This window comes from Pseudoliparis swirei, chromosome 7, assembly GCF_029220125.1.
Source record: "Pseudoliparis swirei isolate HS2019 ecotype Mariana Trench chromosome 7, NWPU_hadal_v1, whole genome shotgun sequence".
In the NCBI taxonomy this organism is placed as follows: domain Eukaryota; kingdom Metazoa; phylum Chordata; class Actinopteri; order Perciformes; family Liparidae; genus Pseudoliparis; species Pseudoliparis swirei.
Genome location: NC_079394.1, coordinates 4958814 through 5019761, shown reverse-complemented (window position 1 = coordinate 5019761; position 60948 = coordinate 4958814). Strand labels below are relative to the sequence as shown.

The 60948-nt window shown below is 43.2% G+C and overlaps 3 protein-coding genes across 7 annotated transcripts in view; 1 reads left to right on the top strand and 2 right to left on the bottom strand.

Annotated features, from left to right (window-relative positions):
* The first annotated feature begins 1045 nt into the window (after nt 1–1045).
* On the top strand, nt 1046–32525 carry bmp1a (bone morphogenetic protein 1a). Its single transcript, XM_056418564.1, is given in 21 exon segments — nt 1046–1068; nt 1070–1161; nt 8374–8481; nt 12004–12120; nt 12672–12789; nt 14796–14974; nt 15444–15549; nt 22391–22515; nt 24072–24187; nt 24308–24410; nt 24865–24981; nt 25385–25530; nt 25992–26187; nt 26431–26556; nt 27271–27431; nt 27587–27767; nt 27875–28000; nt 28161–28288; nt 28819–29032; nt 29419–29669; nt 31076–32525. Coding segments are annotated over 21 exon segments (2868 nt in total). The 3' UTR covers nt 31211–32525.
* Nucleotides 32526–35185: 2660 nt separating this feature from the next.
* disp3 (dispatched RND transporter family member 3) lies at nt 35186–47315 on the bottom strand. The gene is made up of 20 exons (XM_056418456.1): nt 45819–47315; nt 45091–45310; nt 44843–44979; nt 44590–44724; nt 43716–43876; nt 43401–43540; nt 43189–43280; nt 42917–43081; nt 42113–42274; nt 41884–42030; nt 41656–41792; nt 41372–41541; nt 41140–41270; nt 40502–40686; nt 40268–40394; nt 39015–39160; nt 38774–38933; nt 38542–38655; nt 38238–38410; nt 35186–37601 (listed from the first exon to the last, which is right to left on the bottom strand). Exons 1-20 carry the CDS (start codon nt 46819–46821, stop codon nt 37245–37247), a joined length of 4062 nt encoding a protein of 1353 aa, XP_056274431.1. The 5' UTR covers nt 46822–47315; the 3' UTR covers nt 35186–37244.
* A 5849-nt stretch (nt 47316–53164) lies between these two features.
* The window catches only part of si:dkey-32e23.4 (dynamin-1-like protein), an 8097-nt gene continuing 313 nt past the window's right edge, over nt 53165–60948 (bottom strand). The window contains exons 2-18 of one of the 5 annotated variants that reach the window (XM_056418450.1): nt 60805–60878; nt 60389–60512; nt 60060–60201; nt 59149–59195; nt 58984–59055; nt 58800–58886; nt 58171–58333; nt 57574–57694; nt 57088–57426; nt 56556–56676; nt 56293–56448; nt 56096–56185; nt 55897–55995; nt 55588–55704; nt 55133–55242; nt 54896–55055; nt 53165–54765 (exon numbers count right to left, since the gene is read on the bottom strand). In XM_056418450.1, the coding sequence (XP_056274425.1) occupies nt 54709–54765; nt 54896–55055; nt 55133–55242; nt 55588–55704; nt 55897–55995; nt 56096–56185; nt 56293–56448; nt 56556–56676; nt 57088–57426; nt 57574–57694; nt 58171–58333; nt 58800–58886; nt 58984–59055; nt 59149–59195; nt 60060–60201; nt 60389–60490 (1983 nt within the window). In that variant the 5' untranslated portion in view covers nt 60491–60512; nt 60805–60878 and the 3' untranslated portion in view covers nt 53165–54708. Of the gene's footprint in view, nt 54766–54895; nt 55056–55132; nt 55243–55587; nt 55705–55896; nt 55996–56095; nt 56186–56292; nt 56449–56555; nt 56677–57087; nt 57427–57573; nt 57695–58170; nt 58334–58799; nt 58887–58983; nt 59056–59148; nt 59196–60059; nt 60202–60388; nt 60530–60804; nt 60879–60948 lie in introns of those variants that run through there. The other 4 variants (XM_056418452.1, XM_056418453.1, XM_056418454.1 and 1 more) reach the window with 4 other exon arrangements.

Here is a 60948-nt window from a genome sequence, read left to right as displayed (position 1 = left end):
GGATGTGTTGGTCTGCTGCCTAAACCACAAGTATGAAGTCTGAATGGTCAAAAGAAGTTGTTTTTTTTAGTCAAAGGTGAGAATCCCTGCAGTGTGGCGATGAATTATTCATCAGTTTAAATGCTGTGTATCGTTGACATTAAAAAAAGACCAATGGCTGAGGAGTCATTAGAGGGGGTTCGACTGACAGTGGGGTAGATCAGTAATCGGGGCTGATTGCGCTGGGGGAATCCAATCTGCTAATGGGCTTGATGGAGACTGAAATGTAAAGGGGAGGTAGTATCTCGCTGTGAGCCCTTTGCAGCTGCAGCCGCTCTCATCTTGCCAATGAGATTGCCGCTGCGGTGTGGCGACGTAAACTCGGTCTCGATCTCAGCTGTGACTGATGAAACTTCAGACTTTTAATGGAAAATAATGACTCTCGATCTTCCTCTCACCAAAATGAAACCTGAAAAGTGATACTCACTGTCATCCGATGGGAATCACCTTAATGCAATAAATCATTGCAGCGTTTGTTACCAAGCACAAGCTGTGAAGAGGCGGTGCCAGGGTATTGTGATGCATTCCAGGCTTACATATTGGCCGGGCTTTCTCGTCCCTCATCAGTAGGTCCTATAAGCACAGCAAGGAGTACAACGAGTTGGCCTTCTAAATACAGGCTGGTGTTGGTGTCTGTCGGCTTAGTATCGATGTTTGTGCAGGTTTCAGTGGCAGATGTCGTGGCCTGGAAGGAGATGGGAATAGTCCTGGAGCATTTGACACCGCAGAAATCGAAGCGAGGGCATTACACGAATCAATGGGATTAATTTGATTGAGATCTCATGTATAATCTGACTGGATGTGCTGATTGATCGGGGCGGGGGGAGGGGTGGTGGTGGTGGGGTGGGCAGTATGAGATGAGAAGGATTTTAATGGTTTAGATTAATTAAAAAAAATACAATGAATTTGTCCCATTTCTCTCTCTCTCTCTCTCGCTCCCTCCCTCTGTGCCCCTATCTGCCTTCACCTTTATCCCTCGCCTTCCGCCGTCTCCCCCACCACAATAATGGATCTCGCGGCGAGATGTTTGTGTTCTCTCCTGTCTCGGCGTGGTATTGGCGATCGATGTGGAGTCCGGTGCCACATCAGAGCCGATCGACTATAAGGATCCCTGTAAAGCTGGTGAGATGGTGTTCCCTTTATTTTGTTTTTTTCCCTCCTGTAGAAGCGACGCTGCGCTTCACCTTCTCATGTGGAAGTAGAAACATGCCACGAATCTTTTTTTGGGGTTTTCTTTTTGCGGAGCTTGCAGAGCTCGACTAGAGAAACGCTTTCGGAGAGATGACAGGCAGTATGTCGTTTTAAAAAAGGAGAGAGAGAGAGAGAGGGAACATTGTGTGCATTTGTTGACATAGTTTCTGCAGTTTGAAACATTTGACGCGCACACTACTGAGTCGCTCCGAAAATATAAAATGATGAGTAGAGCTGAATACATTTTCCTCGAGGGTTTGAAAAGTTTTGGGTTTTCCTTGCTGGTTGAAAAGTTTCAGCCTGCTGTTTGCGGCCACTGTTTCCTCTCTGTGATCATGTGGCGGCTGCAGGCGGCGTGCTGGTTTATTGTTGGGAACGCGAAAGGATTTCTCCACTTTGATGTTCAGGCTTCTTCTGGCTTTCTGTGCTGCTCACACGGCCACTAAAGCCAAGTGGAGGAGGGAAGAAAGGAAAGTCCAGTGGAGCTGAGACGTGATGCACACACAGTGATGCTGTCTTAAATATGTCTGCATCTTTTTGTTTTAAAGCATATGCTTTACAATCCTCTTGGAAAAGCACATCTGACTTCCATTTACCAACATATAAAGTCTAGGCTTTATTAACTGTGTGTGTGTATGTGTGTATGTATATGTGTGTGTGAGAGAGAGAGAGAGAGAGAGAACTCACTGTCTTGCCAAATCCCTTTGGGGGACTTTGAACAGATTGTGTTTTCCATCTGGTGAAAGTATTCAGGTTACAAACACAGAGTTGGCTTCACTCAACATGACCTCTAAAGTCCTGGAAGTTTCTGACGTGGCTGTCGATTTGTTAATTCAAACACAGTTCGATCCCCCAACTCTCTGCGACCTATACCTGTCTGCCGTCTTCATCTTCCCCCTGAGGAGGAGGAAGAGGAGGAGGAGGAGGAGAAGAGTAAGTGGCATGGGAGATTGTGCTTCAGGAATTCTGTGGCTTTACATCACGAGGACGGGAAAGGATGCAGATGAACCACGTCCCACGTTTATGTCAGTGGAGATGTTGCTTCCTTTTGTTTAATTTGACTCATTCAAGTGGCCATACCGGATTGTTTTTTCATGGGGATGAAAGGACAGTGACGTGGGGTTCAGATGACTCCTTCAGTCTGAAGGGTAAACTAACCGAGGGTCAATGACGCTGTGTTTGTGATTCAAGGGGTCGCATTACTTTGTGTGTGCCTCATCAGGGACGTCCGTCGCCACTCCTGGATTGATGTTTGTCTTCTTTTTTGGGGATGTTATCACTATTAGTAATCTAGTTTTAAGAGTCATTTGAATAGAGTGCAGTTGTGTTTATGGTTTACCCGGGACACGTCTGCAGACAGGTGGTTTGGAGTACAAACTCCCACTCTTTAAACCCTCCCAGTCTCCAGCTCTTCAAACACCCACTTGCTTTTCTCCTTCCTACCCAGCAGCACAACGTCCAAGATGTCTCGGCTCTCCCTTTTTACGCCTCACTCAGTTGTTACCAGAGACAACATTTTTCACCATACGTCGACTAAATATTAGTAGATCATAATTCTTGGATTATTGATTTACTCTATTTTCTTCCTGTTTTTCAAGCACATCCCTGCACTGAGTCTATTTGATCGCTCTCTGTGGCCTCAGGGTCAGCATTTTTATGTCACGTTGCCGCTTCCGCCCAGGAAAATGCTTACAACGTCTAATGCATCAATGTTCTGGGAGGAGTGCATTTGTTTCTCGTCCTCTGTATGTCTGTCCTTGGTTAACGCTCTTCTATGATATCAGGATTTTTACTAAATTGCTTCCCTGTTATCCTCTTGAAAGTCAGGACATAGAAGATGCCAATTTGTGATGGCTGGTCAGTTGGCTAGTTTACCAAGTGGAGGACATATTCAATTTATTCATCCATATTATATCAAAAGCATCGAGTGCATTCTTAATTTCTTGTCACAACATGCGTTTGCCACTCCTCCTCACCCACGCTAAATACAAAATAATCCCTAAAATAGGTTCCCATGTACAAAGGATTAAATAACTCATCACTATACCAGACTTAATAGAAATGTGCATTGATGGAATGCAATAACACTGAAGTAATGCCATCTATTTAGGAAGTTAACCAGTGGAAAATTCCTTAGTTTGCAGAACTCCAAACTTGGCGGCATCCCAGGAAGTCATTTAAGACTCTTAACAAGCCTCTGAGATTAGACCCACTCGTTCTCAAAATGAAAAATAGATGAGAAGCAGTCACGCTCATTGTCTGCTCCACTGAAATGATAATCATGACTGGTCTGATGTCTGCATATGCATTCAATTCTGAAACGACCATCTTCATCTATGAGACTCCTGTGACCAGCTCAGGTGAGGTGAGGGCGGCCCATTCACGAGCTCGGGGGGGGGGGGGCTTTCCGCCTCTGAATATGTCGTTTCTATCAAGGTGACCCGTGTTTTTCCTCTCGCCACTTGATATGCGATATGGCCATTTAAAATACGTGTTTTTTTTGGTGTGAATTTCCTCCTTTCACAAAATGATGACGTTTGTTTTTATTCATTTATTTGGTTTTGTTCATGGGAGTCTCGGAGAATGGCAGCCGTTCAAAACAAATGACCCTCATTTCACAGCTCCCTCCGTAAGCCTGTTCTCCCAATGCGTTAGTGCTGTCTGTTGAACTTCATGATTGGGCCTTCAAGCAACACTTAAGCAGATGCTTTTCTTTTATCATGGAATGCAGGCTGCATACGAGCTCACACTGGGTGTTTTTTTTACATTACAGGACCCCTGCCACTCTTCTCTCTGCAGGGTGCAGGTGATTAGGGAGCCGATCTATTGGCACGATCTCGGTGCAATACTTGGAACAATATGTTGGTCGTCAGAGCTAGGTAATAACTAATGTTGCATTACATTAATACCAAGTCTGGGTCTGGAGCCTAAGTAACAGGAAATGCTTGGGAGAGCTCATTTAAATGGCTGCAATGATGCCCAATTAGCCTCGTATAGTGAGCAGCTTAACAGTCACTTCATTATTCACAGCTTCTTTTCCCCTTCTAAATAATTCATCAGCGTTGTATATGTTGCTATTCACCTGTGATGAATATAGGAAGTTGAAGACTCTTTCAGATGCTGTTAATCCACAGACCCGTTTAAACTCTGTTCTGAGAAAGCTGCTCTTTCCTCACACCCGACCGCTGGAGGATGTGTTAGTTTGCTGCCTAAACCACAAGTATGAAGTCTGAATGGTCAAAAGAAGTTGTTTTTTTTAGTCAAAGGTGAGAATCCCTGCAGTGTGGCGATGAATTATTCATCAGTTTAAATGCTGTGTATCGTTGACATTAAAAAAAGACCAATGGCTGAGGAGTCATTAGAGGGGGTTCGACTGACAGTGGGGTAGATCAGTAATCGGGGCTGATTGCGCTGGGGGAATCCAATCTGCTAATGGGCTTGATGGAGACTGAAATGTAAAGGGGAGGTAGTATCTCGCCGTGAGCCCTTTGCAGCTGCAGCCGCTCTCATCTTGCCAATGAGATTGCCGCTGCGGTGTGGCGACGTAAACTCGGTCTTGATCTCAGCTGTGACTTTGATGAAACTTCAGACTTTTAATGGAAAATAATGTCTCTCGATCTTCCTCTCACCAAAATGAAACCTGAAAAGTGATACTCACTGTCATCCGATGGGAATCACCTTAATGCAATACATCATTGGCCTCTATTTGAATTCAAATGCAGCGTTTGTTACCAAACACAAGCTGTGAAGAGGTGGTGCCAGGGTATTGTGATGCATTCCAGGCTTACATATTGGCCGGGCTTTCTCGTCCCTCATCAGTAGGTCCTATAAGCACAGCAAGGAGTACAACGAGTTGGCCTTCTAAATACAGGCTGGTGTTGGTGTCTGTCGGTTTAGTATCGATGTTTGTGCAGGTTTCAGTGGCAGATGTCGTGGCCTGGAAGGAGATGGGAATAGTCCTGGAGCATTTGACACCGCAGAAATCGAAGCGAGGGCATTACACGAATCAATGGGATTAATTTGATTGAGATCTCATGTATAATCTGACTGGATGTGCTGATTGATCGGGGCGGGGGGAGGGGTGGTGGTGGTGGTGGGGTGGGCAGTATGAGATGAGAAGGATTTTAATGGTTTAGATTAACTTTAAAAAATACAATGAATTTGGTCTTTATCACCTGCCAAATATGTTCAATTAACATTTCATCAAAGGTCCCCGTCTAACATTTAGTCTCATTAGTTGGAGAAATAAATAAGATATTTGCTTTTAAACTTAAATGCCCACTTTTTAGTTTTCTCTGACTAAAAAAAGGACATCTAATCTAGAACAGCAGCGACAAAAAGAAAAACTACGACTATTATCTAACTATTCTGCACAGATATTCGTATGACAGCTGCAGCTGTTGTGATTTAGGTAATGGATAATGTTTGGAAAGAGATGCAGCATTGTACTCTACAGTGATCCATTGCCATCTGCCACATTCTGTGGGTTTTAATCTACAATACAGCACTCGAGTCTACCTCATACCATGACTACGCTCTGTAGCTAGATGAGTTTATCACCTTTCCCCATAGCCTGTCCTCAATCCCAGCCTAGAGTTGTGTACAAAATATTCCCTCAAACCGTGCCTCTGTGGATCATTAAAGCCAGGAGACAAGGGGATTAATTCACAATCCCTGAGAGTCTTTCCATAAACCTGCAACAGCGTCTCCAGGATGACTGCTGTGCCCGGGGGAAACGTGTCCCAACGCCGCCGGGCCGTGCATTGGCTCACTTCAATCTCCACTGTTGTTTGAGAACAATGACGCTGCGGATTAACCGGCCTGTCTCCGGCACGGAGGTGGATGATTGGGCAGAGAGCGCAGCCCTCTGTGAACCTCGTGGGGGTGGGAGGAAGCCTGCTCCTCGTTATTTGGTCCCAGCCTGCGATAACACTGCTAATACGGTGCCAGTTGACACTGGATGTGAAAAGAAACAACCTCACATTGTTGTTTTGATTGTCCTCGGTCAAACTAGAGTGAATATAATTATGTTGGATAGTTCTTATACAACAGCAACTTCAAATGAAATATTGTCTGTTCTTTTCAGCGCTGAGTCAGTTCTGGGAATCGAATAAAAATGTGAAGATAAAAGAGAACAATGTCTCTCTGAAATCCCCCTATCATACTTATAACGTAGTCTTAACGTGTTCTATTTGTTGGTTAGATTGTATCTTTTTGAAGGATCTCTTTTACTCTTGCATTATGATTATTGTGAAGCAACAATCGTCAAGCCGCGACATGTTGGCAATAAACCATTTCTGATCTGATCCGGTTGCTTCTTCCTATCACTGGTGTTTTTTTGAAAAGGCTGTCAGTATAAGTGCTGCTTGTTATTACATTACATTTACATCACATGTCATTTAGCAGACGCTTTTATCCAAAGCGACTTACAATAAGTGCATTTCAACTTAGAGTACAAAACTAAGAACAACAAGAATACAGGAAGTAACATTTCCTCAACATAGTCGAACTACAAAAGGACCATAATAAGTGCTATTTAAGTGCCACTGAAGTGCAAATCTGTGTTTTAATCCAGATATAGTCTTGTGAGTATTGTGTATGTCTCAGGGATTTGTTGTAGTGACTTTGTCAGCACAAATTAGAGGTTCCCTTTGACCTCTGGAATTTAAACCTGTCCTCTGTGCCTGCCCTGTCTTGCCGGCTGCGATCGGCACCTTTTCTTATTGCTGTCATTAACCTCTAATCCCAAACACGGCAACGATGCTGTGCATCCTCTATACGACAGCCTGCAGGGTGCAAGACTGGCCTGTATCTCCCAAAGCCAGCTCCACATTGATTTAATAATACTCTACTCGTAGATGGGGACGCAAGCCACGTTTTTTTCTTTCTTTTCATCCCTTTATCTTTTGACTCATACCGCTGTCAAGCTTTTGTAGGAGCGCAGGAGGCGCAAGATATTTCCTGTGAATATTTTTGTTGCGTTCTATAAGAAAAAGAAGAAAAACGGCAAGATGCAAAAAAAGTTTATCTCCACGTGTTGAATTTTCTTTCCCGGTGCGCTAAAGCTTTTATCAGGGGGCCACATTGAAGATTCAACCGTCAACTACTGTTAGTCATTCCCTTTAACACAGTGTCCCTCCCAGCTTCTTAGTCCTCTGGGTTGGTCTCCCCTCCACCACACTAACCTTTAAAGACACATGCAGAGGGCTGTCATTTTCTTTCCGCTCCACATCTGCCTATTCAGAGCTGCGGTGTGGGCAGAGAAAGGATATGCCTTCTTCCTCTCTTCCCTTTCTTTCCCCTGTCGTTGTCTTTTCCTGTTCAGATTGGGATTACAGTGACACCCCATTGCCATTCTCTCCCCCCACCCCCGCCCCCCCAAGACCCCTGCATACAAGCCGGGTCATAAATTCGAGAGTGGTGTTAATAGCCTGTAAAAGTGAGCCCCCTGTCCCTGTGGAGAGCGCTCCTATCTTATCCTCCAAAGAAATGGGGCATTTAGTCGGAATCCCAGAAAGCACATTCCTCATAAAGTGGGACTGTTTGCTTTTTTCTCTCTCTCCTTGGCCTCTTTAAAGAGCTATTACTTGTTCAAGGTGCCCCACATCACTCCATTAAGGTGGTGTCGGTGTCTCACCGTACCATATCTGCTAGTTCTCATTAACTATCCGTGGACGCTAAAGCACACACGTGTGCATTGTGTCGTTCGGTGACATCTGGACTTAACTCGGCTCAATTAACGACGTCACTGGTCAGGTTTCTTAGTTCATACTCTCTCTTTATTGCATGAGCCTTCACCAGTCGTCTGCAATATGCTGCTTACATTTCGATCCCATAATTTGGAGTCCAGACAAGGCGGCCTTCCGCCGAGCCAAACAGACACACTGCTGTTTCACAACTCTATTTCTTTTTCACAGCAAGGAAAGGGTAAACAGATTAGGGACACGAAGAAAGGAAACGTGTGTTTATGTGTGTGTTACTCGCTCCAGGCCTTCCACGAGTGCTCTGCCTGGGCCTCCACGCGGCCGACTCTGGCCGAGCAGCAGGAAAAGCTCGAGGCGACTCGGCGGCTCAGACTTATGCTCCATATTGTGCATTTGCCTTCAAGTCGTCTGACATGTACCATCTCTGTCTGTGTTTCAGTGGCCTTCCTGGGAGACATCGCGCTTGACGAGGAGGACATGCAAATGTTTAAAGTGGACAGAATAATCAATTTGGCGCAGAGGACCGTCCAGATTATTAATCATACAGGTAACGATGACCAAAAACACTCTTTCAAAAAATGACATCTTGAGGTGAAAGTCCCTCGTTAAAGTGTTTCAAGTGTTTTGGATTGGCACTCTAACATACCATGCAATTGCAACAAAACACCGGAAATGAACATGATTCACAGCAGCACCTGTCGGAGAGCCGCTTTGCGTTCGTCATGTCTTTAAATGTTCATGCCTGCATTGGTCCTGTCATCACGGCACATTGCTATACTTGTATAACCGTGTTCGGGCGTAATTGAAAGGCTTTGTGAGCTTAAATGTTGCCCTTTAAATAAAAAGCAGTATTTAAGCAATAATCGTGACTCGTGAGTGAGTCAGCAGGGACTAATGAGCTTCCAGATCCGATAAACTACAGGTGAGCGTGAACCAACAGGTATGTGCATGTTGCTGTTTGCGCTTCAGTAGTGATGATTTTCTGTTTTTCACTAGAGTTAGTGAGAGGAAAGGAAGCATCGTGCAGGATTAAAAATACATTTCAACTGCTCTCAAAATATCAAATGGGCAATATTGATTTATGGACTCAGTGGTGACCCCTGAGGCAGAGTTAAGACTCAAGGCTTTGGACTGCAGATGGACCGAGCGTGTCTACACTCATCTCTAAATTTCAATGTGTCCACAGGTTAGTCACTGCACATCTAATAGTTGTGTAATGGAACGGAGGCTCTCATATTAAAAATGAATCGCAGTATCAGTGCAGTTATATAAGACTCTGCTTATCAGCCTCCGGCTGCAAAGACAATGTGTCACTTTAGTATACATACCAGATCACCTTACACAGATGTGTCCTAATTGGTAGTCAAGGCAACCTTTATACGTTGTTGTATCTACCACTGAGGCTGCCACAGACGTCCTCTATCTCCAAGAGTAGAATGTTTCACTTATGTATTGCATCATTAGGAATGAACTACTTCAGTATTTTTTAAGAGTAGTCAACTTTTTTGTTTCAAATAAAATGTTTTTATTTTTTATTAACATTCTACTCTCATTCTTTCAGGATTAATTGTTAGTGTACGCACAACTTTTTATTGTTTATTATTAAATAAAACTCCAGGAAACAAGACAAATCCTTATTTAATTCTGTGTTTTCCTTACAGTGTTGATTAATTAAGTGTTTGGATTTAAAACCTTTTCCAATGTTGTCCCTACACCTTATGAGACAATGAACTTCTGATAAACCTGAAGCCAGCAGCCGCATGCTTAACCTCTTCTTTTCTACAGGTGTCGTTGTTTCTCTTCACAGGATCCCAACTCTAATCCTTATTTTTCAGCCCTTGTTATCTGACCTACATAAGCAAAGAGCATGAATAAATTTATCAGAATAACAACTAATATCACCGTTGACCTAAAGTCCTCCCTGCCTAACTATAAATGATGGCGCTAGATTTAATCATATTATTGCAATTAACACATCTTCCTCAAGTTTTGTCTTCCCAGCACTCTTTCTTATCAGTTAAGCAAACCCATTTGGCTGTTATCAGACTTTTTCTCAACACATGAACAAATGTCCGTGCTAATTGATCTCAGCAGGCTGCTAAGATTCTCTTGCAGACTGAAATTTGACAGAACACATTGTTCTAGCAAAAAGCTGTGAAAACTGTGGCTCACATGTTAATCAAATTTATGAGGGCGCATAGTTGACCGGGGGCTTAAAGTGTTGTTATGGACTAACAATCCATTAGCAGGATGTTCTGGGACCAGATGTACATGTACTTGTCTTTGTTTCTACAGTGATGCTTATTGTATGAAGAACAACTTTATTGTGCGAAGGAATCTTTTGGCCTGTGGCCTTCGTCGGGGTTATCTTGATGTCTCTCAGTAAAGTTGTTCTTTATACTGGTAAGTGTTGTGGAAGTTTTGTCCTCTTCGTCTTATATGGCATTGAAGCATCACATAAATCACATAAAATTACCTCATAGAGGTCAATATCTTATATATTTCATTATTTATTAAGCTCTGGAAATCAGGGGCAGGCATTAATGTAAAATGGGAAGTTTTCATGTGTTCTGAAACTTATCGTGTCTCAACCCTTTTAATCGGAACCTTTTATTGCCAAGTATGTTTTCACACACAAGGAATGTGTCCTAGCCGGTGGTGCAACATTGGACAATAACATAAACAAACTAGAACGGGCACTCGGTAGAGCGCATACCTTCGCATATCACAAGATTGGGCATTGAATTATGAACATTTTGGCATTAGTTGCATGCCAATTGGATAACAATTGACCGTGCTATGGTAAAAAGATGATTTTTACCTTTCCATGACCTTGACCCGATCGATCCCAAAATCTAATGAAATGGTCCCCGGATAATAACCAATCATCCTACCAAATTGCATGTGAATCAAGAAGACTTTGACCTTTTCATGACCTTGACCTTTGACCCGATCGATCCCAAAATCTAATCAAATGGTCCCCGGATAATAACCAATCATCCCACCAAATTTCATGCGATTCGGTCTAATACTTTTTGAGTTCTGCGAGTAACACACATACAAATAAATAAATAAATACACGGCGATCAAAACATAACCTTCCGCATTTTCAATGCGAAGGTAATCAACACAGTGCATGAATTGAAATATATTAAATGTACAGAAGAATATAAAATGTAAACGTTATGTTATCTCTCTATTAACATTTTGGTAAAAAAAATAATAATAACAATATGAAGGTATACGGGCATATTGTCTTTCTTTATGAATGTTAATTTTATAGTTTTAAATCGTGACTTCTTTCCAACACACCCATTACATTCCTGCACTGTGTGCAAACCTCTGAAGTTTTTTCTCCTACACACATTGACTGTCCCTCCTTACAAGGACATGTATATAATGTGTGTTCAATGATGTAATAATGCATAATCAAAAGGTCAAGAATTCTTAAAACAGTAAAGCCTGGCTGTCCCAAGAAAACAACGCTGTCTGTATTTCACCATCTTTCCTTTTAATTTGGATGCACTCTTTCCTTTACTGTTCAACGTTTTCTGTAAAATGGGTTTGTACCAGATGATGGCGGTTACATTTGCTTAATTATATTTGCTTAATTATAAGTGTCTGTTCTGCAGCTTAGGGAAGTACAGATTGTGCTACGTGTGGTTCACATGTGGCTGTTTCTTATTATCACCAGGTTTAGGTGGGAGCTTAGTCGCCATGGTTACTCTGCATTTATGTGCGTTTGAGTGACATTGAAGTGGTGAAATTAATTTGGAAGAAGAAATAATTCATCTTCAAGAAAATCCATTTGTGCAAAATTGGAAGACAATGTTACTTAAACAAACGTCTCTTAAAGGGAGTAAATGTATTTTCAGAAATTATAAATAATAATTCATTTCTGAATGTCATTGAACCTTGAAGCAGTGTAGCCTACTATTGTTGTAAGATAAAGGTCTATTGTCATTTGAGGAAATATTCAAGGGCAAAGTATATTTGCTTTTCATACAAATGTGAAACACATTTTAATAATAACAATAATGTTTTTTATGTCTTTATTTGAAATCTTAAGGATCAACCAACCAGAGAAGGCAAAGTTCACTCCGCAGGAAAAGGGCTGCCACCTCCAGACCTGAACGTGTTTGGCCTGAAGGCGTCATTCCCTATGTCATCAGTGGAAACTTTAGTGGTAAGTAACTGTACATTCACTCATCCCATGTATTCACGTACATTAATTTATTTTTCATTTAATTTTAATTTTATATATACTTTTAAATGTAATATTGGTTTCTTGCTATTCCACTTGTTTTGCTTTGCCTCTCTGTGGAGCACTTTGTAAACATTGTTTTTAAAGGTGCTATATAAATAAAGTTATTATTATTATATAAAAAATATAAAAAAAGTATCAAGACTAATCTTGAACTGAGAGTTGCTCCAAATGAATAAAGAAATAAACCGATGCACTGATGAAATGTGACATCCTGTCGAAAGGCAAAATAAGTAATGCAATGTTTTTGTGATAGACATGCAATTCGGAAACATTCGGAGATATTAGAAAGTGTCACAGCTTTGCATTCTGATTTCACATGACTTCATTTCCAGTCACTCTCTATTCAACTCCACGTCTTGAAGCTGTTTCCAGCTGTTGCCGTTTCTATTCAGCTCCCCGTTTCTATAAAATGTGTGTGCGTGTGTTTCCGTCAGCTCCTCTGATCTCACCCTCTCTGTCGTTCTATTCAGGCAGCCAGCGGGCAATATTCCGCCAAGCCATGCGGCACTGGGAGAAGCACACCTGTGTGACCTTTGTCGAGAGGACGCAGGAAGAAAGCTATATTGTCTTCACCTACCGGCCATGTGGGTGAGTAAGTGTTTTTTTTTAGCTCCCACGTGAAGGAACTGAACAATGGTCGGCCTCTGTTGAGCCTTTGTTATCTGCAGCTAATCATTTAGCCCCTGAGTACCTCTACTTGCTCCCTGCGCAGCAGCCTTTCACCATTGTTCATCCTCGCTGTTCACCGCCTCTGTGTGAGTGGTTGATTCAGCCCCATACCAGCTCTGAGAGAGACAGATGTTTCCTGTGGTTCATCTTCACTCGGCATCAGTCACAGACAGTGTTGCCAGGTCCGCGGTTTTCCCGCGGAATTGGGCTACTTTTGAAGTGTTGCCGCGGGTTGAATTTTTTGTCCGCTGGTTCGGGTAGACCTATTTTGCATGCTAATCACATGAATGTCTTTAAATAAAAATCCATATTTTAAATGAAATAATTTATTTATACCCAAATCCTACCAAACTGACTCCAGATCAGCACGTACACACATGGACATGGACTTTAAAAGCAGTGTATATGGTTTGGCACGGGCATATTTTGAGTTCTGATATTGGGCTGGTTTTTGGGCTGGTTTTATTGGCCATTGGGCTGGTTTTGGGCTGGTTTTGATTGGCCATTGGGCTGGTTTTGGGCTGGTTTTGATTGGCCATTGGGCTGGTTTAGTCACACAGACCTGGCAACCCTGGTCCCAGAGCGCTTGTGTCGAACACGGTGAACAGAGTTGCATCCAAGGGCGAGACTTCCTCAATAACACTTCACTAAAGTTAGGCTCAGTGTCCACTCAGCAACTTTTTCTTAAACACACTCAGGCAAAGTGCTGCTGTAAGTGATTATTAACCTTGTTGGGTGTGCAGGGCTCTTTAACTTAGCCATGAAATATTTCAAAATGTAAGAAATAGCTACTGTTGGGGGGCAAAAAGAAGTTCAACACTTTTAGTTTGAGAAAATGATTGTGAGGAGAAAGACGGCAGGGCTGTTAGGATACGTATTCGAGAGGTTCCCAGGGGCAGCGCCGCCGCTCCCATAATGCGCACTACGCTGTGCGTAGGGCACCAAGTCCTGAGGGGGCATCACAAAATAGGCAACAAAAAAATCCTCATAGTTATAATAACAACAACGCTCGCCGTGGGTCCCTTTCCTATCTCAGGGGGGGGCATCATGAAGAAGTTACGCTTCGGGCACCAACATGGCTCGCGGCAGCACTGCCCAGGGGACACACAAACCTCAAACTCTTCCAGTTCCCATGTTTTAACCTCACACAGATTTAAACCACAAGCTGGAACCATTATGTCATTAAACCCAATGCACCTCTCCCGCTGATATGTATCATTCAACACGAACCGCTTAACAGAAAACGGATGCAGCTTATAAAAGTGAGCTTTTTCCAGCCATTTTTATCTTGGTAACTGGTCTCCGGAGCAACGGGGATGACATTATCCGCGCTGGCGGCGGTGGTTAGCGGTGGTTAGCAGTGGGATCGCAACCGGACTCCATCTGTCCTGTGCAAAGTTCAGGGCGTGTCTCGGGAGAGCCCGGCCCTGGCTCGCAGTAATTAAAGAGCGGCCGTCTGGCCCACAGGGCCGCGATGTGTGCGCCTGTCCTCCCAACTCCCACACTGAACCTTTCATGTCACGCTGAGATGGAGCGCTGCAGCCAGCCAGCTACCACCGTCGCACTCAGCAGTTGCATTGGCAGACGGATGAATGAATGTCACTGCTGTGTGCGCGGATGACGAGTCTCCTCGCGAAGCTCGCCTGTAAAACAGACCAGAGGTTGTTGCGATAATGTTGCTCTCATTTACGAGCTCCATTTTATATGTACAGAGCATGTACAAATATAGGAGCTGGTAAACATTGTAGAGCCAAGGAGACATTCCTTCTTCTCGTCCCCAGGGAAACATAACTTGTTTTTGGGTCTCTCGCTGTGGTTTCCAGATTTTTTTTTTTCATTCACCAAAATATTAAGTCCAAGCTTTTGTATGACACTGTTTGTATGTATGTGTGTGTGTGTGTGTGTGTCTGGTGGCTGATTCTCAGGTGCTGCTCCTATGTGGGTCGTCGTGGAGGGGGCCCCCAGGCCATATCCATTGGGAAGAACTGTGACAAGTTTGGTATTGTGGTGCACGAGTTGGGTCACGTGATTGGATTCTGGCACGAACACACGCGGCCGGATCGAGACGAACACGTCAGCATTATCAGGGACAACATACAACCAGGTAGGAGCCCAGGTCTCATCGATCCCTCAGCAATAATGTTGGATAGATGCAGTAAGAGTCAAAATAATAAAAGTAACACATTTGTACACACAGAAAGTCTGGGCTAGGCTGGTAAAAACAGAAAAAAACACCAGTGGGGCATACGCTCATCGTCGGCCTTCACGTGTTTATAGAACTGGTCGACGGCATATAAACAGCTGATCGTGACAGGCAGTATCCGGGCCAGCCTTTTCAAATTTTTGTCTGTGAAATATAAAATGTAGAATTATTTTGTCATCCTAAAATGCATAACATCGTACTGTGAAACATTAGCTGTGTCTTGTATCTGTAGCCGCATTTTAAGATCCATTTTTTTGGAAAGAGTAAAACTGTATTCACCTTTTGCCAGACATGCATACATAAGGTGGCACAGTAGGACTCTTGCTTCATATTTCAACTGTGCTTTTCCCTTCCCTTTTTCCTTTCACAGGACAAGAGTACAACTTTTTGAAGATGGAGCCGGGGGAGGTGGACTCTTTGGGAGAGGACTATGACTTTGACAGTATCATGCACTATGCCAGGAATACATTCTCCAGGTAGGAGCCAAGTTCCACTCCATACGCCCCAGACATGAAAACTAGTCTTAGACTGAGTCCGGCCAAGCTGTTTCCCACTCTGCTGCAACCTTTTAACCCATTATCTTTATTTTCCATTTCTGCTCTTAGAGTTTTATGAGTATATAGATCTGTAATGCACTAGCTCTGTGTCTACGGGCTGCTGCTGAGTAATGTGGCAGGGTTCCGAAAGAGAAGAATGAAACACTAAATTCTCCCCAATAATAAATCACTAGAAAACTAACATTGAGAATAAGCTCAAGTTTCTCTGAATGTCTATCTTGGTACAGAATTGTTTCCTCATTTTTTTTATTTCAAGCGCAATGTGATGGAAACTGTTTTCTTGGACAAGGTGGGTCCTTAGTTTATATATTTATAAAGTATGTCCTACATAAACGCCCATGTTTTGAACCAAGGACTCTTCCTATTGTCTGTTTCTTTTGGCAGATGTATTTTTCATGAACAATTGATGCTCACATTGCATAGGGCCTTAGGGACGTTGGAGGAGCACTAATGAGATTTATGCAATATTTGGATAAGATGAAGCTGTTTTTTGCTGTAATGTAAACAATACTACACTTGCATGAAGTACATTGTAGCAAGAAATCAGACGTGTCTGGTTCCATTTAGCTTTCTCCCGTTGGGACACAGAGTGGATCCGAGTAGATCTGTCGGTTACACAACCAACCACATTTTTGCCTCATAGGTTTTTTACCAGCTTGTTCATCTTTTCACTCTCAATGTGGCATCAGCACCAGGTCTGAGCTGTGTTTTAAATAGTTAAAATCCAACGCCTCTGAAAAACCTGAAATGATTCAAATTATTATTCAGTTTTCTTTAAAGTAAAAGGCGAGTCTTTGAAGCCTTCCCACGACCTGTTCAAATTAGGACTCCTCTTTGATTCCTGCCCCAGTGAAGCAGCATCAGTCCTGGGGCTGAGCTAGCACAGCAACGGTTGCCCTGCTTCATCATGACAAAAAATGTCATGTGCTACGTTCGAGGCGACGTGAAGCTCCTTGTAAAAGTTGTGCTTTCACGCCATGAAGCAGCTCATTACGCTCCCAAAGGCTCTTTGAAGAGCTGTTAGGTGATTAGTCTGCTGCAAAGCCATCTTAGCAGCTTCATCACACTATGTATATAACTAGAACGGGCACTCGGTAGAGCGCATACCTTCGCATATCACAAGATTGGGCATTGAATTATGAACATTTTGGCATTAGTTGCATGCCAATTGGATACAAATTGACCGTGCTATGGTAAAAAGAAGAGTTTGACCTTTTCTTGACCTTTGACCCGATTGATCCCACAATCTAATCAAATGGTCCCCGGATAATAACCAATCATCCCACCAAATTTCATGCGATTCGGTTTAATACTTTTTGTGTTATGCGAGTAACACACATACAAATAAATAAACGAATAAATAAATAAATACACGGCGATCAAAACATAACCTTCCGCATTTTCAATGCGAAGGTAATAACAAATGCCTTGCTACTAATTGTTGCATTCCAAGCAAAATGTAAGTAAACCACTAATAACTAGAACGGGCACTCGGTAGAGCGCATACCTTCGCATATCACAAGATTGGGCATTGAATTATGAACATTTTGGCATTAGTTGCATGCCAATTGGACAAAAATGTATCATGCTATGGTAAAAAAAAAGATGTTGACCTTTCCATGACCTTGACCTTTGACCCGATTGATCCCAAAATCTAATCAACTGGTCCCCGGATAATAAACAATCATCCCACCAAATTTCATGCGATTCGGTTCAATACTTTGTGAGTTCTGCGAAAGATTTTGACCTGTTCATGACCTTTGACCTTGACCTTTTCTTCAGTCTGGGATAATAAACAATCATCCCAATTTTCCCACATTCATTCGTTCAACTTTTTTGAGTTCTGCGAAAGATTTTGACCTTGACCTTTGACCCGATCGATCCCAAAATCTAATCAACTGGTCCCCGGATAATAAACAATCATCCCACCAAATTGCATGCGATTCGGTTCAATACTTTTTGAGTTTTGCGAATAACACGCATACAAATAAATAAATAAATACACGGCGATCAAAACATTACCTTCCGGCATTTTCAATGCGAAGGTAATGACCTACATCCCACTATAGTGCAAGGAATCTGTTTGTCTGTCGGTGTGTCCTTTGCATATCTCCTGAGCCGCTCATCGGATCTACTTCACACATGGAGGCTGCATTGTTTGTTATCCATTGGAGTGCTTTGTCAAAAATAGTACAATTCTGATATGCGACATGTTCAATATTAATAAACGTTGAGTAAACAAGCACACAGCGCTCTGTGCATCCTCGGGGTGGGGTGCAGGGCTCATTGACTGCAGCTCACCTTCCAACTGAAATCATCCTTACTTTCCTGGAGTGGATAGCCAAGTGAAAGGAGAATTGAACCGGAGTGTACTTAACTAGTCCGTGCTCTACTTTAGAAATGTAATAGTTGTGTCAAAATAAGTGACAATTCCGCCTTTTTTGAAAATGACCGTGGCTACGTTCATTAGGATAAGATAAACCTTTATTCATCCCATGCACAGTGGGGATATTTGCAGGATTACAGCAGCACAGTGGACAGTGCAACAAGAGATATCAGGAGGGAAAAAAACGGTACAAACGGTATTATAAATAAATATGTAAATTGCATTGGTTGTTGGTAGTGCTTGATTTTCTGAAGTAAAACTAGAAACTTGGGGCCTTTTGTGTGAAGTCGTTTGTATGAGCGGCCAAGCATGGGCCCGTTCTCAACAGGGAGGTTATAAATGGGCTCTGCACCAGTGGTAAGGAACGGAGGAGTAGACATCTAATTGTCCCAATTAATGTTTCCCATGTGTTCGTCCTTACAACCCAAAGTCAGTAGCCTGCGGCACATTCTATAGCCTATGTTCCATCACATACCCTCATCTAAATGATTAAATATTTTTAATGAGTTTTACAACTCTATTTATACACTTGTAGTTCATTACTGTAAAGGAGAATTATGCTGCGTTCACACCAAAAGCGTTGCGAATTCTTCGCGCGATTAGGTCCCATGCAAAGTCAATGCACAGACACACACACACACACACATACATTCATAGAAAGCATGTGGGCAAAATCATAGCAAATCACAACTTGTTATTCAATATATACTTTTTATTTATTTGGGTGAAGGGAGGATACTTGATGGGGGGCATAGCTGCCCTGTGTCCATGCATGCTTTGGTATTGCCTCGCTCTCTTTGCTCAGTAAATCAATTCACGTAACTCTAACATGGTGTTTCTTAGACTTTGATTAAACCAAATCTGGTATTGGATTAGTTGAATAGAGAATATCCTTTTTATAAAAGCAGAACTGTGAAAATGTGTCGCCCTTACTCAACACTTAGTTTTGTCTCCAGCTGAACTCATTCCTTTCTCCCTGTCAAACACAACATGAAGTTTTTCCAGATGTTGTGCTGTTGTTCAGCCCACACAGGTGTTTGGGCGTCAGAGGACAGATCTTATTGGAAAAAGCTGCATGACAAACAACTTCTCAGGCTGCCGGTGATTCAAAGTCTTCTCCACCAGCTTGGTGACTGCAAAACCAAAATATTCCTCTTGGGAGAAGTTGACTCAGATTCTGAGTCATCCTTGTAATTACAAAAGCAGAACTATACGCTCCCGGAAAAGAGCTTTTTTGACATCCATGTACATTTAGAATGTTTCGCAAGCATCGGCGACCGAACTTTAGTCGTGTAAATATTATGGTTGCCCCCAGCTGACATGTACAGGATATGACTTTGGTTTTCTGTATGAAAACTGCATTTTGACCCTTGCCTGTCTTGCAGAGATAAACAAAGTGGAAACCTCTTGGACAGCTGCAGGTCACTTCAACTATGCAATGTTCTACCTATAGCAGCCGTAGTTCTGACAGCCTTCAGTGAGCTGGAGTGGTGTAATGTGATCTATGGGCACACAGACGAGGCAACCCAGATCATTACTTTACTCTGATATGAGAACCAGCTGTTGGCTGTCCTGTTTTATTTTTTTATATATATATATTTTAATTTACTCGCCCCTCAATGTCAGCTACAAATATACTTCGTACCATGCCCTGGCTTACTCTCTGTGTATGGGCCTCTTACTAAGTCCAGTGCCTTACTCTTGCGGTAAACGGATTCTGAGAAGCAGAGTCTGTCTGGATGTCGGCTAATGTACAGAAATGCCTGTCATGCCCAGTTCCTTTTTGTTTTTATAGTTTTAACTATGTACTGGCTCTGTGGCACTCTGAGATTCTTGGATGAAGAGTGCCTTCCAAATGGAATCCATTGATATTATTATTTTTATTTATAGTGCGTCCAAGCTGTAGGTCGAGAATGCACTTCACACAGAATGGAGCTGGAATATTGCAGGATTTGAATTAGCTTGGTTTAGTGTAGTATTGAACAACAAAACAATGTATACATCTATATCTTTCATCCCTGTTTTTTATATTTTATATTTTATTTTTTATTCTTGTGTGTTTAGTTTATTGGTGCTGCTACTGTTACGACAAATTTCCCCTTGGGGATTAATAAAGTATATATCTATCCATCTATCTAAAACCGCACATGTTGGAATGGAGTCATAAATTAACACCAAATCCCCAAAATAATCCTTTTTGTTCATACCAGCCACAGCTATTTCTCTCTCTTGGGTTTTCAGGAATACAGGATCATTTTGTGACCTGAAGAAAGTCCACTGGAGCTAATACTTTTTTTCCCCAAAAAAAGAAAGTGTTCATTGAGGACAGTCTGAGCTTATTTTGGATTTCAGTCGACTCAACCCTTAAAAAAAACAAATATTCATGTAGTTGCTGTCATCTTAGTTCAGGATTTGGACTTTACCTATTGATTCTCTAAATTCGTGGTATGCAATGCAGTCTGCCGCACAATGGAGCGGCCCTTTCCGAAAGTATGTTTATTTGGGGTAATCCGTCCTGTTCGCTTTTCACTCCTACTCTGTGGCAATCCTAATTCGTGGAACTGTGTTGATCAAAAAGACGGTTTCGACATTGAGAGAGGAATGGCTGCCGCTGCTGGGGAATGTTTCACAGAGCTGTACGAGCAAACAAGAGGCTCCTGTTAGCTTTTCACAAGTCATTCCGAGTACTTTCTCTTGAGCGCCGATTGGCTGATTTACCTGTGCCAGTGTCTTTCTTTGTCACACCATTATTAGCCGCTGTGTTTGCCCGGTGTTTTACAGTAAATCACTGTGGGAAGCCAGGGCCTTTGCTGCCGCGTGTTGTTCGGAAGATTTCATGGCTGGTCTTGATGTTTTGCTGGGTCTCCGGGGGACAAGCAGGGCTGATCCCCATGCTTTTTGTCTCGGGTATATTACCCGACCCACAACTCTGCCTGCCCCCTCCTTTGCTCCAGAGATATTTTTCAGGACCGGTGCATGGAGCTGTGCCAACTCAAATAGAGATCTGCCAGTGTGCCCTTTGTCTGCTCTGACACCGGCTGCAGTGGCGTTTTTTTACCGGCAGCCAGCATACGGGCTCCTGGAAGCTTACAGGCAGACGGGAAGGAGTCTAAACTGTTCGCTCAGGCTGCTCTGTTTGCACATGCCTGGCGTTGATAGGCATGTCACCATGGGAACGACCAGGGAGCCAGGCCATTTCTCGCCAATACTTTGACAAAAAATAGAGATGATAAACTAGCAAAGTGTCAAGAGAGACAGCAGTGGGAAATGTGTTTTTTTCTGTAGCTACTGTTCTATCATTTTTTTTACTTGGATGCTTCACCTGATCGTTTTTAGTTTGTCCACATCCCTACCTTCATAGCTTATGCAATTTATTGAGCTTGCACAGTTCCTCTGGAGAAGGGCTTAAGCCCTGCGATTGGGCCCATGTGTAGGGCAGACGTGTGTGAAGGATGATGTCAGCCTTAACCTCAAACAGACTGTTTAACCCTGACTTCAAAGGAAGGAACACTGGCTAAAATACAACAGATGGACCGTTTCAGTCATTTCTGAAAGAGACGAGGAGATCTGAAAGAATCATAAAGTAAACATCAGTGTTTTGAAATCATAATAAAAAAGAAACTTTACCTACATATACAGTACATTGATGGGAGATGGAGGGACATGTGGCAATTGAGATTAAAAAAAGAAATTATAGATGTGCAGTTTGTATTTTAAAATAATATTATAATCTACCTCGTTAGAAAATGATGGGACAGTGGAAAAGCGACCACTGATCGTTTCCTTCTGATGTGTATCTATCTATAAGATGTTTTGTTTATGGTCCTATGATGTTACGTTTATAAAAGCACAAGCGGGTGTGTCAGGATCATGATAACTCTTGTGTCCACACAGACGTGGGTGTGCATGAAGGCCTCATGCTTTCTAATTGAACTGGTGCCAAATCTCATGACAAGCATTAGCATTGTGTTTTACATGGACTAAATATTGACATATTCCTTTACATTTTACATCACATTTTTTTAATGTATTGAGACGTTTTAATGTTTGAAAATGTAAATTAGTATTTTAGATGTCTGCTTTAAAGTGAATATGAAAATGAGCTATCCATGCCCCTGTAGTCTGTCCTGTGTGATTTTATGTATTTGTCTATAAAACAGGCACATAATGTTTGGGTTAGCCAACACTGGCAGTCCAAAATCCGTTCATAATAATGTTTACAGTTATTGAACTGCCCTCTTGATGGTAAGTCACTTCATCCTTGAGCAAACATGTTTTGTGGTGTGGATGCATGTGAGAATAATCATCAGGATTGTGTGCATGCCGGCTGGGTTTTATTCAACATTAACATCAGTGTCTCTTGCTGAATTACAGGGGCATCTTCCTGGACACCATCCTGCCACGCTACGATGTGAACGGGGTGCGACCACCCATTGGCCAGAGAACCAGACTGAGCAAAGGGGATATCACACAGGCACGCAAACTCTACAAATGCTCCAGTAAGACCAAAAGGACAAATGCTGTGTGTGTGTGTGTTGCATAGCCCTAAAAGAAAGAAAGAGCGAGAGAGAGAGAGAGAGGCCTGCATCCCCTTGTGCCATCCCTAGATGCAGCTCACACTGTGTAGAAATAGCCAAGCATCTACTCTTGATATGGTGTGGTTCCTTGGCTACAGCATCCAAGATTCCCAAGCTGGGATGAGTGTAAACACTATCCAGAGACAGGAAGTTTGTCATCACTGGTTCCCAGATAGATGCAGAAGAACAGCTGTTCTCCAGAGGACAATGACTAAAAGATTGCTGGGAACACCGCTCATGGAGGCACATCCCAGCCCTTGCCGTGTAAACTGTGAGGCTATCCACGAAGGAGAGTTACATAAGCCTGACCCTGTTCCCAACCACTCGCTGTGTTCAGGATTCCAGGGATAAGAGAGGATCCACCGCTGTTGAAGTAAACCGAATTTATCGCAGATGCACGTTGAGGATGGCCTTCTGCCGAATAGATTTTATGACAGACGGTTCATTGTAGGTCAGGCCTCACATTAAAGCTCAATGAATAAACACGGGGATGGTCTCCAGAGCTGGACCTGCCAGTGTGGGTTTCAACCGTATGTGTCTGCGCAAGCATTCTGGCTCTTCATTCAAGACGAGTTCTGTCTCGCGAGGAAGACAATGACTGGTTGATGTGACGCACATTGGGGGGGGGGGGGGGGGTGAGTCTCCACAAGAAATCCTTACAGAGCCATGGATCTCCCATTGTGTGCCTGAGTGCGTGTTAATGGTTTAGGACTGGCAAACCTCTGCCAAGCATTGTTACACGCAAGTCTTAGCTCAGCGATTCTTGTTTTTATTGCTTCCACACAAACCTCAAGGGATGCAATGAATGTGAACAGTTGGGGGTTATGTTTTCCTGACTCCTTCAAAACCCAACCTGAGGTCAAGATAACACAGAGTATAATAATAATACATGCATACATCTGTCAATATTGACCACTATAGATACAGTTTACTCTCTATAATGTCCTCTCTCTCTTAATTAACCACATATTTCCCCCACTTGAGTCTCCCTCGGTTCCTTGAGACCGTGCGTGGCGTTTTGCACGTTTTATTTTTTGCCAGTCGAATAAAGGGTGCTTCTTCCCTGGCAAGGCGTACATAATGCATCACGCCCTCCAGAGGGCTCGGTTATTTATAGTAAGCCAGGTTTATTTTCAGAGGATGCTCAGAGAAAGTGTCTCACACTCTCAGTTCCTTTGTGTGATCTTCATCTGGAATAGATGGCGGAGGGAAGGGGAGAGGTGCAGGGCTGCGGGTGAATATTACAAGCAGATGTGCTCTTTATGAACATTAAAGCCTTTACTTCACATTCAGTGTTCTAATTCCAGCATCCAGCATCTGTCGCTGCAGCACATTTTTCAGGGGATTTACTTCAGATCTGATGTGTGTGTGTGTAGTTTGAATTGGTGGCTTAGGTGTTTTCAGGCAAAGGCACGTTGGCAGTGCATCGTGCTCACGACTCGGGCCTTACGTGCGGGTTTGTGTGTGTTCATGCACAGGGTGTGGGGACAGTCTGCAGGACAGCAGCGGCAACTTCTCCTCCCCGGGCTTCCCCAACGGATACTCAGCCTATAAGCACTGCATCTGGAGAATATCAGTCACACCGGGGGAAAAGGTATGAGCATATGAAAATACCAGATCATGCCTGGAAACTAACCGTGCACACAGATGTGGTGTCTCTGTTGCTCCGTGTTTACCTGAACGCGTCCGTAATCGTGCTCTCTTGGTTTTTAAGATCATTCTGAACTTCACCTCCATGGATCTGTACAGGAGCCACTTGTGTTGGTATGACCATGTGGAAATTCGAGATGGATACTGGAGGAAGGCACCTCTCAAAGGTCAGTTTTAACGGGAGATCGCTGTTACTAACACTTGACTTCATTATTGATTAATCTGACCCCAATTTTTCCAATTCACCACAAAAAGGTGACATCTCCAATATATTTATTGTCCAACAAGTTGTCCACAATTCAAAGATATTCAGTTTCCTATCATACAAGAAAAAGTACAGCAGTAGTTAGACGTAACATAGGTTTCACATGGGTTACAATTTATGAAGATATGTATATTATGTACCGAAACTATAGGGTAAAACATTGTAATGTGTGAAAAAAGGTATAAAGTGACTATTACTTCCAGCTAGTCATACCATTTAAGAAATGTAAAATTCTAAAATACAGAACTGTTTAGTTCTCGTCTATTTTTATGTTTTTGCTGTGTCGAGGAATTTCAGAGCGATCACAAGTGTCGTGAATAATCAAATATCGGTTTGTATCTTCACCTGTGACCCAGGACGCTTCTGTGGCGATAAGCTGCCAGAGCCGATCATCTCCACCGACAGCCGACTGTGGATCGAGTTCCGCAGCAGCAGTAACTGGGTGGGAAAAGGTTTCTCTGCCGTTTATGAGGGTAAGCATCCATTCCTCGACCTCGCTGAACCCAATTCCAGTCTGCCGCCCAGCTGACTGAACGCATGGCCAGTCGCAGATCCAACAATGTGCTTCGAGGCTGCAGTGACATCCATCATTGTTGGCTCTCCTACTGCTGATGTGTCAGGCACTTTATGCAGCATTAATCAGATGTTGGCCGGCCCTTCACGTTCCCCCTCCATTGTTTCCAGATTGTGCAAAGGGATGATTCGTGTTTGTGTGTGTGGGAGCTGGTAGTGGAGGCATTTCAGCTCATCCACATTGTGTAAATCACAGCAGTGAGCACACTTTTTGTTTTTTGAGAGGCATGTGGTGCTGATATTGCTATCATGAGAGCGCAGTATTCTTTTCATTTGATTCAATTGTTTGTGTTTCACATGCAGCCATCTGTGGTGGGGAAGTGAAGAAAGACAACGGCCAGATCCAGTCCCCCAACTACCCCGATGACTACAGGCCGAACAAAATGTGCGTGTGGAAGATCACTGTTGCTCAGGGCTACCACGTAGGCCTTACCTTCCAGTCCTTTGAGGTAAGATGCCAGTCCTTTTGTAGTAGTAGTCGTAGTAGCTTTTATTGTCAATTTCTTCACATGTTAAGACATACAAAGGAATCGATAGGACGTTTCCCACTCTCCCACGGTGAAACATATAAAAGTGCACAGGCACAACAGACAAGACGAGACATTTCCTAAAACTAAGTAAACATAAAGATTCACGTAGAGTTGTTATAAATACTATATATATAAATACTATATATATATAAATACGTAATACAATTTCAATACAATTTTAAACAAGTGAATACAAGTGATTAAAGTGCAGAGTTTTGAGTGATTTTTTTTTAGGGGGGCGGGGGGATTTTCAGCTTCCTGTCAGACTGGAGGATATGGCTGGGGGGAGTGAGGGGTAACCATTAATTAAACTTATTTTTGGGGAATTGGAGATTTTGCTGATGTCCAACTCTAACCTCAAACCCTCTAACCTTCCTCAGATTGAGAGACATGACAGCTGTGCCTATGACTACCTTGAGATCCGTGACGGAAACTCTGAAAACAGTCCCCTAATGGGCCGCTTCTGTGGCTACGACAAGCCAGATGACATCAAAACCAGCTCCAACCAGCTCTGGATGAAATTTGTTTCAGATGGCTCTGTCAACAAGGCCGGTTTTGCTGCCAACTTCTTCAAAGGTCCGAGGTTACAGGTTGTACATTCTCGAGAGAGAGAGAACGTCAACATCTGTTTAATCTGACACATTTCAGCAATCGCTTAGTCGGTTATCCTTTGAACATTATGGAAGTACACGTTTAATTTCTGATGTTTTTGTGCAACCCTCTTTTTTTGGCTTTGATGTTAACGGTGGGTGTTTCTCTCGTAAGCCACCGAGCCAGGGGGCCGGCAAAAAGGGTCCTGATATATCTTTGTGTTTTCAGAGATGGACGAGTGCTCCAAGCCGGACAACGGTCGCTGTGAGCAACGCTGTGTCAACACATTAGGCAGCTACAAGTGTGCTTGTGACCCAGGCTATGAGCTCGCTGCTGACAAGCGCAGCTGCGAGGGTAAGTACAGGGAGAAAAGTCCCCAGCCATACTCACCATGTAATTTAATGTTAAAGCACTTGACTCAGTTAGCTCCCTAGATACAATAAGTACAGTCATTTCTAAAAGCCAGAAAAGATACCAACAGTGATGCTTGTACTGGCCGGGCGTGCACACAACAATACAAGTATTATTTTTATGTTAAATGATATGTTGCTGTTCAAATCTTACTGTAACTACTAGTATACAAGCTGTACAATATATGGTTGACCACTTAACCACTCCCCTGGAGAAAGTCAGCTACTACTACAGCTTTGCCATATGCGTCGATATTCAGCTAATGCAGTTTTTTGTAAAGACATATACACGTAGAGAAATAATAAACTGGCACCATATATCCGTATAGCAGGTAAAAACAGCTAAGTACTGTAACTTTTACGATTCCAACATTTCACCTTGTCCACATCTAATAACTCTATCAAAAAAAACATCTGTTGCCGTTGGTAAGGATGCTGCATATTGAGTTTTGCGAAAAATAACCAGATGAGGGGCAACGCCAGTTGTGCATTGCGTAACTGTAACAAAGTTTGCCTGAGTCCTCACGGGGGGGGGGTCAGGCAGTAATACGGTTTATTCCAGACAAAAGGATTCTTCAGATGACTTTCATTTCAGCTGTATGTTTGCAGCATATCATTTTGTGACATAAGTTCTTCTCATGTTGTGTTTTCTCTCCAGCTGCATGTGGAGGCTTCATCACCAAGCTGAATGGGTCAATCACCAGCCCGGGTTGGCCCAGAGAGTACCCCCCAAACAAGAACTGCATCTGGCAGCTGGTTGCCCCCACGCAGTACCGCATCACTCTGCTCTTTGACGTCTTCGAGACTGAGGGCAATGACGTGAGCACTGGGGTTATTTTCAATCGGAACGGGGTGGGTTTGTTCTATGTTCTCTCTCTTCTCTCTCTCTGTCATTGCAACGAGCCCTCCTGTCGTCCTCGTGTTACATGAATAAAACCAGATAAAATGTTCACGTGCTCCATTCCCGTGCTCAGGTTTGTAAGTACGACTACGTGGAGGTGCGCAGCGGGCTGTCGGCGGATTCAAGGCTCCACGGGAAGTTCTGCGGGGCAGAGAAACCAGAAGCTATCACCTCCCAGTACAACAACATGCGCATTGAGTTTAAATCCGACAATACGGTGTCCAAAAAGGGCTTTAAAGCACAGTTCTTCTCAGGTGAGTCCCCCGACGGTGAAGTCTTCTCAGTCAATCGCTCGGAGCTGCGATCTGTCGGTCTGGAGAAGGAAAAAGTCTTCACGGTGGGCTCCCCTGTGCTTCCTCAGACAAAGATGAGTGCTCTAAGGAGAACGGTGGCTGTCAACACGAGTGTGTCAACACCTTTGGGAGCTACAGCTGTCAGTGCAGGAGTGGCTTTGTGCTGCATGAGAACAAACACGACTGTAAAGAAGGTACGTCACCTCAAACTCGTCTCTTTGGTATGCCGGCACATTGATTCTCCCCCCTGGGCGGGCCTCGGAGTCGATGGGCACAATGCTCACTCACGGTTTGAGACTCTTCCATGTCAGAATGATATAGAGGTCTGCATTGAATCAGTGATGTCTTCTACAGCTGGCTGCGATCACACTGTGAATAGTGTGAGCGGCATCATCACCAGCCCCAATTGGCCGGATAAATACCCCAGCAAGAAGGCATGCACCTGGGCACTCACCACCACTTCAGGCCACCGCATCAAAATCGTATGCGCCACTTCCTCCAGCTCTCTGTATAATTCTACTTGTCAGTCACGGATTTATTTGTGTGTCGATTATTTGTAGTTTATAAGATTGCTAAATCCATTGAGGACATCCGTGTTTACTGCCGTGAGAAACGGTTATGCCATTGGCTAACAACGATGTGTGGCTCCCTCTTCCGTGTATCTTATGCATTTTTGTCGACTGTCTTTGACAAAAAGATTATATTTTTATTATTTTTAAGGTTTGCTGAAAGCAAATCAGTCACCAACTTATCATATTAAAGCATGCAAGACTCTGTTTCTAAATTACAATAAAGCCAGCATTGTCAAATATTTCCAATAGCTTACCTGTGTGCTGAGAGAATAGTTTTTTTATTATCAGTGTCGACAAGTTTTCTAAAGATCACAATGGATCACTGTTAAGAAAACAGCATGTTATTGAAATGACAGAAGCATAAAATACTTTGTTTGATCTCATCAATTTCTATTTCCACCACACTTCTTTCAACGTTCTCATCATCTTGTTTTGTCCAGGCCTTCAACGAGCTCGACATGGAGGCCCACCTGGAGTGTGCTTATGACCACATTGAGATTTACGACGGTCGAGATGGGAAAGCTCCGAGTCTGGGTCGCTTATGTGGCACCAAGAAGCCCTCGCCCATCACCTCTAGTGCCAACAAGCTGTTCATTCGCTTTTTCTCTGATAATTCTGTGCAGAAGAAAGGCTTCGAGGCGTCCCATACTGCAGGTAAGAATAGATGTGGTTATAACAGAACTTTATTTCCCTTCCTGCTTGAGAAAAAGACACAATAGTAGCTGAGAAGGATTACAGTAAAATCACTATATGTTTTTTGGACATGGGTTACATATCAATGCTCAATATTCTCATATCAAATGTCTTAATGGTTTTTGGATGTAATGCTTTTAGGATTTAGTTTTGGGAACAATTCATCACCCAGTGTGAGATTGATAATGACTTGTATCCAACTACAGAGCATGTTGAAGAATCCTTTATGTCAGTATGGCTGTAAAACCTCATATAAGCCAGAGACCTTAGTACAAGCAGCTGGACTTGTAGCTCGTCAACGTCAACCTCTGCTTACAAAATATCCATCTCAATTTTTCCGGACACAGAGTGTGGGGGTCGTCTAAAGGCTGAGGTCAAAACCAAGGACGTGTTCTCCCACGCCCAGTACGGGGACAATAACTACCCCGGAGCCTCTGACTGTCAGTGGGTGATCTCGGCGGAGAAAGGGTACGGAGTGGAGCTCATCTTCCAGACCTTTGAAATTGAGGAGGAGGCGGACTGTGGATATGACTACATGGAGCTGTTCGATGGAGCTGACACCAAGTCTCCACGGCTGGGGCGTTATTGCGGCTCAGGGGTGAGAGCGTTTTGCTAACGAGCACTTCTTCCTGAATGTCTTTTCTTGGTTTTTCTAGCACTTTTTCAGGTTTACAGTATAGCAGAAGCAGGACTCAAATAATTGTTTCGGAAGTTTGCGTTGCTGTTGAATAACCTCTGCCGAAAGACTTTAATCGGTGTGTTAAAGTTGACGTGTTCCTCTGGGTTTGAGATTGATGCTGCGGAGGCGGTTGTGGGTCAACGCGAGCCATCACTGCCGGCCGCCGATAACTTATCAGAGTCTCAGAGACATAGGGTTGTAGAAGTGAATTAATCAGCCAGTGCTGAGGCTGCAGCCCGAGTCTGGAACAATGAGGCCAGCAGGGAATAGAAACACAGGTCAGAGAACAGCTTGATTTCATTTACACACTTCCATAATAAGCTCTGGCCTTTTACACACGCCTGTTCCTGTGAATGAGTTGCTGGAGGGGACATAACACCCCAGAACCCCGGGGAGTCGCTCCTCAATCAAGTTTCCTTTTATAAAACAGGTCAAAATAAACTGACACAATTCAGTCTCATGTAGGGTAAAAACTCATTATCGCGTGGGTGGGGCTTACTATCAGCCCGAGGGCTTTTCTCCGTTAAACAGCCGACTACATGCAGTCTACATTTTGCTGCTGCGTGATAAAATGTGTTGGCCGCTTTCTTCTTGTGTTTTAAATCTCTTCGGCAATAAACTACGACTCAGGCGGTTTTGTAGATATTAATGTCGTGAGTGACGGCTTTAATCGACAGCCAGGTGTTTTACAGTTGGTTGCACATACTTTGCCCGCTCTGACATTACAGTCTTGTCTTTGTTGTCGCCACAGTGCTGAAGCCGAAACACCGCAACCAACTAATTATTTTTCAGTACGATGTTTCGAATTAATATAATAATAATAATAATGATAATAATAATAATATGTGTTTCGGCTATATTATATAATTATATTATTATATATGTCTATGTATAGACAAACAGCCAGGTCAAGTGCTGCATATTTTATGTGCACACAAAAAATAGAACATTGAAAATAGTTTGGCCGACTTTGTACTCCAGACGGTACACATAGATAAAGTGATATGCAGTATATGGTTTTGTTCAGGGAAGAAATGAGCTTGATGGAGCGGTGCACCTGGAACTAATCATCAGAATATATATTGTATATCCTCCATTCAATAACCGCCAAAGGCTGCATCAGAAACCATTTGGAAAGGGCCAGTCCTGAGCCGGACCCTTACATCCACGGCTGGTACAGAAGAAGTAGTCAGAAGCCATTCTTCGTCGTCACTGATTTGACTTCCCTTTCAGCATGTGACGAGTCTTTATTGTGACTGCAAGTGCAGTCAAAGAACCAGAACGCGACAGCACACATCAACCTGTCGTTTTGTTCCTCCTGACAGCCTCCAGAGGAGATCTACTCAGCCGGCGACTCCATTGTGATCAAGTTCCGCTCCGACGATACAATCGCCAAAAAAGGATTCCACGTCCGCTACACCAGCACCAAGTTCCAGGACACGCTCCACTCTCGCAAGTGACAAGCGGTGGCCAGAAGGGGCCGTGCAGGGCACAGGGGCAAACGGAGGGGCTCCCAGGGGAGGCGCCGGCCTGATGCTCGGAAACCTTCGGCCACCACTACCAAGACGATTCAGACACGACCGAACAGCCGCAAGACCACCAACCGCACCTCAGCTTCTAGGGGCTCTAGCTCCCCCCACAGACTGTGAGGAGTAAAGCCATTCTGCAGCACACCTTGTTTTTACCTTTTTATGGTTAGGATCGGGGTGGGAGGATGAACGTCCACCTTAGGCGGACAGTAGGGTACATTTATTGACCCAGATCCCTCCAGGTATTTTTTTTGTTAGTTTTCTTCTTTTTTTAACGTGCCTCCCAATGAGAGGCACAAAGGAAAATAGTGGATTCTCAGGACCTGTAGGAAGGCAGGCATCAGCTGGACAGATCCCTGCTTTTGTCAGGCCAGCCCACCACAGCCAGGGGGGGGGAGAGGAAGAGGAGGAAGAGGAGTACGGGAGGGTCTCCTGCTCTCCTCAATAGTTGCTCTCCTCTCCTCACACTCATCCTTCTGGTTCAAGGATTCCTATCTGTAAAAGGATTAGAAGGACTTGACTTGAGATTGTTGTTACTGTTTGTCAGTCAATTGCATGTAATTGCAAGGAAAGAAGGAAAACTGTCCAGTGACAACACCAGCATTTGTAATTGGCATTGTCCTGGCAACCAGTGGCAAGATTCTCATTGTTACCATTAACAAGGAAATTAAGGAAGCAGTTATCTTATTAAAGGACTAATACATGAATTGTGGTCCATGTCTTCTGGTTGGTAATTGCTTGCCTGATGACTTGCTATTACTGTACCTCCATGTATAAAGTAATGTGTATGATCTTACAAAGGGAACATGTGCTTTTCTCAGCTCAAACCAGTTAGCACTTTACAGTGAATTGTTCCAAAATCATGAGCTTATGAATTTTTGTGAAATGCAATGCCAGTTCACTTATTTTTAAATGCATTTTTATCTCTCTTATGCTTCTTTTTTTTTTTTTATTGCTCCATTTAGTTCCTTGGGCATACTTGAACATTGTGTGTGCTCTTAACAAGGGGTAATAAAGATATGAATTATGTTTCAGTGTTGATTTACAGTTCTGATGTAAAATAATTGCTGTCCAAAGAAAATGCTTTTTCTTGGTACAATGAAGTATTTCACAAGAACCAAATGAGCCTGGGTATTTATTGTTATAGTTATTACACATACAATGTAAAGGGGGAACAGTACTGTTGAATTTAGCCTTCTTATGTATAGCCATTGGTCAATGTTGAATATACTATGTTGCTCACTCATTCCTTTTCTCCATTTATTTCTCACTCAACACAATGAGAATAATGTTTCTCGGCATTTCAGGACTCCGACACTTCGGTTTGATGTCTGGCCCGTGTGCACAATATTGACTGATAACTGTAAATCTGTTTTGTGCCCTTTCAGTTAAACCATGTCCTGAGTCTCACTGGCTGAGTTGCTGGTTGAGTGCAATCCAGGACACGTGAGTAGGAGTATGACAGAGCTGAGTACTTAAAATGGCACATTCGTCTGTCTTTGAAATATTTTTATGACACTCTGCTAACATAAAAAACAACCAAGCCAAATATAAATACCCCTAATTATCTCATCAGCGATTTACTATTTATAGCTGGAGCTTGTCATTTGAGATTACAGAAGGAAAGCATTTCATTTTCTACCGTGCTAAATACTTGTTCCTCTACATCGATCTTTACTCTCCCTTATTATTGCTCCATTACCATTCTGTTATGTGTTTTTATTTAATAAATATAAAAGAAGCAGAGCAGTGTAAATGCACAGAAAACTGCAAGACTGTCGAGACTTAAATTGGCCCTCAGGCACGCAGATGTAACCAGGCTGAAGTCTGGCTAAACACACATCAAAAGGATTAAGACATTTATTTGATTTGGTTTAAAGATACATATTCTCAGTATATTTATTGTATTGTATGATAAAAACCTTGAAGTCATCAAAAAGATATAGTAAGTAAAATATAAGCCATAAAATTGTCCAAAAAAAATCTTAGTACAGTATGGCAAAGCTAAACAAAAGTTATAATATAGTATGTCATGAAATCGTAGAACGGTGAGTCGAACAAAAAACGTAATTTCAGTCTAAAAAAGTCATGAAAATGTCAAAGTATATTATGTTGACAACTCAATACAGGATAGATGATCTGAAACAACTGGTTACCTCGGGCGTATACTAGAACACACTCGAACAAATAAACATATTTAGCAATGCTTTTTCGCGAGGCTTACGCGATATACACACGACCGACGCAGTTTGACAAAAACAAATACTTTCGTGATGATTATACAGCGACGATCATCCTGTGAAAACACACACAAAAAACATTGTGAACACTAAGCCACAGGAAGAATGGAGCAGTGCCGCCGCTCCCATAACGCGCACTACGCGCTGTGCGTAGGGCACCAAGTCCTGAGGGGGCGCCAAAAAATAGGCAACTAAAAAATCATCCTAGTTATAATAATTAAAATACCGATATTATTTCAGTATATAAATATTAGCCACGTTTTAGGCATGTATATCACAAAACAGGCAGAACAAGAGATAGCCTATATTTAATTGCTCAAAAAAAGTTCCGATGGATGCTTTATCCGTGGTTATTAAAACTTGTTTCTGCTCTTTTCTCTCTGTTAACATCCTTGCTGGACAGTGAATTAATGAGTTAGGATTATAAACATATCGTTTATTATTCTGTGCCTTCATTTCGGATTTGAGAATCGTAAAGCTGTTTTTTCCCGTAGTGCGTTTCACATCATCGCTTTTAATAGTCGTCACGGTTTCTGAACACGTGAGGTTATGAACTGCCTTGTGTCTGGCAGCCCTTCGGGTCACTGCCACCTCTCCTGGTGCTGCAGATCATGGAAAATGTTTCCACAACGATAATAAGAACGGCTCTCCATAATTCAAAAGATGTTGACTGTACTTTAGTATTTCTGGATGACGAAACATATCATCTTACCCTTTCATGGTAATAGTAATTCTTTATACACTGGTTGCACATACTTATTATTTGCATGGAAAAGGTCTCCTTACTATGGAAGCCCGTTTCCGCCACTGTGATAAAAAAATTAAGATCTTGTAAGTCATAATTATGAGATGCTAAGTCATAATTATGAGATAGTAAGTCATAATTATGAGATAGTAAGTCGAAATTATGAGATAGTATCTCATAATTATGAGATAGTAAATCGAAATTATGAGATAGTATCTCATAATTATGAGATGCTAAGTCATAATTATGATAGTAAGTCATAATTATGAGATAGTATCTCATAATTATGACTTAGCATCTCATAATTATGAGATAGTGAAGTCATAATTATGAGATAGTAAGTCGAAATTATGAGATAGTATCTCATAATTATGAGATAGTGAAGTCATAATTATGAGATAGTATCTCATAATTATGACTTACAGGATCTTAATTTTTTTATCACAGTGGCGGAAACAGGCTTCCATACCTTACAACAAGTGCTCCTGTGAAAAAATACCTTTGCATCCATTCACATGGAAAAAGACGACCAGCATTCAAACTCTATAGAAGTTCCTCCACTGGCAGTAGAAACGTCTAAATTGGCAACACAGTGTTTTCTTTTTCTACTGCAACATAATAAATGCGATGCTTTTTTTCCAGCAGAATAACGCAGACTGAAGACTCTCGGGAAGAAAAGTCTGTAAATGTTTACTCAAAATAGGACATTTAGTTTTTAGCTGTGTGTAGCGATCGGTCAGTTCTGTTGTGTTAACGACAGACATGAAACATTAATGCGCTACAAGTCGATGTCAAATGTCAGACATTTCATGTGAATTATTAACGACGTCCAATTGGAGACGTGTCTGACGGGTCTTCCTTCTGCTCTGCCGCTCGCTTGCACAACAACGCGGATGAGGTTTCAAAAAAGAACACGCCAGAGGCTTTCTGCATCGGTTTTTATTTGACATTCAAAAAGTAACACACACAAAACAGAAAGCTACGACTCAAGTGAGTCCATCCCCCTCCCTCCCCCCGAGCCATTATCGCGTAGTGCCGTTTGACAAATGGCCCTCACCTTCACCGCGGGGCCGACCGGAGCCGGCGCCGGTGGGTGTTTGAGTGGCGCTCGGAGCCGTGTGAGTGCAGAGCGGGTTACAGGTGAAGTGTCTACAAGTGCAGTGGCGGACGTGTAGAGGGCACACCTGAGGAGCTGACGAGAGGTCTCTCTCAGTTGGTGCTGATGACACAAAAATAGGGACGTTCAAGCAGTTTGAGTTTCCGAGGTAAAAACGCGTGAAAGGGTTAAAAAATAAAAGAGGCCGATATCTTCTTGGACGTTTTGGTTTACGCAACTCTTCAGAACAAGTGCGTGCTCGCGGCATCAAAAGTGCAGAATGTGTGAGAGCAGCGCACAAAAACATTAACATCCCGCGTTACTTTTTTAAAAAACTGTGCGCGGTAAAAACTTAACCAGTCGAACTTTTAATCCAGCCACATCTGGACATCGTGACCGTTGTTGCTGATGTGGCTGAAAACGCATTAAATGCACAAACGAAGGAAACGCACCAAAGAAATCAAACGGATGCGATGTTTCACAAGATGGCCGTGAATCATCCCGCGCGTCGGAGCGCTGCCCCCTCTCGGTGTTCGCAACCGCAGGTCACAGTCGGTGACTTCTGAAAACTGTGACTCAGCCTGTATTTCCCAACGATGACTCGCTTATCTCCACGAGAGGGCGAAGACGACATCGGATCAAATTAGATGAACCGTCGTCTCGACCCTGAAAGGTCGACCCGCCGCAGTGAGTCACACAGCACTTTGAGGTTCTTAAAAGCCACCGATCAATACAAGTGAAAACTAGAACGGGCACTCGGTAGAGCGCATACCTTCGCATATCACAAGATTGGGCATTGAATTATGAACATTTTGGCATTAGTTGCATGCCAATTGGATAAGAATTGATGTTGACCTGTCCATGACCTTGACCTTTGACCCGATTGATCCCAAAATCTAATCAAATGGCCGCCGGATAATAACCAATCATCCTACCAAATTTCATGCGATTCAAGAAGATGTTGACCTTTTCATGACCTTGACCTTTGACCCGATCGATCCCAAAATCTAATCAAGTGGTCCCCGGATAATAACCAATCATCCCACCAAATTTCATGCGATTCGGTTAAAAACTTTTTTTGTTATGCGAATAACACTCATACAATAAATAAATAAACTAGAATGGGCACTCAGTAGAGCGCATACCTTCGCATATCACAAGATTGGGCATTGAATTATAAACATTTTGGCATTAGTTGCATGCCAATTGGACAAAAATGTATCGTGCTATGGTAAAAAAAAGATGTTGACCTTTCCATGACCTTGACCTTTGACCCGATTGATCCCAAAATCTAATCAAATGGTCCCCGGATAATAACCAATCATCCCACCAAATTCCATGTGATTCAAGAAGATTTGACCTGTTCATGACCTTTGACCTTGACCTTTGACCCGATCGATCCCAAAATCTAATCAACTGGTCCCCGGATAATAAACAATCATCCCACCAAATTTCATGCGATTCGGTTCAATACTTTTTGAGTTCTGCGAAAGATTTTGACCTGTTCATGACCTTTGACCTTTGACCCGATCGATCCCAAAATCTAATCAACTGGTCCCCGGATAATAAACAATCATCCCACCAAATTTCATGCGATTCGGTTCAATACTTTTTGAGTTTTGCGAATAACACGCATACAAATAAATAAATACACGACGATCAAAACATAACCTTCCGCATTTTCAATGCGAAGGTAAATATGTACTTTGTAACGACAAACCGCTTCTAAATATGAATACATTCTGACATCTTTGTGCTGTAAAGAACAAGATAATTTACTGATCTGATATTTCTCCCAAACACGGAGGAACACAGTGCGTATACAGTTGTGCGTACAGAGGAACTCCCCTGCCTGGCGTCCGTGTGACGGGCGCACGGTTGTGTTTACGTGCTGACTGACGGCCGGGCCGACGCGCCCAGCCGACCTCCCGCCCAGCACAGAGCGGCTCCCAGGGCTGCGGCGGCCGTCACGGCCAGGCTGGCCTTCAGCACCGCGGCGGGGGGTCTGCTGAAGCGGGCGGGGGCCACGCACGCCAACATGGCCACGGTCACGGTCAGGGTGAAACAAATGGAGACGGCGGTGTTAATGGCCACTATCTGGCCAAACTTGGCGAACGGCACGATGACGCAGAAGAAGAGCGGCACCGTGGAGATCACCGTGGTGACGGCGCTGGACAGTATGGCAACGCCCACGTGGTTCACTGCCTCCAAGGTGCGGCGCTGCCTCTCGGGCCCAGGCTCCTGCAAACAAAAGCACAGATTAAAAGGAGGAGTGGCTCCTCTTTACTCATCTCGCCGGATTAAATCCCAAATCTGAGTCGTCGGGTGTGTGTAAACGGAAGACATGCTGTGGAAGTTTTTCTACACTACCGTTCAAAAGTTTGGGGTCACTTAGAAATGTCTTTATTTTTCAAAGAAAAGCACTGTTTTTTCAATAAAGATAACATTAATCAAAAATACACTCTATACATTGTTAATGTGGTAAATGACTATTCTAGGTGGAAACGTCTGGTTTCTAATGAAATATCTCCAGAGGTGTATAGAGGCTCATTTCCATCAACTATCACTCCAGTGTTCTAATGGTACATTGTGTTTGCTAATCGCCTTAGAAGACTAATGTCTGATTAGAAAACCCTTGTGCAATTATGCTGGTGATATAAGCTATACAACTGGCCTTCCTTTGAGCTTGAAGTTTGTAGAACAAAATTAATACTTCAAATATTAATCATTATTTCTAACCTTGTCAATGTCTTGACTATATTTTATATTCATTTGATAAATAAAAGTGTGATTTTTCATGGAAGACACGAAATTGTCTGGGTGATCCCAAACTTTTGAACGGGAGTGTAAGTGCTGAACAAATGTGCACTCCCATACTGAGTTATGACCCGGCATAGAGGAAACGGCCTCCCCAGCCAGCAGGTATCCCTCCACCAGGTGCAGACAGTAATCCACTGAAGATCCCACAAGTATAGACAGAGAAATGGCCTCCATTCCTCCCATCTCCCAGCCCAGCCAATACATGATCGCTACGACCAGACAGATCACTCCTGTTGAAAGCCCAAAACTCAAAATGACACATATCTCGACCCAGGTCAGAAAATTCAATTTTCCACTTCCTTTCTGAATGTTTAAACTTGAGTCACTTTCAGACCTGAAAATACAAATGTTCATCTCTTACCTAGAATGGTTATGAGGACTGGGAGCAGCAGCAGAAGATGTGCAGTAAACACGGACACAGCTGCCACACAGATGGCCAGAGACAGCAGCAGACTCCAGAGGGCACTCTTCACACCTACAGACCAGAGAGCAGTAAAATATCAGATTCGTTCACTTCCTCTTCCTAATTAATCCATCGTCGGTTTGCAGGAATGAACACATCTATTTGACACGCAGTGCCACCTCTTACTCGCCTATAATTTCCATGAAGATCTGCTTCCAGTGCTCGCAGGTCTGGAAACCCCGTTGCAGGGCGGAGGACGGCGGGAGTGAGGCGAGCTGCTCCCGGAGGAAGTTCTCCCACTGAAGGAAGTCAGAATAGGTCTGGAAGGAGGATTTCCCTTTGTATGTGGTCTTGGAAGAAGAGAGGTCGAACATTACGCATGGCACCAGCTGGAAAAGTGCTGCTCTGAGCTGAAAGGTGGAGGGACTTACAGACTCAAAGGCCATGGAGAGCCAGCGGATCTTGCCTCCATGCATTCCCACCGCTCCGTGAGAGAGCTGCCCGGGGAGCAGGTTGGGCTCAGGGAGAGAGCGACACTCGGGATGGAGCAGGGGCAGAACCGACGACAGCTTATCACCTGGAGAGAGCCAGGACAGCACTTTTTACACACTTCTCACTTCATACATGGTTCATCTCTATTAGGATTTTATGCCATGGTCGAGTTTATTTTTGTTCAGGATTCATGTTTTTTTAGATAGATAGATTAGATTAGATTAGATATTCCTTTATTAGTCCCACAGTGGGGAAATTGCAGGATCACAGCAGCGGGTGCACATTAGAGGTTTAATAAAAGATTAACATTTAATACAAAATACAATATTAAATATACACAGGAGAACAAAATATATATAATATATATATGTGTGTATGTATATATGTGTTTGTATATATGTGTATATATATATATATATTACACAAGGTAGTGATTAAAGTGAATTGTCAGCAGGTTAAAGTGTCCAGGATAAAGTTGTGAGCGTGTTTAAGTGTAAATAAATAGATGAATAGATAGATAGATAGATAGATAAATACTTTATGCATTCCCAGAAGGAAATGTTGTAGTCGCAGCAAGCATGTGTACAATATAAATATAATATAATAAAATAGTAGGGCAGGAGATATTCAATGTAAAAAAAAGAAAATTACAAAGAAAATGAAAATGAAAATAATGCAGTGTATATCAAGTATATACAGTGAAAGCTGTGCAAGGTTTATTTCTGTTGTTCAATTTGAGGAGGATCTGACCAGAGGGGATTTGTTATAAAGTCTTACCCACTTGTAAAGCACTTTATAATACAGTTGTGTCTAAATATTTCTTTTAGTGCTTCAATAATTGATTATTTTCATTACGATTCCTCGATTGATTTATTTATTTAGCAGTTTCCCAAATCACAATTAAATTTGTTTGTGTTTCGTCCTTCAGAAAACCCAAAATAGTAAATGTGCTTTAAAAAGTGCAGTAAGAAAACAAGACAATATTTATATTTAAGAAGATGAAACCAGTGGATTTTTGTCACTTTTGCTAATAAAATGACGTCAGAATTGAATTGATTAATTCTTGTTTTTGTTAATCAATTCCCTAATCAATTAATCAACAAACCATTTCAGCTATACGGTTTTGATAATATTTTTATGATATCGTATGGTGAAATAAAAGATTTCCCTCTGAATAGTGTGTGGTTGTTACCTGAAGGCAAACACTGCGCTCCTCCCGGCTTTACAAGTTGTGTGTTTGCACTAAAAGCTTTACAGATCTTGCAAAGAAGCCCCATTTCCTGGAAAATATCAAAGTCTGGGTCCAATATAATGCTGCCCTTTGGAGAGAATTAAACACCATGTCAACCACACGATAATATTAGAAACAAACCTGTCTGTGCTTTATTTCTGATGATTATTAACATGACACACGTGTGACCCTCACCATATCGGAAATAACGTGGTTGTCCCTGTTTTCGGTTCGATTGACTCCCAAGATGCCAAACACAACAAAAACCATTGCCCCGGTGTCCACCAGAGGACGGACCGCTGGATGGCCACACGCACCGCCGCTGCATGGGTTGAAGCCAAACGTTTTGGATGATTTCATTTTGGCAGCAGAAGAGGGATCTTTGAAAATAGAACCAGAGGAAAATCTCTCAACAGGCATTTATTTATACGTTGTAAAAAATATCGGTGTAAAGTAGAGGACTGTGGATTCGGAAGATGCCACTTTAAGAAGAATGTTAAATCAGTTTCTTTATTTTAAAAGCTCAACATGAGAATGAAAAAAAAGAAGATATTTCATCATGTGAAGAGGGATCTTTGAAAATAGAACCAGAGGAAAATCTCTCAACAGGCATTTATTTATACGTTGTAAAAATATCGGTGTAAAGTAGAGTACTGTGGATTCGGAAGATGCCACTTTAAGAAGAATGTTAAATCAGTTTCTCTTTTTGTAAAAGCTCAACATGAGAATGAAAAAAAAAGTTTTGTTTTATTTGCAGTGAGAAAATATTTTTTTCACGATGGGCTCACAAACTAATCAATGTTAATGAGGCTTTCGGTCATTAGCTCACTCACCACTGGGAAGAGGGATGTAAAAGGTTCCCTGTGTGGGTCCATCAGGCCCAGAACTGAGGCCGCAGCCAGGCGGGTTGACACACACACGGCTGGGATGAGGTCTCAGGCGGCGCTGGGCAAAGCACAGTCTCCTAAAGCAGCGGAAACCAGAGCTGCAATGACAGATTGTCCCCTAAAACAACACGACAGTCCATCCAACTCACACTTTGATATCTCTCATTTGAGTTTTCACCTGCTGTGCTGCTGCAGAGACGACGCTACATAAAAGGAAAACTCTGGCGTCCAGCCGTGATGGGGTTCACATGAGGTGGATGTGATCATCCAGCTGGGGTACGGGTGGTACACATGGGAAACACACGCTGTCATTCTGGTGGTGTAATTGCCACGGGGCTGATTATAAGCCTATTCAGATCAAACAAGATTAGTTATAAGCCGCTTTCGTGGCACATATTGCAGTTGAGAGACATAACGGTACAGCTAATTAAAATATTGTTATTGTTTTTTTTGCTCTCTCACCTGAAATGAGGACACCTCTTCGTGCTCTGTGCTGCACCGTTTCCATGGGGAGGGAGTGCTGGTGTTGAGGGAGAAGCGGTAAATGGTTGTCGAGGCTCCGAGGTCCAATTTTGATATGAAAACTGTGAGTAAAGAGCCTGGGAAAAAAACATGCAGAGTCCAATATTATGCAATAGTGGAAGAGGTTTTGAATGCAGCGGAAGATGATTTATATATGCTGCATTTCACCTGTTTGATTGGTGCTTGAACTTGGTTTTCCTAATCTCCGAGGAGAAGAGAAGGTCGACGCGCTCTGGGTCTGCTGACGTGTGGAGAACTTAAATGCCGACGAGGAAGCGTGGCTGTACAAAAGATGTGGCTTTTCCATGAACACACCTGCGGATCGATACGTGCAATTCAGGTATTTGGATCTGTGAGGTGAATTGGTGAGAGTGTATTAACGCTGCCGCGGTCTCACCCGAGCACATGGGGCAGGAGATGCCTTGGCCGCTGAGGTTGCTCCTCAGAGCCAGCAGAGTCTGGAGGTTTGTGTCCCGGCGGAAGAGAACAGGGGCGTGAGTGGCGGGCCTCAGGAGACAGCAGAACCCGGCAGACAAAAGCAGCACCAGGAGGAAGACGCCTGGGCCAACAGGAAGACAACGATAAATCACGGCAGAGACACGGTATTGATGGAGTAGCTGGAGCAGCTGAGAGACAGATCAATTACAATAATCAACTAGAATGGGCACTCGGTAGAGCGCATACCTTCACATGTCACAAGATCGGGCATTGAATTATGAACATTTTGGCATTAGTTGCATGCCAATTGGATAAAAATTGGTAAAAAGAAGATTTTGACCTTTTCATGGCCTTGTCCATGACCTTTGACCCGATCGATCCCAAAATCTAATCAAATGGTCCCCGGATAATAACCAATCATCCCACCAAATTTCATGCGATTCGGTTTAATACTTTTTTAGTTATGCGAGTAACACGCATACAAATAAATAAATAAATACACGGTGATCAAAACATAACCTTCCGCATTTTCAATGCGAAGGTAATTACAGTCACTCCTTAAAAGAGGGAGGATAAAGACTTCCTGATAGACACTTGCTCTTCCACTGACTGACTAAATCCCTCCAGGACATCCAGAAATGAGCTCAAGATCTTGGCTGACAATATCTTTAAAAAACCAAACTCCAGAAATGTCTCTCTGATCTTTCACAGAGTTTACATTTTCATTTCAAGAGAGTTCTCCGAGATTCATATCAAATCTCACCTAGGACGACCTTTCGTCGCGCCACGACCGGCTCCGCCACTAAGTGCTTCAGCGCCCACCGGAGATTCGTGCTCACGACGCCCACGTGCCGCTGGCCCGGAGGGCACCGAGACGTCTCCACCGACAGGGAAAGGATGGCCACGTCGCCGTCTGTGTCGCAGGCGCCTGAGCCGAGGCGAAGGCGGGGAGTTAGTGGTGCCTGGAGAGCGGCGTCTTACGACCGAGAGTCATTCTCTTCCCCGTGATAAACTTAAGGGAGATAATGATCTCACCTGGCTCCATCTCCACTGACAGAAGTGCCACATCATCATCCTCATCCGACAAAGGGCCGTGGCTCGTCGACAGGCCCGGAAAAAGCCTCCAGCTTCAAGCGAGAGGAAGCAGTTGAGGGGGAGCGACAGCTGAAGGGATGACAACGTGCCCGAGGCGTCGCACAGCATGCGCAAATAGAGTCTCACACACAACTAAGGGAACAACGGCTCACCAGTTCAACCACACGTGCTCCTGAGGCTCCACGCACTCGGTCCAGATACAAAGAGCGGCGGGCATCAGGGCTGACACCCAAAGCCAGCAGCAGCTCACAATGAGGGCCATGAATAGGCCGAAGTCATGCACGGCTGGAATCTAAGTGTCAGTTAAACGAAACACATTGTAAAGGACCTTGAAACATTTAATTTGTGCTTATCGCATGCAACAACAAAAAAACTGCGGAGAGAGGCACTCCTATTCATCCACGGCAGAGTCATTTATACTCCTTGTATATATCCTATTAACAGTTGATTTTCTCTGCTATGATTACCTGAGAGAAGGTGTTAGCAGCATAGGCAGCTGCCGTAGTGAAGGAGGTGAGGAAAGTAGCTCGGCCGGCTGTTTTAATTGTGTAGATCATTCGCTGCTGCGGTTGACGCAGATGAGAAGCCTGTCTGAAGGTGCTGATGAACACGAATACATCATCCACCCCTGGGAAACAGTGAGATAACAAAAGAGCTGCCGTATTACATTTGATGGCAAACATACACTACCATTCAAAAGTTTGGGGTCACTTAGAAATGTCTTTATTTTTCAAAGAAAAGCCCTGTTTTTTCAATAAAGATAACATTAATCAAAAATACACACTATACATTGTTAATGTGGTAAATGACTATTCTAGGTGGAAACGTCTGGTTTCTAATGAAATATCTCCATAGGTGTATAGAGGCCCATTTCCATCAACTATCACTCCAGTGTTCTAATGGTACATTGTGTTTGCTAATCGCCTTAGAAGACTAATATCTGATTAGAAAACCCTTGTGCAATTATGTTAGCACAGCTGAAAACAGTTATGCTGGTGATATAAGCTATACAACTGGCCTTCCTTTGAGCTTGAAGTTTGAAGAACAAAATTAATACTTCAAATATTAATCATTATTTCTAACCTTGTCAATATCTTGACTATATTTTCTATTCAATTTTCAATTCATTTGATAAATAAAAGTGAGTTTTCATGGAAGACACGAAATTGTCTGGATGACCCCAAACATTTGAACGGTAGTGCACGGTAAATTATTATCTTTTTCAACCACAAAAGGACTCGTTTCACAGTTTTTATAAAAATACACTTAACTTTCTCAGTGCATTTTCTAAAATATCAAACTACTCCTTGAATGAAAAGAATGGTATTCATCTGTCCTTACCTATACCGATAATAACAAAGGCCGCCACCCCATTGAGAATGCCCAGGTACCTCACGCCAAAGACAACATGGTACAGAAAAAGCGCCATCAGGCAGCTCAGTCCGATGCTAGTAAGTCCGAAGAAAGTCAGAAACACTACAGAGAGATAACACAGCATCGAAGAGCTCGTTAACATTCGTATGGCACCAACAACAGAGTTAAAAAAAAGGTAGTGCATCAATGCAAGTGGAATTAAAAGCAGGCCCTACTGTACCAGAAAAGGAGGTAAGGACATAGACGAGCACAGTAATGCAAGCTCCACTGATGACAGCCAGCATCATGTCATTGTGGAAGGTGTGTCTCACCTCATCATCAAACAGCTCTGTTCCGCCATACAGCACCTTCACCTGGCTGGGAAAAGGAGATCATAGCACCACAAGTAAACAGCTTGTAACAATGTGTAGCACAATACGGTGAAACCCCTGAGTGGGATAATTATGTTCTGCAGCTAATGGTCCTGACCTGGTAGATTGCTTTGCCAGGATGTCTGCGTACTGGACGACAAAGTTTTTGAAAAGTGCTCTTTGCTCGTGAGCTCGGTCCTGTGTGGAGGAGAAGGAAGGAAGAGGAGCTCCGAAGTGGATCTCACTGCGCAAGAGGGAGGAGGAGAGATGCTCAGGGGACAGACTCTCATCCACGTACCAGTAGAACTGTGGGTGGGTGATGGCCAGACTCAGAGAACCTGGGAATACACGCATTGCAAATCAGCACTGTTAGGAGGATTCTTTAGATAGATAGATAGATATGTACTTTATTAATCCCCAAGGGGAAATTTGTCGTAACAGTAGCAGCACTAATAAACTAAACACACAAGAATAAAAAATTAAATATAAAAAACAGGGATGAAAGATAAAGATGTATACAAGAAGTATACAAAGTAAGATATAAAATAAATATATATGTATCTATACAACATATATGCATACACAATACACAATACAATACTAATGACAAATTAAATTAAATATTAAAATATTAAATATAGACAGTGTGCAAAATGCAAAGTGTGTGTATGTGTGTAGTGTAAATGAAAATGAAGTGTGTGTGTATGTGTGAAGTGCAGATCAACATAGTGTGGATATGAAGTTATTATTGCAGTTATTGCACTATGATCTGGCAAGAGGTGATCTGTTGTTTACAGGTATTCCTTTATATTTGAAGGCTGCTATTTCCTCTCGCCGGGGACTCACCTTCAATATCAGCGAGATCCGGGCCCATGCCGTCATAGTATATCCTCCCTCCCCTCTCACTGGGGTACAGGTAAGAGAGGATGGAGCTGGGTGGGGAGCAGTAGGACGGTCCCAGTGGCAGATCCCTCAACATCTCCAGAGGCTTCCAGCAGAACTGATGAAACTGCGGGTGCTGCATGAGCAGGCGCTCCACGCGGTGAATCGTCTGCAGGCGTTCAGGGGTGAAGATGTTGCGATCGCCTTCCCCTTGAGCCACAAACACCAGCTCTATCCTCCACAGAGCCTGGCTCTGCAGGTAGTAATTGGGAGCAAACCTGCGCCTCCTGGTGAGGTTCTCCTCCCGTGATCTCTCTGCGGCTCTGTGCTTTGAGTTCTTGTGCGTCCCCATTTCCTCCAGACTCAAATCAAACGCTGTCCTTGTATCTCTGCTCTCTGATGCTCCTCTCTTCTGATCATCTACTGTCTCTAAAGGGTCGTTCTGAGGAGAGGGAGACCTCGGGCCCTCGTGTCCTGTCCTGTTGAACGCTCCCCGTCTGCTCAGCCTCTCCAGCAGAAGCTCCCTCAGGGCCTCAGACTCGCTGTCATCTAAGTCTCGCCTGCGTCTGTCCCAGGACCCCAGCTGAGTCTTCACAGCGATGGTCAGGGCATCGAAGCGCTCGGCAGAGAAGTGACTCTGAACCTCAAAGGCGCTGTAGGAGAGGTCGATGTCCAGGGGAGGGCAGTAGAGGAGCATGTAGGCAAACAGGGCGCACGGGAGCGAGACAACTACCCCTACAACCACTCCACTGGCCCAGGGCTGTGTGTACACCCACCCGACTGCCCTCCAAAGCACACACTCCCCAGTCTCTCCAGAGAAACACCTCTGTCCTGTCGCAAGCGTGACTCCATCCTCCTCCTCTTCCTCCTCCTCTTCCTCCCCTCCCCAGCTGGTCTGAAACAGCAGTGGCTCATCCTCCACATCCATGCTGGCGCCTGTTTGGGAGACATAACACCACTCGATCATTGAAAGTAACACCCCTTTCTCTCTTGGGGCAGGAGCAGAACATACACTACCGTTCAAAAGTTTGGGGTCATCCAGACAATTCCGTGTCTTCCATGAAAACTCACTTTTATTTATCAAATGAATTGAAAATTGAATATAAAATATAGTCAAGACATTGACAAGGTTAGAAATAATGATTAATATTTGAAGTATTAATTTTGTTCTTCAAACTTCAAGCTCAAAGGAAGGCCAGTTGTATAGCTTATATCACCAGCATAACTGTTTTCAGCTGTGCTAACATAATTGCACAAGGGTTTTCTGATCAGATATTAGTCTTCTAAGGCGATTAGCAAACACAATGTACCATTAGAACACTGGAGTGATAGTTGATGGAAATGGGCCTCTATACACCTCTGGAGATATTTAATTAGAAACCAGACGTTTCCACCTAGAATAGTCATTTACCACATTAACAATGTATAGTGTGTATTTTTGATTAATGTTATCTTTATTGAAAAAACAGTGCTTTTCTTTGAAAAATAAAGACATTTCTCGCAAGGTAGTGAGAATTAAGTGCGTCTTTATGCAGCTGTCAACGAGAATCTTGCACTGGCAGCTCACATGGAGAAAAAAATGTAGGAGGGGAGACCTTTTTTTCCTCGTGAGAGAACATGGCTGTCCTGCTTTGAGATGCTGATCACAAGAGCTTGAGGGTGAGACCGGTTAAAAGCTGTGCTTTAATTATTCTCTCTGTCAGCGTTTGCAAGCCATTGTCACCCAGAGAGGGTCCGCCGGTGGCTGGCTACAAATCACCAGAAGTGTGTCTGCTCTGCAGCAAAAGAAATCATTTAATTTGCCTAATTAGTGACATAAGAGCGACTGTGATATGAGACGGAGTTGTGGAATAAGAAAGTGTTTATCCGCTGCGATGGGCAGCCTTTGAATAATAGTGTCAATAGGTGCCACTTGTTTTCCCGACTCTATACACACGAGATACTGCAGTTTGTATTCAAGTGGCTGCGAGCCCACTAACTGCAGCAATTTATCTATTCTCTTTAGAGCAGTGCTTTAAGGTCAGCCAGGTAAGACAGTGAATCTTGATTATGTGTAAAAGATTGCTGCTCTCAGCTCTGTAGCCAAAGTGAAAAATCCATCTTCCAAAATAAGAATTTACAAATTACACCGTGTAATCGATATTTGTGGAAGTGATTAAGCTTCCTCGAGTTAGAAAGCAGAGGAAGACTCTTGAGAGACAAACCCTGGAGCTGAAAATAAACTGGAGCATGTTGATTTATGGGATTTGTGTTTGTGATCTTAAACCTGAATACACTTTATTTGATGGTGGTGTTCATGTCTGCTGGAGAAAATCTCTTTGTGTGCTTTGCAGGCATTGTGTTCACAAAGTCTCCGGTCCACTGGTAATGGAGCAGCTCATGATGTGTTTCACAGCCACATCATTCACAGCTTGAGCTCCACATGTTTTCACTTTCTTAGAATTACCGTGTAGAAAGTGCATTTTTATGCTGGAGCTTTCCTTTCATGAACGAGATAAGAAAGAGTTAAAAACACCTTTAATTAATGTGTCCTCTAAAGCAGCAGGTTCACATTTACAGTGCGTGGGCTGATGCTGCTCTCCCAATAAAAGGTGCACTGATGTCCTTGACTGTGCAGTTAGATGACCGTTTAATAAGAGGAAGTGTTGATTACTTTTTCGAACGGTGTACTGCACAGGAGCTTGGTTTGAAGTTTAGTTTTAAATTGTATGAACAAAGATTAAAATCCCATCTCAACAAAACTCGACTATTATTATTTTTTAAATTTGGGATCTTAGTGCCTTTTAAAAAAAACGCAAAGAAAATGAATGACTCAAATGTAATTTCCATCATGGGCTGTTATAATGACCGCACTCTTCCTCTTCAGACGTGCTTCAGTCCGTAATATGACCAATTACATATCAAAATCAAAAAAAGTATATACAGTTTTAATTATTGCATTACAGAAAATAAAGAACTTCATCACAATATTCTAATTTTCTGAGACAGTCCTGTAATATATAATTGCAGATACAGAGTGAATAAAATGCACCGTTTGGGTAAATAGATTAATGTAATCCTGTTACATTTCATCATCTCTCCATTTCCAGCTTGTTTTGATGACGTTGCTCTCATCAACAAAAGATGAGAGGAGACACAGACGAGCACAGAAATATGATGAGCGAAGTGGAATGGAGGAGATGAGGAAACAAAAGCCTGGGGAATGACTGAAGACACACACACACACACACACACACACACACACACGTCACAGCCTTCACCCATCGAAAAACCGACTAGCTCCTCAGAAATCTGAGAAAATCATTTTTTTTCCTTACATATTCATATTCATAGCAACACATCTAAATGGGAGTACAACACACAGATCTTCACGGCTACATTTCTTTGTCCGTCTCGACGTCAAAACGGGTTGATTAGTGGCGTCGATGTCACAATGTGACAGTTTGAGGAACTCATTCGTGACTGCCATGCAGACTGAGTGCCTATTGGACGTGAAGGCAGAGCTCTGTGCAGGATGCTGACCCTCTGTCGACAGCACACAGGTGCACTGGAGGACAGATGACTACAGCGATGCACAGCCAGGGAAACATCCTCCTCTCCGACGCTTCTTTGCTTCCGAGAGCGTTGCACTTTGTGTACAATGATTATGAGTGCAGCTGTAAAGCACTCGGATCAGTGCAGAGCTGTGTATGACTAATGTGTTTTCAAACTCCCACAAATGTTCAAAACCACTATTTATCTGCAAAGATTAAGAGCACGCGCTCCATTTGCCCCCTGCGCAGGTGTGGATTAACCCTCCTGTTACCTTCAAATTTACTAACATCTTTTACCCTTTTTGACCCCAGCAATGAAAACCTCCAGAAAATGATTAGAATTAATATCGTTTCCCAAGTTTAAGTGTCAGGTACTTTTTGTTTGTTTGTTGACTACCTAAATTGCCCTTTAAATAAATTCAAAAGTTTATATTTCTTAGATGTTTTCCACAGTGAAAAACAGCCTGGGGTCAAATTGAACCCAAAGAACACCGATGCGTACAAGTTGTGTTCAGGACATTGAAAACATAACATCATGTGAATTTTATGTTTTCCCAGTTGTCCGCGATAAATTATGAAAAGTCATGAAATATGAAGCAACATTTTTTATGTCAATCATATTTTTTTAGAGACGTTAAACATTGAATGGGGTCAAATTGACCCCAAATGTAACAGGAGGGTTAAAAATATTATGTCATTTGGCATCCAGCTTTCCGTGTTTATTGGGATAAATGATATCTCCCGTATGTCTCCGTCTATGTTGGGAGGCTTTATCTATCAGGTAGTTTTCGACTCAATACTGAGAGATAAATACACTGAGGGCGCTGAAGTGAAAATCCATTTGCAGCTTTTGAGGTATGAGATCTTGTATTAATCGCTTGAAAATCACTTGCCTTCCCTCACATAAGGGAAGGCAAGTGAACTCTCTGTGTAGCATCTGCTCTTGAATATTTTTAATCAAATCTTGCCCAGGTAGTCATGCAGTACTTGCTTGTACAGCAGTATTCGGAGGCCTGTTGTTGTGCAGCACAGAGCTGTTTTTGTCTCACAAGGAGGTTGAACTGTAAATTCCACTAGACAGAATTTCTTATATATTTCTTCTCCCATAAAAATATGAATAAGCTGAGTGTCAGTGTTTTTACCTTCCACTCCATCATATGGTACTTGAGGTGGGAGCTCTGAGCAATCCCAGCATGCTGCCAGCCCGGACCCTTCACCTACAATCATCTGTCTCAACATCCCTCCCATCCCTCCCATCCCTCCCACCCCTCTTGCTCGCCATGTCTCACTCTTGTGCACTTTTCCTCCTTCAATCTTTACGCTTTTTCTCCATCTTGTGCACAAAGGTGAGAGATCGTAACCTTCGTTATTGACAGCAGCTAAAAAATAACCCCACGCTCCCTTAGTTTTTATCTCTTCTCCATTTCATTCAATATGGATGTCACACGCTGCCCCACACAAATTGCGCCTGGTGTAAACTCAGCAAGCGTACCACCTCATTTAAAGAGGCATTGATTTCACCACGATTGCTCTATGAATATATTCCCTATGCATGAGCGCTCAGCAGTATGCTAATAGCGAACGTGCCTTCTATCCTTTACGCACTGTGAATCTGGAGTCACAGCGGTTCAAGTCAAACTCTCCAGATTAATTTGCGCCTTACAACGGTGTTCATTTTCTCCTTTTATTCTCTATGAATTCATGCTCGCACGGAAAGGGCGTGCAAAGCTAGGGATACAGTGTGTGAAGCATCCTGGTGCTGCAATTTATCCCACTCTTCTCCATTAAATGTTGTCAATAACTCCATAAAATGTTGTAAATAAACCCCATAATACAGTGAGGGTATAGTTCTTTTTCCAAGCAGCATAAAAATAACTCCATCAAATACATAATGAAAAACCTACTCTGATAAACAGTTATTTTACTCCAAGCAGGTAAGATATGCTTTTATTGATTTGTTCAATAATTTTTGGAATTTAATCTGGCATTTCCAAGATAATGGTTTACTACCTTCAGGAATAATCCTCTCTATTTAAAACAAAAGCATCCTTATCAAAGCAAATGCCTGCACCACTGAGGAGAGTCTTACCTGAGGTTGATAAGACGAGAATTACAGGTGGAGCGTTCTGGCCTCCTGGCTCCACTTGTATTGTTCCGAACTTGTGCTCTGCGGTTTCATCTCCTCCATGCTCTTGTGTGGAAATAAATAAATAAATAAACCACTGCTTTATTGTCAGTTAATAACTCAAGAGAGAGCCACTCAGGGAAACCCCACAAGAGAATGACAGACACAGATCTCCTCCCCCTCACTCTAAAGGAAGCTTCTCATCTCAGCAGTTCATAATGGGTTGTTTTCCTCTCCTTTTATGCTCCTCTGTCCTTTCTCTCTTTTTCTCGTGCGCCCACCCCTCCTCTCTTACCCGGTTGTCCAGGCGACAGAGTCAGTGAGAGACATTTCTTCCCAGAAGCTCTCCTCTCTCTCTCCTCTCTCTCTCTCCCATGGCTTTGTTCAGCTTGCTCTGCTGACTGGCTCACCGGTTGGGGACAGACGAGGAGGGGATTGCAGCCGGAACGCCTCCTGTAAATCACTGGTGGATGGAAGGAGAGCCTGGAGAGATTGTTTAAATGAATCAAAACATACCGTGGGCTGTTTCCACTTTAATTCAGCAGGATTTAGGCGACCAGAATAATGCAGTTGTCACGATTCTGCAGCCGAGCACCCTCTCATGCCGTCAGTTGGTATGGTCTACTCTGGTCTTGTTGGAGGGGAGGTGGGGTGTGTTATAAGAGGGGTGATCACAATAACGTGCTACAAAAAGTGGCAGGCGATATAAAACAATCACCTGAACTAAGATTGTGGTTAATTTTCCTTTGCTATCACGGTGCTCTCAGACATTTAATCTCCATCTCTGTTGGAGGTGACATCTGTGTACACACATTTTTGTGTGGGGTTTGTAAAAACAGCTCTGCCTGAGTGTGCGTGCCTTGTGCACATACTGGTTTCTTCAGGACTGTAGTGCGTTTGCTCACTCATCCAACATTAATGACGGGCTCTCCACTCTCACTGCGAATTTAACCCATCCATCACCAAACGTCTCCACCGCTGCTCAGGTTTAACTTGGATTGCATGTGCAATAATGTGCAATAAAAACACACTATTATGTAAAATGGGAACGGTTAAATCTGAAGTTTCACCCCTCTTTCCAGAGCTGGCGCTGCTGTGTGAGCCAACCACAAAGAAAAGTCTGCTAGTCATGTCACAGCTGTGTTGGCATCCTTCAGGAGACTGTATTCAAGCCATTGGTGCCACCGTGACATCCATCTGACTTTTTTTTTTTCCTCAGACATTTACATTCACCTGAGATGAATAAAGTGGCGCAGAATGGGTCATCACATCCTACCGTGGAGGCCAAATGAGCAGATAGTATGAACACTGTTTGCTGTCCTGATGTCATTGGTGGAATGAGCTCCCCTCTGACATCAGGACGGCAGAAAGTCTCTACACCTTCCACCGGAAACTAAAAACACATCTTTTCCGACTATCTGGATTAAAACACAGATTAGCACTTCAGTGGCACTTAAATAGCTCTTATTATGGTACTTTTGTAGTTCGACTATGTTGAGGAAATGTTACTTTCTGTATTCTTGTTGTTCTTAGTTTGTACTCTAGGTTGATCCACTTATTGTAAGTCGCTTTGGATAAAAGCGTCTGCTAAATGACATGTGATGTAAAAAAAACCCGATCCATGTCGTCAATAACACCCAACCAGACTTCAGTGTCCTTTTTCTAGAGTTTAATGGGTCCCTTCAATCTCAACAGACTTTATTCCGTAAACATGTATCACAAATATTGGCAGGCAAGAACTCATAAGCAGTTGACTCATAAAACAGTTAAATAATACAAAATCTACATAAATAAGCCATTCATACGTCCACACATGCATACTGAACACACGCATGCAGACTTACACAGGGCTTTCAGAAAGACAGCGTGATGCGGTGCCGTGTTCGCTCCCTGATTGCACAGAAGAAACATTGAGAAGAGTTTCTGCTCGATGGTCCCCGTTGAGGCAGGTCTTCCTGAAAGAGCCGAATTTTTAGGCTAACTATTTGTTTTGGCTATGAAAAGGAGATTCACATTAACGGCGATAGCACTTGGTGGAGGAATATGCTGCGACAACCTAAACTTGGGAGAAATGGAAAGATAGGAATACTTTTACACATCTTACAATATAACACAATTAAATTATAATTGGCACGAAGGCCAATGGCTCTGCACTCAGGAGATATCAGCACACTGAGTCTCTTTTACTTGGGTAATGTCCCGACTACTAGACAGGGACAATAATAGTGAACTATATTATCTCCATCAGTAACCGACGAACTCAGTGAACAAATGGCTTGAGGAAATTGAGAGACGCAAGAGAACATTACCGCCCCACCATCTGGATCTTAAATCAAATGATGGAGTATTACATAATATTCTGACAATGCTTAGATAGTCTATTCATTTCTGTTTTCTAGATACTATAGAATATTTACACTCTACATATTATAGATGCCCAACTCATCCCCTCCAAACTGGTTGGGAATGTTCGGGCTGCTCATTTATGACGACACACCAAAGACAGTGCAACAGAATAAATGGGCTGATATGCACATCTGGCTCTGGAAAATAACCCTGATGTTGATTAGCACTACAGAGCCGGAAAAACAATCTGCATTCATCCAGTAAGTATTCTGCAAATAACCGTGGTCTGTATTCAGGGTTAATTGAGTTGGACTCAATTAATCTGGTGAGAAGTATAATAAAAAGGGATTAAAGTTGGAAAACATCTGATTTAGCATAGTTTTAGCACATACCAACGAGGCTCGGAGGAAGGCCAGTTCTTTTTGTGTAATTGTACAGTGCAAACACATTTTGATCAACAAGTCTGTTTAAAAGACACCCGGGGAACAACGTCGCTTAAAATCTTCACTTTACATTTAACAATCAACCAAACATTTCGTCACAAACTATACAAACATGTTTAGTTTGTGGCCAGTTGTTTAACATTTCAACTTTGCAGTAACACTTTGGGTCAGAGAGGGTAATCAGTTTGCTTCGCTACACAACGTTCACAGTGAAAAGCAACAGCCCTAGTGGACTGGTCAGGACGGCGGCCGGGGAAAAGTAGATCAAAATGTGCTGTGGTCATTGGTCCATGAGATAATGTGGGTGCTGCCACACAGAGACACACACACACACTTTCTCTCTCTCTCTTGCCGTGTAAACTCAAATACACTCTCATACTCTCAAGGGATTTGTTCTTTTCTTCTGGCTACCACAGATGAGTCTCACGGATCTCAGAGATTATGTTATTGGCTTTTTGGAGTGCCTGAAAAAGGAAACAAAAGAGGTCAGATAAATCACTGGCTTTAAAACAGTAGATGAAAGAGAAATAGAAAAGGACTTTGTTTTTCATCTTCAGAAGCCATTCAGAGAACGAAACCATCAGCCAGTTTTACCTCCAGCATCTGAGCCACCTCGGTCCGCTGCTGTGCCGTGTCCTGGGACTCAATGAGCAGCTCCTGCAGCAGTGACTGTTTGTAAAGCTTACCCACCAGCTCACTCTGCAGATGCTCTTTCACAAAGTTCACCAGGAAGTGCATCACTGCCTTGGGCACACTGCGGACACACAAAGTTAGGGAGTCACGGGAAATGAAATCATAGAAAAAAAGAAAATGGACTTGTTCCAGTCGAACCTGTCCTGGATGCTTTTGCGGACGATAAGGAAGTAGCACTTGATGAGGCGCTGGATGATCTCGCAGTCCCTCTGCTCCTTTGCAGACAACTTGCGCGATACGGTCACCGCCTGGCAGAGAGAGAGAGAGAGACAGAGAGAGACAGACAGACAGAGACAGAGACACAGAGAGAGAGAAAGACAGAGAGACACAGAGAGAGAGACAGAGAGAGAGACACAGAGAGAGAGAGAGAGAGAGAGAGAGACACACACAGAGAGAGAGAGAGACAGAGAGAGAGACACAGAGAGAGAGACAGAGACAGAGAGACACACAGAGAGAGAGAGAGAGACAGAGAGAGAGAGACAGAGACACACAGAGAGAGAGAGAGAGAGAGAGAGAGGCAAAGTAAAATGTTGACTGTGCAACGTATTCTCTCCTCCCGGTAAGTGTTCTGTTCTTCTTCTCCCACCACTCACTGCGTCAAGCAGGTTAATGGACCGGCCTTTGCTTGGACTGCCAAAGCCTGCAGCCGGGACTCTCTCTTCCGCAACCTTCTCGTTCTTCCAGCATTTTCCTCCATCAAGTGCCTCCGCCTGTCAGCAAAAGATCAGAGGAAGTCAGGGGGTCCGGGCTGTTTTAGCCGAGTCTGGAACGCCACTACAAACTGTGAAAGGGGCTTTGATGTTTGGATGGGAGATGTAATGGTTTAAGCTTTTTTTTTTTACGACCACCGTTTACCCAAGCAGAACAAATGAGAGCACCTGCTGTAAGGGACACATAACTACCTGCTGACTGTTGACAGATGCAGAGACCTGCCCTGCATCCGTGAAGTCTGGATGTTTGGTGTTGATGTAGGCGAGCTCTATTGATACTAGATGGTGCACCTATTGGAAAAAAAAGAATTATTCGCAAGTAGCACATGGGGTTTAGCTGCGAGTCATTACAATTAGTTTGAAAGATCAGTTTAGCTAAGCCATGGATTACCATTTCATTAGTAACCGGCAAGCGCTTTCTCAGTAATCCAGTCACCACTTCCACAATGGAATCGTGCAGTTTGGGGAATCGCAGAAGCTCCTTGCAAAGACAAAGACATCGTTTCTCAACACGGTGCAGGCAGTCAGAATTAAGTCGTCTTTGTTTCAGCAATTTAAATCAAATGATGTCAATATCTCCTGGTTCACCTGTGTGCTGTAGGAGGAGCAGTGCTGGATGATCCTCTGCAGCTCTTCATGAACCAGCTCGACACAGCGCATGCTGGGCTCCTCCAGTCGCTTAATTTGCCGCTTCACCAACAACTCAAAGGACACCTCGGGCACAAACAGTGCTGGCCGTGGACCCTGCAGGGCAAACACACACACACACACTCTATAACTGACCAAACAAGAAAACTTGACTAGAATTTGGATTAAACTAATTACAAGAAGAGAAGTCAGGAGACGCTCACCGTCGCATTACGAATGGCGGTGAGGATATCAAGCTCCGACAATCCTCCCAGGGGGTCAATGGACTGCAAAGTGCGCCCAAAGGTCTCATGGAATATGTAACAGATCCGAGCACCCCCACAGCTGCAGAAGAGACGAGTTCAGCCGTGACCAACGCCGCTTCTCGGCGCTGTGCGTCAGCATTGTTAATCGTGCGAAAATGAAATGCGGTCAACCACAAAAAAGTCAATACTTGCTCCCTCTATATTTACATAAATGAATCACCGTGTGGCAATAGAGGTGCAGAGATGAGGGTGCCAACAGAAGATGCTGATGCCACTTAAATGTACTATTACATTACCACAAGAAAATAACCCTCATGATGGACATCGTGAACCAATGCAGGTCAAATGCGACACGCAACACAAAGTATGAATTTAGATGATACCCGGAAGAAATTGACAGAAACAAGAAACAAAGGCTGCTGTGATCAGAAGAAAAAAAAGCATTTGGTATTGAATAAAGATACGGCTACAGAAAAGCAATCGGACTCACAGCTCGGAGGTCTGGATGTATCTGGCCGTCCCCTCGATGGTGTTGCAGTAGTCGCTGGCGAACTTGGTGACAATCTGCAGCAAGGTGGCACTGTAGTCTTCTACCGGCTGGCCGTAGTCATTGAGCCGTGCCTGGTACTGGGAGCTCAGCGTGGTCACACGGGTCTTGAGCTGTGGCAGGCAATCCCGGATGTGATGCATGAGCAGCCGGCTGAGAGTTTTGGCCAGATAGCGCGAGCCGGACCGCGAGGCGAGCGAGGGGTAGTGGCGCTGCAGGAAAGCCTGCTCGTCCCTCGTCGAGTCCGGAAGGCTCTTCTGGGTATTGATGTCATGCTGGCTCCTAGCAGGATAACCATTCGGGGGGGGGGAGCAATAAGATGTTCAGGGTAATAAGGACATGAACAACCTTTCTCCTGGCTGTATTGTGAAGCTTAAAACGTCACATAGCTAAACTAAAAGAAAACATAAACAATGCATCGCGGCATACCTGTTTACCACCCCGATTATTCCAAGTCTGACTGGAATGACTCGACCCAAAAGGACCTCGAGAGCATCGGTCCCAGCATCCATCAGGTCCAGCTTAGTGACCACCAGCAGGGTTCGACGACCTGACACATAAATGTGATTATATTTCTACGGCAGTTAACAGTCTTCCAAATGTAGTTATTCTGAATATATATTGAGGGATCTGGTAGTAAAGTAAACAGGAGGACATCGTGGAAGAACTTGAGGCCAGCAGGAGAACATTTGTGCTCAGCTATAGATATCCTAACTCGCACACTATCAGTGTACAACCGGCACTTAAAGGCCATATTGCCTACCTATCAGACAATTACCACAAGTGGATTCACCTCATCCATCTATTATTCAGAGTGCACCATGACAGCAACGTTATCTTCAAAGCAACTGTAATTGTGGGAATGATGTGACAGTGAAGACTGACGGGTCCAAAAGCCTACAATTATTAAAGCGTAATACATTCCCCCTGCATATTAAATAATACAAAATGCGTGGCCACTTGAGACATGTTATGCAATAAGAAAAATCTAAATAAAATCTGAGGAGATGAGACGTGATGTCCTACCATCTGTATCAACCTCGCGAGCCAATTTCAGAGCATCCGAGGTGGCCAAGTCAGAGTTGGCAGGAGAAACTGAGAGGATGAGGCTGTTTGGATTGGAGATGAAGGACAAGATCATCTCTTGTACTTGTGCCTCGATGTCCTCTGGCTGGTCCCCAACAGGAACCTGAGGCAACAGCAACGAGCAGCCGGCGTTGGTGTAAGCACAGCACACATGCCTTTCTACTGTGAATCTGATGATTACCTTCGCATTGAAAATGCGGAAGGTTATGTTTTGATCGATCGCCGTGTATTTATTTATATGCGTGTTCCTCGCATAACAAAAAAAGTTTTAAACCGAATCGCATGAAATTTGGTGGGATGATTGGTTATTATCCGGGGACCATTTGATTAGATTTTGGGATCAATCGGGTCATGGAAAGGTCAAAATCTTCTTTTTACCATAGCACGGTCAATTTTTATCCAATTGGCATGCAACTAATGCCAAAATGTTCATAATTCAATGCCCAATCTTGTGATATGCGAAGGTATGCGCTCTACCGAGTGCCCGTTCTAGTTGCAGATGTGCTGATAATGATCATTTAGTGCTAATATGTTCAAAATCAACATCCTTGTCAAGTGTCTGAGTTTACCTTAGTGATTCCAGGTAAATCCACCAGGGTGAGATTAAGGACTTTGGGGGAGAAAATCTTCAAATAGATGGGTTCAGGACTGATACCCTTGAGGATATGGAAAAAAAAGCAGCAACATGTATCAATGCAGAGTAAAAAGCTCATTTGAAGGTATCACTGACTCAACAGCAATGCTTTCTCTTACCTTGTTGTCCCCTAAATTGCGTTCAGTCTCCGCTTCGATTTCCCGATGAATCTCCTGAAAATCTGCGAAGATCTGTCAAAAAGGTGTGAGAATGATACAATGATCCCAGCACATCACCGGAGAGACGCAGCAAGGACGTCGTTTGAAATCTGCAGCTAAATGTACCTGGTTCTTGCAGTGGAGGAACGTACCCCATTCTTCAGCTTTGACACCTGAACAAACGTATAAGAGTGAGCGCACGTATGTTTACAGACGCTCGCTATTACACTTTGGGGAGGAAAAATGCAAACTGAAAAGACTCCAAATTGACTGACAGCATGCTTGACGAGATCAGAACAAACTAACTGTTTGAGAAAGTTCACAAAAGAAATGAAGTGGTGAATCAAAGACAAGTTCATGCAGACCAAATATACAGAGACCTGGGTAGCTGATTTGGGCATTTTGTTTTACCCCACTTCCTGAAAGAGTAGTGAAGAAAAAGAAGATGAAGAAAGACTGAACGTTAGAAAAGAGAGGGTCTGGAAGGAGAAGCTCACAGTTCAAACAGTAGTGAAAGCGCCATGCCAAAGTGCTACCTACTTCATACTTCTAGCAGAGCCTACGCCTAGACAGATGTAACACACCATCAGGGTTCTTACACATGTTGAACACTGGATTTCCATGACTTTTCCAGGACTTTAAACCAAATTTTCATGACCAAACTGAAATCTCGGTATAAACATGAACATTTTTGAAAATTGTGCGTATTGAGAGCGTACGCCGGCTTATATTTTGAGCGTCTTTCTTTAAAAAACATATTATTTCAAACTCGGCGTAAATGAACATGTGATTATAGGAAATTTAAATGACTTTTCCCAAAATGTTATGATTTAAGTTTTTTCCATGACTTTTCCAGGCCTGGAAATAATCATTTTAAAATGTCATGACTTTTCCAGGTTTTCCATGACCGTACGATCCCTGACCATAAACATGCTCCATCATAACTTGTACTAAAGCTCGATTGTTAATGTTCAAGGACAATCAAAACAACTTCCTTCTCATTTAAAATGTGAATAAATAGATGCATCTGAAGGTACCATTTTCGATTTTCTGCCTCTCCTGTAGAGGGGCAACATTAACGAGTTGCAAGACGAGGGGTCGTCTCGTGACTATTCCTGTTCCTCGAGGCAAGAAATCCCGTCCGACCAGGCTCTCCAACACGGAGCTCTTCCCGCTGCTCTGTTGCAGCACAGAATGAGAGCAAATCAGACATTTCTAGCAGCACTGATAGTCAGCCTATATCACTGTTCCCTTTAAAACACACTCACAATACATATTCAATCTCTGGTCAAATCAAAGCATCACACCAGAAAGGGTCACAGGACTCGTTTACAGTTGAGCTTTTCGTGTTTTTCAGCAGACTGACCTGAGATCCAACGACGACGATTTGAGGCAGCTGTATGACCTCTGCACCCACTGTGAGAAACACCTCCTGCAGCCGGTTGATGGTAGGAATCAGAGTCTCCATCCTTCCAATAGACCGGGGACTGCTGGTCAAACAGAACATGCATGGACTCAAAGAAGATACAAATATCTCAGTTCACATTCAATCAAACTGAAACCAATAGTTTTCTTTTTTTAAAGCCCAATGAGAAAGCAGTTGGCTGCATTACAATCTGCACAAGGAGGCAACAACTGTTGAATATTTACAAGTGCAGATGACGAATATCAAATTATTGGGACGAGTGGAGTAACGTTAACGCCCGAGCAGTTTGACCAGCACTGCTCCACAGCATCCAAAATCACACTGGCGATTAATCATCAATAACGGAATGGACCTACACGGTAACCAACGCTGCAGCAGCGCAGGGCGAGCGGCTCGGTGTTATCGGTGGTTAGCTGGGCCAAGCGGCGTGCTGAAGGCAGGAAGTGAAACGGTTATGCTAGCGTTAGCTTCTCCCGTGAAACAACCGGACCAGCCGCAGC

Bases quoted from the DNA above. Each gene is read 5' to 3' on its own strand.
- disp3 (XM_056418456.1), bottom strand. From the start codon at position 46,821: ATGATCGAGTGGTGTTATGTCTCCCAAACAGGCGCCAGCATGGATGTG. The intron at 41,793-41,883 runs GTGAAATGCAGC...TTTTTTTCCCAG, and splicing joins TTCAAGCACCAATCAAACAG to GCTCTTTACTCACAGTTTTC. The intron at 38,411-38,541 runs GTAAGAGATGAA...GGCTTTCAACAG, and splicing joins AGTCCTCATAACCATTCTAG to GAGTGATCTGTCTGGTCGTA.